At 37.3% G+C, this 71,933-nt stretch overlaps 5 protein-coding genes across 9 annotated transcripts; 3 read left to right on the top strand and 2 right to left on the bottom strand.

Moving 5' to 3' along the window:
• The first annotated feature begins 10,796 nt into the window (after positions 1-10,796).
• Positions 10,797-13,159, top strand: LOC126699747 (pentatricopeptide repeat-containing protein At3g14730-like). Its single transcript, XM_050397716.1, has one exon. It carries the CDS (start codon positions 10,808-10,810, stop codon positions 12,713-12,715), a length of 1,908 nt encoding a protein of 635 aa, XP_050253673.1. The 5' UTR covers positions 10,797-10,807; the 3' UTR covers positions 12,716-13,159.
• Positions 13,160-14,849: 1,690 nt separating this feature from the next.
• Positions 14,850-15,215, bottom strand: LOC126700792 (protein TRACHEARY ELEMENT DIFFERENTIATION-RELATED 7-like). Its single transcript, XM_050398976.1, has one exon. It carries the CDS (start codon positions 15,213-15,215, stop codon positions 14,850-14,852), a length of 366 nt encoding a protein of 121 aa, XP_050254933.1.
• Positions 15,216-30,625: 15,410 nt separating this feature from the next.
• LOC126699714 (transcription factor RAX3-like) lies at positions 30,626-32,323 on the top strand. The gene is made up of 3 exons (XM_050397664.1): positions 30,626-30,960; positions 31,113-31,242; positions 31,393-32,323. The coding sequence occupies exons 1-3, from the start codon at positions 30,825-30,827 to the stop codon at positions 32,165-32,167; spliced, it is 1,041 nt and encodes a 346-aa protein (XP_050253621.1). The 5' UTR covers positions 30,626-30,824; the 3' UTR covers positions 32,168-32,323.
• Positions 32,324-42,430: 10,107 nt separating this feature from the next.
• Positions 42,431-44,871, top strand: LOC126699678 (uncharacterized). Its single transcript, XM_050397631.1, has 3 exons — positions 42,431-42,594; positions 43,906-44,313; positions 44,423-44,871. The coding sequence occupies exons 1-3, from the start codon at positions 42,523-42,525 to the stop codon at positions 44,645-44,647; spliced, it is 705 nt and encodes a 234-aa protein (XP_050253588.1). The 5' UTR covers positions 42,431-42,522; the 3' UTR covers positions 44,648-44,871.
• A 1,233-nt stretch (positions 44,872-46,104) lies between these two features.
• LOC126698282 (CSC1-like protein RXW8) lies at positions 46,105-62,607 on the bottom strand. Of its 5 annotated transcripts, none has more exons than XM_050395400.1 (14): positions 62,182-62,607; positions 58,474-58,538; positions 58,057-58,369; positions 57,129-57,278; positions 56,269-56,332; positions 55,939-56,148; positions 54,664-54,846; positions 52,833-53,131; positions 51,284-51,560; positions 50,673-50,951; positions 47,150-47,383; positions 46,896-47,070; positions 46,717-46,809; positions 46,105-46,630 (listed from the first exon to the last, which is right to left on the bottom strand). In XM_050395400.1, the coding sequence occupies exons 3-14, from the start codon at positions 58,335-58,337 to the stop codon at positions 46,554-46,556; spliced, it is 2,322 nt and encodes a 773-aa protein (XP_050251357.1). In that variant the 5' UTR covers positions 58,338-58,369; positions 58,474-58,538; positions 62,182-62,607; the 3' UTR covers positions 46,105-46,553. The 5 variants fall into 5 exon arrangements, with proteins under 5 accessions (XP_050251357.1, XP_050251356.1, XP_050251359.1 ...); XM_050395399.1 differs by having other exon boundaries at positions 58,057-58,359; XM_050395402.1 differs by having other exon boundaries at positions 58,474-58,523.
• Between the last annotated feature and the right edge of the window lie 9,326 nt (positions 62,608-71,933).

Below are 71,933 nucleotides of genomic sequence, written 5' to 3'. Positions count from 1 at the left end.
GACTTTCACTCACGATATATTTATCTCACTTGACAGGCTTTCCAGGCCACCTATAGGATGGAGGAAGAAGTGAATAAGCAGAGTAAGGCCGCCGAGGGTGAATGCACCAAACGCCTAGATGCTGCGCGGACCCTTAAAGTTTCCAAGACTGACCTTGCGAAGGCTAGAGAGGACTTGAAGAATGCTACCCGAGACAGGGATAGTGCCCAAGCGGGTTTAAAGGGCACCCAAACGCAAGTCGAGGAACAAACAAAGCGCCTACTCGCCGCCGAGGAGCAGTTGCAGATAGCTAAGGAGCAGATCAGTGACTTGAAAAAAAAAACTGATCATGGCAGACAACGGTAAGGGCATGGCGGAGTATGCCCAGGACAAAGCTGTGAGGGCCAAGCAGGAGGCTGAGTTTGCCAGAAACGAGGCCGAAGCTGCTAAGGACAAGGTCGAGGAGGAGGGTTACGAGACAGGGGTGGATGAAACCCAAGCCTCCCTTAAAGCTCAAATTCCTGCAGTATGCAGACTATATTGCTCCCAGGTTTGGGAAGAGGCCTTAAAACAAGCTGGGGTGGATGCTTCGTCTGACTTGTGGAAGGCGGAGAGCATATTTTATCCTCCAGCCATCCGTGAGACCGCCTTCGCCAGCTCCGAGGCTGTGAGCGATCAACACGAGGCAGGGGTTACTCAGCCAAAAGCTGCACAGATCAACGTCCCTCCTGGCGAGTCGCTCGAAGGGGAAGAGCCTTATGATGCGACAGAAGCACCTGGAGGTATGAATCTCGAGACGCCCAAGGAGGTTGCCGAGCCTACGGTCGGAGCTCAGATTCCTGTTGTCGAGGAGCTGGCCATTCTTGTTCAGCCCCTACAGGCAATTCCCCGCTCAACCTTCCCAAGAAGGGGATGTCTCCCTGGGCCCCGAGGCTAGTCCTGCTCTACCTTCCGAGGACGTGGACAAGACGATATTGAAGAAGTAGCAGCCCTGGCCGACCTTCGTATTTGTTTCCCGTTTAATTACTTAACTCGTTTCCCCTTTGTTTTGAAAACTTTATAGTTTGATTGTAGTTAAACTTATTAACCATATATATGAAATTCTTTTCTTTCTTTAAATTACACGTTAGTTGCCGTTGTTGATGCTTATTATTGTTGCGGATCTCCTGATTTTTGAACTAGTTATCTTAACATGTATGAATAGTTATGTATATGATATATTTGGGATCATACCTCGGAATTCTAACTTACCCGCACCCATAGGACGTTGAATTTGCGTCTGAACACACCTCTAGGAAGGTACAAGCATCACCCGAGATGTCATGCATATTGTGAGGCCGAGACTGGTATCTAGGTTTCCTTTAAGTAGTTGGTTTCCCTATAGGTTTGAGTCCGAGGACCATGCAATACCTTGCTTCTATCCAAAACTTAGTTTTTTAAGTAGTTGGTTTCCCCATAGGTTTGAGTCCGAGGACCATGCAATACCTTGGTTCTGTCCAAAACTTGAATATTTTCATTAAGTAGTTGGTTTTCCCATAGGTTTGAGTCTGAGGACCATGCAATACCTTAGTTCTGTCCAAAACTTGGATATTTTCATTAAGTAGTTTGTTTTCCCATAGGTTTGAGTCCGAGGACCATGCAATACCTTGGTTCTGTCCAAAACTTGAATATTTTCATTAAGTAGTTGGTTTCCCCATAGGTTTGAGTCCGAGGACTATACAATACCTTGGTTCTGTCCAAAACTTAGATAGTTTGGGGAAACAAGCCCCTCGGCCAAGGTGTGGGACATTGGTTTGGGGGGATCAGCCCCTCAGCCAAACCCCTAGAACCATCCGCGCTACTGACGCTTTGAAACGTAGCCCCTAATGGAACTTTATGTTAGGGCACTACAACGGGCTGTTGGAAGTGATAGGGGGACTTTCTCGACCCACCGCCTGTGCGAACACACAAGCCTTCCCACAGACCCCGCCAATTGTAAGGACTTGGTTCGTAACGACCCCAAAATGTTATTGGGTTCGCACGTTAGGGGCCCAAACAATATAATTTGTAGAGCGTGGGTTTGAAAGGCTAGGCCTTGGTCACCGGACGGTAGTTAATCAGGGTTTCCATATCGATTTGCACAAGGATGAACCTGACGTGTTTAGTAATAATCTATTCCAGTACGCCATGAGTGACTCCGGTCCTTCGACCTCGTCCAAGGAGCTTCATGTCCTTATTATTCTCCCTTTTTTAGGACTCCCTGGTTTGGAAGCCCTTTTTTTGACGCATAAGTCTTCACCTTATATAGCCCCTCTTGGTTGATCCTGGCCCTCCACCTGTTGATCAGGCAGGTGCCTATTCAAACACCTGTCCCATCAGCCGCTTCCCTCTACTTTTTGTTAGTTACAATAATCGAAACCACACTGTTCAGACGTCTTTTTTCATTAATATGGTTAGGACGTTTGTGGGCACATTCAATGCGGAGGAGACGCATTTACCTGGAACCACTTCCATTCCGTACCCCCATGTGGGTCCTATTCTACTCGCCTCTTCTTCTGGGGACTTTTTGGAGGCTGCCTTTGATGACATGTCGCTCTTCCCTTTGAAGTCTTGGGATGCCGAGGACGGGGTCATCCTCAGTTGTGTCTCTAGGTTATTTGGTCTTTCCCTACTTGTCCTCGGCAACTACCCTCCTCGGCATGGGCCCTGGGCCTTAGTGGAAAGTGGGCCGGGTCGCAAGTTCTCTGGCCCCACAAAAATATATACTATTAAAATAATAATATGTAAAATTATGAAATCTCAAATGCTTATGTGGTATAATATTATTAGTTTAACTAAAAGTTAAATTACTTCAATTTTATATAATAAACTGATCAATAACCTGTGCAATTTACAGGACAATTTAATAAAAAAATTATTTTCTCTCTTTTATTTTGTATATAAATATGAATTTTGGTAATTATGGAAGTTATTACTTAGTACTAGGTAGTTATCATGGTTGTATTTTTATAGATATTTATTATGATAATTATTATTAATAAATATCTATAATAGGTATTGTAGGGACACGATTCTCAAACGGCCCAACAATGACGTTGGGCTCGCACGTGAAGGATCCCTCACAATAAGATTTGTAGAGAGTGGGCTTGAAAGGCTAGCGTTTGGTCGCGGGGCGTTGATCCAAACCGGACTTTGGGGAAACTCAGATAAGAAAAAGGCTTCAGCCTGGATATCTAAGCCCTACGGCTTTGTAACTTGAGGGATTGGACTCCTCGGATCATGTCCGAGGAGCACTAATGCCTTTCTCCGGTTACCCGGCGGTGGGATTTTCGTGGTGGTGTACATATATTGTACGGGCATTCTCATCCCTGGAGTTTTTCCCCAGAAGTGAGATGGGATCTCCCCTTCTGATTAGTTTATCTTCTTTTTTATACTAGCCTACGTTCGCTATCCTTCGTCCACGTGTAGGGTCAACTTTTACGAGACTGATATTTGTCCCGTCAGTCTAATCCCGGAATTGTTGGGGATGGTTAATAAAGCCTAAGAATCAGGTTCTGTTAGGTGGAGAGTCTTATCAGTGAAGGGTATTAAGGACAGCTTCCCTGAGATATTTTTTGATCTTTAAAGTTTGCTCGTATACCACTTTCATCAATGAGACTTTGGGTCTGCCGAGGACTAAGCTGTCCTCGGCTGTATCTCCGGGCCATTTTGTGCTTCTCATTTTGAGCTTGGGCCATGACCTTCTTCGGCTTGGGCCTGTGGACTCCCCATGAGCAAGCGGGCCGGGCCCATAAATTATTGGGCCCCACAATAGCCCCTCAAAACCCTGCTGTCCAACATCTTGGTTGGAAAGGTGGGTTTTGGTAATGCCGAACCTTTATTGTGGCTCATTTATTTCAGCCCTTGACTGACGCGGGCGACTCTTCACCTTCCCAGGGAGTGCACCGGTCCACGAGATGTTCCCCTTAATTTGCGCACGATGCCCTTATGCCGTTTGGTTATCCGTAGCGCGTCTTTAATATCTTCCCTTTACGAGACCCCCCAGAATTAACGGTTATTGATAGCGTGGGGAAATGAAACGGATGTATATTTATTTGCAGATTTCCCTGGAGATCTGAATGTATTATGACCCTTTTCCTCGTCCCCTATATAAAGAGAGAAGACAAAAGCTGATTTTATCATACTTGAATCCCTCATATTCCTCCCAAAGTTCACTTCTTCCCTCTGGTTATACCTTATCCGATAATACGTTCAGCACAGTTGTCAGCCATGAATAAACCATTCCATTCCCAAAAACACCATGTCTTAATAAAGCTCGAGATGGCTCGGTCAGGGCAAGGATAGCAGAGACTCAAGATTTGTCTCCCCTTCCTTTTAGCCAAAATCCGAAGTAGGGACTCGTCACATCTCACTTTCGATGCGACTGAGTCAAAAACATCCCTTATCACCACCATCCGCTCTCTCATGAGCATATCTAACATGGCCCCAGTGTGTTAGGAGTCAGGACTGGGGCAGGGACTAAATGCCCCTGCTTCTTCCTCTCTTCGTTCACTGGCGCCGCCCTTTGCCTCTCTTTCTTCCTTCTCACCTTTTCCCTCTTCTTCTCCTCCTTCTTACTCATGTCCTCCATCTTCTTCATTCATCTCCTCCATCTTCCTCATTCATCTCCTCCATCCCCTTCTTCCTTCTCCTTCAAATTCTTCTTCCTTCTCCTTCATCTTTTTCTAAAGAAGGCTCTTCTCCCGATATGAGCAGTACTGAGGCAGAGATTGGAGAGACTTTGAAGACAAGTTTGAAAGACATCTGACTATTTACTTATCTGTATTGCGGAGGTTATTGTTGCTTCGGCAATTCACTTTTTGTATAGGCTTGTTTAAGCCCCTTTTTGTACGTTGTAATAATTTTTCATATTAATAAAAGTTGCTGTTACTTTACTTCGCATGTTCTGTTTTTATGTTTTTACAAGTTTACAAGCGCTGCTCGACACAATAATATAGCATTTGAATCAATGACAACTAAGGCTAAAATATTTGCTAATAAAAAGATGTCATCATAACTTTAATAAAATTATTCGACATAGCAATGCCAACCAGTGAGGGACGAAGCTCACCTTAAAATTAGCCGAGATGAGGACTAAGTGCTCGATACGGTATAGGAAGTAACTATCCGAGGACATGTCACCCGCCAAATGAACAGTTTCCTTAAGCTAATGAACATTGGGTCATTTCGCCATCTTCTTAACACACTGGCCTTAACCTTTTACAGTATTTGAGCCGAGAACCTTCCCCATCCGAGTAGTTGGTTTCCCCATAAGCTTGAGTCCGAGGACCATGCAAGTCCTAGGTTCTATCCAAAACTTATGTTTTTCTCAGTACTTGGTTTCCCCATAGGCTTGAGTCCAAGGACCATGCAAGTCCTAGGTTCTGTCCAAAACTTATGTTTTTCTCAGTACTTGGTTTCCCCATAGGCTTGAGTCCAAGGACCATGCAAGTCCTAGGTTCTGTCCAAAACTTATGTTTTTCTCAGTACTTGGTTTCCCCATAGGCTTGAGTCCGAGGACCATGCAAGTCCTAGGTTCTGTCCAAAACTTTTTGAGTTCAGGTTCTCCCTTTCTTCAGATATTTTACGAGGCGCCGAGCAGGGGTTGTCCTCGGCAACGGCTATTTCTCGGCGTGGGCCACAGCCCCTGGGCCCTCATGCAGAGCGGGCCTGGGCCGCGAAGTCACTAAGCCCACGAATTAAAAGGTATCTCTACAGCCTTTGGCCACGCGGTACTCTCTGACGTCCCAATGTTCGAGGTGCGCCTTTACGAGGCTTCTTTAATCTTGTGGTTGCAGTTGACGTTGGAAGTTGAGCCAGAGTCATTTTGTCTGTAGCGTTCCTTGGGACGCTGCGAGAATTAAATGCCACCACCTTACCTTTTAAATAAATAGGAGAGAAAGGTGTTTTACCTTCGCACAAGTCCTTCAGTTTCCTCCCTTAGTATATCATGTCTGAGGCGAGGGTTGAGGAAAAAGAACTCTTTCCGCCACGGAGGTGCCATGTCCTCCTGAGACTTAAAGTAGTGAGGTACGGGCACAAGAAGCATAAATTCAAGAGAATACTCCGCTTCGACAGAGGGGAAAGGGTGTTTCTCCCACTTTTAGTCAAAATCCGAAGCAGGTTCTGTTCATGCCAGAATCTTGGTGTGTCAGAAGAAAGATTCTCCGCCATCAGCGCCTCTGCCTTGTGGCAGGCAAATATTTAGAGAAAGCCCCTCAACTTCCGGCTCTCTGCACCTTTCCTTCAGCGGTGTAAGGCTCAAGTTGGATTTCTTTTACTGCCTGAGTCATGGGCATGTAAAAGCATTGAGGAAGAACTAGGTCTTGGAGCAGTAGCCAACCTCTCCTTTGATCCACTTCCTCGGCTTTGTTTTATTTTCTTGTATCTTTCCTTTTGATTATGTGGTTAGCTTTAGTAGCCAACCTTTCGTCTGTACTGCTCCTCGGCTTTATTTTATATATTTTTTCTTGTATCTTCCTACTCAATTATGTATTGAGCTCTGACATAAGCTGATTCCAGCTTTTCATTGTACGCTGTACTATTTCTTTGTTTTAGTAAAAATAGAAATTTATTTACATGTTTTGAGTACTGATCTTTTGGCAACACTACTTTGTGAATGGGTGTGCTCTATGTGTGTGTTTCTTCAAGAATATTTAGAGCAAGATACCTTGAAACATAATCTAACTAACTCTAATTTACCAATACTACCAGGCATTATATCGATAATTCATAGTAAATCAAACTTAGGAAACTAACCGGGGTAACAGTTGAATATTCTGTGATAAGCGCGTGAATACCGTCCAAGATTGATAATCTCTAAATAATCCATCCGGGCAGTCGACTGGGAAGCAGGGAACTCCGATTGTGCTTCTGTGTACTTGGTTTCCCCATAGGCTTGAGTCCGAGGACCATGCAAGGCCTTGGTTCCGTCCAAAACTTATGGTTTTTCTTTTGTGTACTTGGTTTCCCCATAGGCTTGAGTCCGAGGACCATGCAAGGCCTTGGTTCTGTCCAAAACTTTTAAGATATCTTTTTTGTACTTGGTTTCCCCATAGGCTTGAGTCCGAGGACCGTACAAGGCCTTGGTTCTGTCCAAAACTTGTAAGATATCTTTTTTGTACTTGGTTTCCCCATAGGCTTGGGTCCGAGGACCATACAAGGCCTTGGTTCTGTCCAAAACTTGTAAGATATCTTTTTTGTACTTGGTTTCCCCATAGGCTTGGGTCCGAGGACCATACAAGGCCTTGGTTCTGTCCAAAACTTGTAAGATATCTTTTTTGTACTTGGTTTCCCCATAGGCTTGGGTCCGAGGACCATACAAGGCCTTGGTTCTGTCCAAAACTTGTAAGATATCTTTTTTGTACTTGGTTTCCCCATAGGCTTGGGTCCGAGGACCATACAAGGCCTTGGTTCTGTCCAAAACTTGTAAGATATCTTTTTTGTACTTGGTTTCCCCATAGGCTTGGGTCTGAGGACCATACAAGGCCTTGGTTCTGTCCAAAACTTGTAAGATATCTTTTTTGTACTTGGTTTCCCCATAGGCTTGGGTCCGAGGACCATACAAGGCCTTGGTTCTGTCCAAAACTTGTAAGATATCTTTTTTGTACTTGGTTTCCCCATAGGCTTGAGTCTGAGGACCATACAAGGCCTTGGTTCTGTCCAAAACTTGTAAGATTTCTTTTTTGTACTTGGTTTCCCCATAAGCTTGGGTCCGAGGACCATACAAGGCCTTGGTGCTGTCCAAAACTTGTAAGATATCTTTTTTGTACTTGGTTTCCCCATAGGCTTGGGTCCGAGGACCATACAAGGCCTTGGTTCTGTCCAAAACTTGTAAGATATCTTTTTTGTACTTGGTTTCCCCATAGGCTTGGGTCCGAGGACCATACAAGGCCTTGGTTCTGTCCAAAACTTGTAAGATATCTTTTTTGTACTTGGTTTCCCCATAGGCTTGAGTCCGAGGACCATACAAGGCCTTGGTTCTGTCCAAAACTTGTAAGATATCTTTTTTGTACTTGGTTTCCCCATAGGCTTGGGTCCGAGGACCATACAAGGCCTTGGTTCTGTCCAAAACTTGTAAGATATCTTTTTTGTACTTGGTTTCCCCATAGGCTTGGGTCCGAGGACCATACAAGGCCTTGGTTCTGTCAAAAACTTGTAAGATATCTTTTTAAGTAATTTTTTCTCTATACTTATTTATTTTTCAAAGGTTAACCCCTAGGCCAGGGAGGGGAGAGTTGGCTTGAGGCCGGAAGCCCCTAGAGCTGCCTGCGCCGTTAGCAGTGCAAGGCGTAGCCCCTAGCAGAAGCTTATGTCAGAGCAACAACTGCACGTCGCCGGAGATGGAGGAAACCACGCGAACCTCTGCTTGCTAGAGACTTGACTCCACCGCCACCTGCGCCAACACGCAAGCCTTCCCACAGACGGCGCCAATTGTAGGGACATGATTCTCAAACGGCCCAACAATGACGTTGGGCTCGCACGTGAAGGATCCCTCACAATAAGATTTGTAGAGAGTGGGCTTGAAAGGCTAGCGTTTGGTCGCGGGGCGTTGATCCAAACCGGACTTTGGGGAAACTCAGATAAGAAAAAGGCTTCAGCCTGGATATCTAAGCCCTACGGCTTTGTAACTTGAGGGATTGGACTCCTCGGATCATGTCCGAGGAGCACTAATGCCTTTCTCCGGTTACCCGGCGGTGGGATTTTCGTGGTGGTGTACATATATTGTACGGGCATTCTCATCCCTGGAGTTTTTCCCCAGAAGTAAGATGGGATCTCCCCTTCTGATTAGTTTATCTTCTTTTTTATACTAGCCTACGTTCGCTATCCTTCGTCCACGTGTAGGGTCAACTTTTACGAGACTGATATTTGTCCCGTCAGTCTAATCCCGGAATTGTTGGGGATGGTTAATAAAGCCTAAGAATCTGGTTCTGTTAGGTGGAGAGTCTTATCAGTGAAGGGTATTAAGGACAACTTCCCTGAGATATTTTCTGATTTTTAAAGTTTGCTCATATACCACTTTCATCAATGAGACTTTGGGTCTGCCGAGGACTAAGCTGTCCTCGGCTGTATCTCCGGGCCATTTTGTGCTTCTCATTTTGAGCTTGGGCCATGACCTTCTTCGGCTTGGGCCTGTGGACTCCCCATGAGCAAGCGGGCCGGGTCCATAAATTATTGGGCCCCACAGGTATTTATTATGATTGTGGTTGTATATGAAATTATTTATGCTATTAATTAAAGAAATTATGATATGGCAAGATTTTAATTGAAGTTTTAAATATAAAATAGAATTTAAAATCAATTAAAAAATATTTATTAGTTTATATATAATATTGAAGTGATTCTACTTTGAAGCTCACTTATGCTCTAAACCTATTATTTTGTTACTCTATTTTTATGCATGTGTCAATTGTCAAGTATGTCTGAATAACGCAACCATTGTAAGACATTCCTATCAGTGTTGTCACCATGCATTCAGTATATTACAAATGTGGCCAAAATGGCCCATTAGCATTAATTTTTGAAATATTTAGCAACAGAGCACTGTTTCGGAAATAATTAGGGAAATACCACTTTTTCTGGTACTCGAGCATGGTGAGCTCGAGTACCATCTTTTCATTGGTCAAACATCTTCTCAAAAAAAAAAAACGCCGCTATAGGGCCCGAAAATGTCACTATAGGGCTTAAAAACGCCACTATAGGGCCCCTTGAACCTGTTATGGGGACTTATAAAAAAATTTTGCAGGAAAACGCCGCTATAGGGCCCAAAAACGTCACTATAGGGCTTAAAAACGCCACTATAGGGCCCCTTGAACCTGTTATGGGACTTATAAAAAAATTCTTGCAGGAAAACGCCGCTATAGGGCCCGAAAACGTCACTATAGGGCCCCTTAACCTAGTATGGGGGCTTAAAAACGCCGCTATAGGGCCCGAAAACGTCACTATAGGGCTTAAAAACGCCACTATAGGGCTCCTTGAATATGGGGCGACGGTGGATTAAAAAAACATGGTACTCGAGCTCACCAAGCTCGAGTACCAGAAAAAGTGGTATTTCCCTAATTATTTCCGAAACAGTGCTCTGTTGCTAAATATTTCAAAAATTAATGCTAATGGGCCATTTTGGCCTTACAAATGTATTGTAAATAGTAGTAACGTGCACATCTTGCAATGGGTGGATATACAAATAATAATAACATTCTACGACAGTGTACAGATAGCTCTAGGTTTTGGTATTTTTAATTAGTTATCGATATGTTTTCTTAGGGTATATATTAATTATTTATTTTAAAAAATCTTTTATGAAAAATTGAAAATTTTAAAAAAAAATTAAGTTAGTCATTTTTTTTATTATTCTATAAAAAAAAGTTTCATAAAATTGCTTACTAATGTATGCCATAAGGACATACATTAATAAGCTATGACATTGTTATAACTTATAAGACATGTATCATATATGATTAAGACATGTATCATATATGGTTCAAATTTCCTATATGACATTGTTATAACTTATAAGTACCGAATTATATGTATGTTCCCATAAATAAATAAATAAATAAATAAAAACTCTGCATGTTAATATACAGAACACCTGCATGTGATTATTGAAAGTGAAAGCAGCCACTAGAAGACACAAAAAGAGAGCTTATGGGGTGTTTGGTTTGTGTTTTCGAACAACAATTTTCAGTTTTTAAACAACATTATACATATTTTCACACACTTTTTTACCCACACATATTTTTACAAATATTTTCAAATAATAATTTTCAATTTTTAAACAAATATACAAAACACCTTATATTTTCTTTAAATGAATCCAAGGACCATCTTACGCGTATCAAGAATCCACAAACCTTGCTGCTTGTCTCTTCACTTCTCTTCCTCAGCTTCAAAATCCAATGCCAAACTTTCTGATGACTCAAGTTACAGCCTTTCCACCTGCGTTGCCTCCTTACAAGGCTGTGCCCGCCACAAGAATCTCAGCAAAGGCAAACGACTCCACTCTTACATGCTCACCAATGCCTTTCTCGACTCTCCTGTATCCACCACCAGCCTTATCAACATGTACTCAAAATGCAACCGAATGGAAGATGCTGTTTTGGTGTTCAATCACCAAGCCCATCATTGCAATGTGTTTGCATATAGCGCAATCATTTCTGGGTTTGTTTTAAATGAGCTTGCGGAAGATGGGTTTGAGTTTTATAAGCGTATGAGGTGGTTGGATGTTAGGCCAGACGAGTTTACTTTTCCTTGTGTGATCAAAGCTTGTTGTGATATTGTGGAGGTTAGGAAGATTCATGGGCTGTTGTTTAAACTTGGGTTGGAGTTGGATGTGTTTATTGGCAGTGCTTTGGTTAATGCCTACTTGAAATTTGGGTTGATTGTAGAGGCACAAGAGGTGTTTGAGAAATTGCCCGTGAGGGATGTTGTGCTTTGGACTGCACTGCTTAATGGGTATGCGCAAATTGGGAGGTTGGATGAGGTTTTGGAGGTTTTTAAGAGAATGGGTGTAGAAGGGGTTGTTCCTGATAGATTTACGGTTACCGGGGTGTTATCGGTTTTAGCTTTGATGGAGGAGTTTAACAATGGGAGAGCAATTCATGGGTTTGCGATGAAAATGGGGTATCTTTCAGGTGTCTCTGTTTCCAATGCCTTGATTGATATGTATGGGAAATGCATGCATATTGGAGATGCTTTGGAAATTTTTGAGACGATAAATGAGAAAGATATATTTTCGTGGAATTCAATCATATCTGTTCATGGACAATGCGGAGATTATGATGTTACTTTAAGACTTTTTGAGAGGATGTTAGGTGCTGGAGTTAAGCCTGATTTGGTTACTATCATAGCAGTCCTTCCTGCTTGCTCTAATCTGGTTGCACTGATGCTTGGAAGACAGATTCATGGGTATATGATAGTCAATGGGTTGGGGAAGGATGGCAATCATAAAGATACTGATGATGTGCCAGTGAACAATGCTATTATGGACATGTATGCAAAATGTGGCAGTATGAGAGATGCTCATTCAGTTTTTTGTAAGATGAGAAATAAAGATGTGGTCTCATGGAGCATCATGATCATGGGTTGTGGCATGCAAGGTCATGGTGATGAGGCTTTGGATGTGTTTTCGCGTATGTGTGAGGCACAAATTAAGCCTGATGCTGTCACATTTATTGGGGTATTGTCTGCATGCAGCCATGCAGGCCTCGTGAGACATGGGTGTGAGTTATTGACGCTGATGAAGTCAAAATATGGTGTGGATCCAACTATTGAGCATTATGCCTGTGTGATTGACATGCTCGGTCGAGCTGGGCAGCTTGAGGACGCTTATGAATTGGCACAAGCAATGCCTATCGAGGCCAATCCAATGGTATGGAGGACTTTGTTAGCAGCATGTTGGCTCCATGGTAATGCTGATCTTGCTGACATTGTTGTACGACAGGTTCTTAAACTTGAACCAGAGCATTGTGGAGATTACGTTCTAATGTCAAATATTTATGGAGTAAGCGGTCGATATGAAGACGTATTAGATATTAGACAGGCAATGAGGCAACAAAATGTGAAGAAGGTACCAGGGTGTAGTTGGATTGGGCTCAAGAATGGTGTGCGTACTTTTATTACGCGTGATATGACCCATCCTGAAACCAACCTTATTTATGTAACTTTAAATTCATTGACTGTGCGTCTGCATGAGTATGGTTATGTGCCTAATCTCTAACATTGGGGTTGTGCTGAAAATCTAGCATGGAACTATGCCAATAGGAAATTCTTTAATTTTCCCTGGGATAGGTGGGAAAGAAGGCAAAGTAAGATTGTATCAAAGAGTATTAACAGTTTTGTTTTGGTTTGTGTGCAAAACAAAGTGGCAATGTTTTGCATCAGATAATTTTGATATTTTAAAGGAAAAACAACACTACTACTGTACAATGCATTCAAGATCATTCACTGGACAGCATCAGGAGAAAAGAGCCTGAATCCACAAAAGGATCATGATTGAGTTGAGCACTAGAAGACTAACCTGAGCTTGTGTCCCCAACTTACAGGTTGATTCATTTCCCTTTTTAAAATTTTTGCCAGTATCTTATGGTCATGGGATTCTCTGTGTATTCAGAAAATACAATTTTTATAACATGTGGTAGTTCAAATCCATATTTTTAATCCATGTATACTTTTTTTTTTAAAATGAATTATTAGCAGTGCACAGTATAAACTCAATTGCTGCTCGAACTTTTGGTGAAGTGGATGAATTATGGATGTTGTTCTCAGGTTTCATGTCACCCAATGCCAATGAAACTTTTTACTTGACATCAGTGACACTAGCTATGTGATGACCTATGCTCATGTAGTAAGTTCACAGTACTCATTTGACCGCTGCATTAACGAAACATTTACTAAAATGGTGACCACGGTTGTTTGAAGCCTAGGAGGCCAAAACGATTATAGAAAATATAATCGAGGGGTTTTTTTTTTTTTTTTTAATATGAAAATATAGTAAAGTTGAGCACTGCAGGAATGCTGAAAGTCCTTATATTGACCAGAATACTGTCTGTCTGCGCTAGAGCTTCTTTCTGTCATTGCCTAGTACTACTTATAAGTTTCCTTGCTCCATTTATGTGTTTTAGATGAATATCTTGCAAAGTTACTTATTTTCCTGATTGAATTAGATTATATATATTTGCTTGAGATCATAGTCCTGTCTGCATGTGTGTGTGTGTGGCTTTACCTTTATTGGTGGCAGAACCCCTTTGGCAATCTCTTCCTTCTGCAAATGCATCGTTTAGCAGATTCAAATATGGTAAAGAGGAATTCTGACACAAACAAAACAAATGATTCAGACACAAACAAAACAGATGAGGATCTGGAAAGTCATGAAACTGGCAGTTTTAAGGCTGATCGAGACTCAGTGAAGTTCTCTCCTGATATAAATAGTATTGCAAGTTCAGCTGTGATTCCTGTGAAGTATTCTGCAACCTCTTATTTGTAAACATCAATAAGGCGTGGTCTTGCCATGATCTTTAGTTGCCAGGTCTGTGAAAACATTTTGTCTCAAAACATGTGAGAAAGGGGTGGTGGTAGCATGTTGTAGTGGGTGTAATAATCTACACCCGATTGCAGATTTTCTCATATGGTTTAGAGAACCAGGGAAATTTTGAAGAATACCTAGCTGCTTGTGACAAGGAAGTGAAGAATGGTTCTGTTGAGACCTTGAATCTGATGCTTGAAGATTTAGCTGGAAGGATACTGTGAAAGAATTATACAACAGTATTACAGATAAGATATCTAAGTTATAAATAATTTTCGGTGAAGCTAACTCGGTTTTTTTTTTTTTTTTGGGTTAAATTAAGTTACCTATTCTTATTTTTAAGAGTAATCGCAATTTGCAAATGCTCTATGCACAGCATTTTCCGCTTGGGTATCTATTGACAATGTGCACGAGTCTTACACTATAATGAAACACCAGTTGTTTTCTTGTAGTTAATGAATAAGAATCCTTTCCAACGGTTGATATAAAAAAAAAAAAAAGTACCGAATCATATATAAAAAAAATAATAATAAAAATAAATACAAATTTGCACCAGTATTATGTGTAGCAAACCCAAGACTTGGCCTTTATTTCTTCATAATACAAAGATCAGCAACCACAACGTACCTTCTCTGTCGTGTTATTTGAACCAGACAAGGGACTCGTTATTACAACTTACAAGCAATCCTTAATCAATTTAGTTTCATCAAACTTACGAAAAACAAATAGGGGCGAAGAAAAACTTCGATGAAAAAGCACACAAGTACACACACACACACAAAGAAATTAAAGGAAAGCTTGTTTACGAAGGTGAATGCAAAAGACAACCTCAAGTGCTGTGTAACTTGTGTTGATGGCCTTGAGAATGAGTGGAAGGCCCAGTTTCTCCTGGTTCACAAGGAGGAGCAAGTGTACTTGCACTCGCAATTTCATGAACTTGAACGTCGTCGTCTATTGTGACAGTCACAGTTTGTTCTCCACACGGGTTTGTCGTAATCGTCTCCTGGATGTGTTCGTGTTCCTCAACACAAGCGGCTGCGGCTGCTGCTACTGGAATTGTTACTGGTTTCTTCTTCTTTTTAGCCAAGCAGAAAAGACCAAGGGCGAGGAATGCAAGAAAGAAGGCACCGCCTAGAGAGACGCCGACGGCGATAGCAGTTGTGTAGTTGTGGTGGTGATGATGATATGGTGACATAGAGGGTGATGGTGGAAGTGAATGAGGAGGGGGTGGAGGATGATGGTGGTAGGGGTAGTAAGGAGCGTGTGGAGGATGATGGTGGTAGGGGTGGTTAGGAGCGGGTGCTGGAGGTGGACAGTGACAGTGACATGGTGGAGGAGGAGGTGGTGGAGTTACTGGAGTACATGGAGGAGGAGGAGGCGGTGGTGGTGGTGGAGGAGGAGGAGGAGGAGAAGGTGGGGGTGGTGGTGATGGGGGAGGAGGAGGAGGAGTTAATGTGCTATTCTTACAAGGAGGGGGTGGAGGTGGTGGTATTGTCATGTTACATTTAGGTGGTGGTGGTGGCGGCAGTGGAGTGGGTGGTGGTGGCGGCGGCGGTGGAGGAGGTTTGTGCTTGACATGGTCACAATCTGGTGGTGGTGATGAAGGAGATGGAGGTGGTGGAGAATGGTATTCATAATCATAACCCATTTCACAAGAAAGAATGTAAAGGGATACTTGCACCAAGCAAGAGAGTTAAGCTGCATGTATAATTGTGTGCAGGGCTGCCTCTATTTAAACTTATTGGAGCTAGCTTTGAAGTCTTAAGTAAAACCACTCTGGTTAGTTATTTAGTTGTAGTTGCATTAAAAAATTACTTTGAAGCTATGACTCGGGGATTTTAATGATCAATTTGATTGGTTCTTAGAGCGTACATATAAAACCACGTTGTTGAAATGAGAATTTTTTTTCTTTTCTTTTTGCAACTTGCAGGGTTCATCAACCTGAAGTCATTCAGGTTCTTCTTTGATGTAATACCTAATTGCCGTATTAATTAATAGTAATATACATCTTAATTTGTGGATAATATAACAAATTCAAAAGCTTAACCGTCTCGATGAACAATATTGACCAAATCTAATTGGAACTTTCAGCATTGAAATATAACTCATGCAAATTGCAATATTAGGGTAAGTATGGAAGAACGTGAACTCTTTAGCTTTACGAGTAGCTTGATTCAAACAGTCGTAATTTTCTTTTCCTCAAAGTTTGAGGGTACGTAATGCTGTTTTACTGTCATTTACTCTGCAGACATTGCAAATCATAGTTTTCAGTATTTCAATTGGCAGTTCACGTTTAGATCATCACTACCATTATATGGAGTTACACGAACTTAGTTTCACATGATCAACAATTGTTGGTGATTGTTAAAGGGTCCTTGTTGGGTTGCATTTGCTACCAAAATGGGCATAGTACTGAAGGTTATAATAACTACTTAGACACCTGATTTTTGAAAAAGGTCAAGCATATTATTCTAAATTGTCAAAGCTTATTTGATTCACAACCTACATGGTACAACACTATCATGCATGTGGTACAAAACAATTGAGAAATTTTAGTGGCATGCAGCTAGAGTTGATGAGCATTACTAAGATATAAAGGCACTGGTATACGCAGCAATGTCGAATTTTTGAAAGTATCCAAATAAAAGTGCATATATATATAAATAAATATATATATATATATATATATATATATATTGTTGCAAAAGCTTGTTTTACATAGTGTATTTTACACAAATTGTAATTTACAACTAAAAATGTCATTTAAAGTCAAGTTTTCAAGTTATAAAAGCACATTGTGTGTAAAACAAAAAACACCTTTTTTTTTATTTTTATTTTTTTGAGAATCATAATAAACATGCATTTGTAAAGAAAGGAATGTGGAATTCCGTCCAAGCAAACCTGCTGCTATATTTTGAGTTTGTTCAAGCTCATAAAAGATTTTTTTTTTTTTTTTTAATCAGCTCATAAAACATATTAAAGTAACTTGCATTTAAAAGCCTTGGTGTTAATTAGTACTAATACAAATTATACTTTGTAGTTTCACTAGTTTAGAATTGAACCCTAGCTAGCTAGATTTTCAAAATTATATAAATTAAAGCCTTATTTTATTTTTATTTTTTGGGTTTGATCGGGGGTTTCAATTAATATGGCTTTAAAAGTCTAGGTTTCCACTTGCCCAATGAACCTATAGGGTTTGCAATATTTTGAAACTATTAAAGTATATGGTTTAAAATATAATTTGCCCAAGATATTTAATTTCTTAGTCGGGGAAAAATCTGAGGCAGCTTAGTTGGCTCGGATTTCCTTGAGCCTGCAGCTAGTATAATTACATTTTGATCGAGGAAGTTGTTAATTGATTTTTTTTTTCTTTGCTCAATTAAGATCGAGTAGTTTGTAAATTGCAATGACAAAGAAATAAACATAGGTCTAAAGCGTATTTGGTTTTAAGTAATAGGGATTTCATGAGGGTCCCTACTCAAACTCCAATAAGATTAATACTCATAATTCCTACTTTCTCCGTTAAGCCTATTCCTAAATTATAAATTCTATAGATAAGAGAAACATGTCGATTTTTTTAAAAGATAGGGATCCTTTTCCAATTGCTTCTAACAATGACGAAGACTTTTATCATAAATCCAACCATACAGTTATCTAAAATGTTTCCTTGGAAAGGTGGTATATGGTGCAACATAATTTATCAATATATACAATCAAAATCCGACCATATAATAAAAGCGACATTCCGATTAGTCAATTTAGTGGAGTGCTGGAGAGCTATTTCGATCAAAAAAGGCATGCCGCATTAATAGCTGTGGCTAGACTAAAATAGTAATTAGCCATTACACTATCGCTAATTATGACAAAATTAAATAAAGTTTTGATTGCCTTGGCCACTTGGCAAAGCATCTCGTCACCTATGTTGTGTGATGTCGTTTGTACACTCAAAAACGCGATATGGATTAAGGAAAACATGTACTATATATATTATAGCAACTTGGTTATGAACACATTGATTTTATAAATAAATTTCAGTGGACCTAAGTTTCGTGTAAGGAACCGATTGAAAATGATTTCAAAATCTAGTAAACACATGTGCTAATCTGTTTGACAAATCTGTTCTCACACTAAATAGCTAGGCTGCTTGCTGCCTTCACACCGCTAATCTATATTTCTAGTATTTTGTATTCCATGATTCCATTTGTCAATTTTAATTAGGCTTTCATCAAATTATTTTTGATCAGACAAGTTGATACTAGATATATATGGAGAACCACCATTATTGCCAAAAATGATAAAATAGTCTGTTTTTCCTAGAAAACATAATTAAAATTGGCAAGTGTGACAATATCACAATATTGTGTGATTTGTGTCAGTAAAATTGATAATAATTTTAGTATTTTTCTTATTTGAGTATATATTGGTTTATTGTACGTTTGAGGTTTTAGTTAGTTTAGGAAAAAACTTTCCAAATAAAATTGAATGGCATGCAGAATTATATAGCTACACATAAATTGTCCCAAATCAGGTGAGTTTAGGATGGATATCTTCCTCTTACAATGAAAATTCATTGATTTCTATGAAACTATGAGCGTTCGCATCCATGTCTTAGATAATGCTTTGTTTTATTGGAAAAAAAATTGGGATAATATTCCTCAGCAAATTATTTGGTTTCTTCAAATATTTAGTGTATTTCCGATTAATATGAATATGTTTCTAAAAATAATTTGGAAAAAAAAAATTGAAACTCTCTGTTTATAAGCATGATCCTTTCAAATTTATATCTCAAGGTAAATAAGTGTCAACAGAACCAGAAGTCTTTGTTTGTCTTAGGAAAAAAAAAAAAATTACACGCAGTTGGAAAAAAGTCCAAAAAACATAGCCCTTTATTTTGTTTTTATAAAACTTTCTTTTTTTTTTTTTTTTTTTGAGAAGACTCTAATCAATTCAATTTCATTGGAATTTCTTTCTTTCCTTTTCTTTTTTGAGAGAAACGTGCCTTAGGATTAACCAATTCCATGCAAATTTTGTTTAACTTCGATCCATACTAACATATATAGAATCATAAATAGTGATTAAAGTATTAAACATTGATTAGGATAATATTATATATATATATATATATATATATATATATATCCAAAATTGCAATAGCAAGGTGGGTCCTTGACTCCTTGGCTCCAACAACCCCCCCCCCCCCCCCCCCCCGGGCGCCCCTCACCTATTTTTTTTGTCAAAATTTTCCATAGTGTAAAAACAAAATAAAAAAGTATTTCATCATGCATAAAATTCCTTTGAATCCATTTTAATTGTTTGTTTTGTTCAGCAACACTCAAAATTTTCACCTGCAAATGCATGTCATCCAAAAGCTAGTCTTCTTCTAACATGGTTCAATTGCTTCAAAAAAAGCCTTGTTTAGGTGCAAAGCAAAGTATGGTTTCAAAAGTTGGTGCTGCATAAACCATGCTGGGTTGCTCTGTTTGTCATGGAATCAAATGCTATAGCATTTTGAAGCAATACATATCCACTTCCCGCCAGGTCAACCGCGATCAGTGAGTAATGTATGTGGCCCAAGCCATCTTTGTTAATTGTTATTGTCAACATGAACATGATAGGCGCTCAAGTCGCAATCTCGTGGTCTGAATCAGTCAATCTCGTTGCCGGTTTAAGTATTTTTATTGTGTGATAGAATATCGTGGTACCTAATACCGATACCCACTTGGTTTATTTTGCAAAGTTGGATTCAATTTTTGAATTGGAATCAGGATATATATAGATATATATATGATGATTTGAACCCTCGCCCGCCACCTTTATTTCATTTGAATAACATTTTTGCGTCCTTCTATTTAAAATTAGATTTTACTTATCAAAATTTAATTTTGTAATGTCTCAACCTAACATGCACACGTTTCCCCTATTATAAAGAGAGACACTACACATACTTCAATATTATATTCAAGGTGTACTACGGTAAAGTACAAAGATAATAATATTGGAATTAATGAAGATTTCTTGTTCTACTATTAGGCTATGTTTGGTTGGAGTGATTTTAGGGAGGATGGAAGAGAAAAGTGGAGAGAGAATTATATTTTTGGTTGTTTGGTTGAGACTTGAGAGTGAAAAAGATAAGAGATTTTGGTGGGGCCCACAAGTTTTCTCTCCTCTTCCTCCAAAACACAATCTCTCTAAATTGGAGAAAAAATAGGAATGAAAATATTTGAACAAAATTGCCCACATTTTCTTTTTACTTTTTTTTTTTTTTTTTTTGGTTACCTCAACTTGGCCATAGATGTGGCCTCTCTATTTAACTGGATGCTGAATTTTTTTTTTTTTTTTTTTTTTTTTTTTTTTTTTTTTTTTTTTAATGATGATGTGCAAATCCATGATGCATCATAGTACCATACAGAGCTTTTTTTTTTTTTACTTTTTCTTTTTTATTTTTTTCTTATTTTTTATTGGACATAAATTTTCCTTTTTAATAAACTTTGGGTGATCACATTTTTTTTTTTGGTTGGTTGTTTGCTTCTTTTTTTTTTTTTTTAATTGAGCATTATTTTTAATAAGGACATATGAGTAAATTTATACAAACTCCATTTTCTATCCTACCATTTCTCTTTTCAACCAAACAAAAAAAAAAATTCATTCCTCCATTTTTCCACCCTTCCAACCAAATACAAATGAGGGAAACTAAAATTTTTTTTATCCTCCCACTTTTCTATTGTCTCTTCATTTTCTATTTTCTCACTTTTTTATCCTCCCAACAAACGGATCCTTAGTATTTTACTTTACTCCATTAATTATAGTATCTTAGGTATTATTATAATTTTTTAAAATCCATTTGGACTCGATTGGAAATTTCTAGCTCGGATAGTTCCTTCTTTTTGGATTAACTTCATGTTTGGTAATTTGGTTTGGCCAGAAATAGCAAGGTGGATGTGAGTGTGGTTCCTAACCAACCCCTTAGAAGTTTTTGTTTCTTTTTGCTATGTGAATTATTTGGAAGCATAAAAACTATGCTGTTCTTCAAAATAGCCCCCTTCAAACGAATTCGAGTAGGGAAATCATCTAAAGAACTATAGAGTTTATTCACTATGCTCAGTCTCCTAGGGCAGCATTTCAACAAGTTTTTAGATGGGAGAAGCCTCGGTTGAGTTGGAAAAATTGAACATTGATGGGTTTTTGTTTAATTTAGAACCTCGAGGTTGGTTGGGGGGCGGCAACATTTTCCGTGATGATTCTAATTTCTGGATTGGTGGATTCTCTAGAAAAATTGGTACTGCTACCAGTTTCTTAGTTGAGTTGTGGGCGTTGCGTGATGGACTTCTCATGTGCCAAACCTCCATTTAGCAGCTATAGAGATATGATTAATTAGATACAAAAGCTATTGTTAATTTGATAGCTAATCCTAATTATTCTATTATCATTGTTTCTTTTATTGTGAATGCATGATTGCAAACTTTTGGTTTTCCAACTTCCCAAAATTCGAATTAGCCACTGCTTTCATGATGCTATAATAGGTGTACTGATGGGTTAGACAGGAAGGTTCCCAATCAAGCCTAGAAATTTTGTGTTGTATGATAATTCGCCTATGGACTTGTTAGGTGTTTAATCATTTTTTTTTCAAGCATTGTCCTGGCTAAACCTATTGTTGTTCTTTAGTTTCTTTTAATGCTTTTCCTTTTCTATCCCAAAAACTATATATAAAACAAAACAAATAAAATAAAATTCAAACCACAAACATCAAGTACTATGAATGATATCATTATTACTGAGCTATCACTTAAATTTCTACATTATGCTATTTAGATATTATTATCATTAGGCTATCATTTAAATTTTGGGAAACTTACATTTTGTCCACCTGTAGTTTGCTCAAAAAACATTTTGCCTACCTGTGATTTAAAAATTGACACTTTACCTACCTAAGGTAAGCTCCGTTTATCTTCCGTTACCCACCTCTGTTAAAAATAGGGATAAATTTATATTTTTGCTACCCTTTAATATCTCCCTCTTTTCAAAACATAAAAAAACTAAAAAAATAAAGAAGAATGAAGATCTAAAAGTTAGGTTGTAAAAAGTAAAACCTAACTTTTGACTATAGCTCTAAATGTGAATATGAATGCGAATGCGAATGCGAATGAAATGTGAGTGTTAAATGACTACAACTTTTAAATTTTAACAGAGATTATGTGAAAAAACCTCTCTTTTCACATAAACTACCACCTTACATTCTCTTCCTAAATTCTAATCCTTTTTACCTTTGGCACCAGATTTTTCCTCACCAACCCTCTTTGATTCTCCTTAGGTTCCACGCTCCTCTTCAGGTACAATACCAAACAATGGTTTCCTTTTTCCAAAGTTCCTTGCTTTTATGTAGAGTTAGTTCATGCTTGATTTGTCCAACTAGTCAAGTGAATGTGAGTGTGAAATGACTATAACTTTCAGATTCTAACAGAGGTTACGTGAAAAAACCTCTCTTTTCACATAAACTACCACCTTACTTTCTCTTCCTAAATTCTAATCCTTTTTACCTTTGGCACTAGATTTTTCCTCACCAACCCTCTTTGATTCTCCTTGGGTTCCACACTCCTCTTCAGGTACAATACCAGACAATGGTTTCCTTTTTCCAAAGTTCCTTCCTTTTAGGTAGAGTTAGTCCATGCTTGACTTGTCCAACTGGTCTTTGCCCATAAGCATTTTGGCTAGTTTACACCCTTAACTCACTCACTGCAATGAAATGTTGCTTTTTTTTTTTTTTCATGTTTTGGTTTTCTGGGTTTTCTCCAATCTTGTGTTTTTAAGGCTTTGTACAAAAGCGGTTATTGGGTTTGGAGAATTGGGTTTGTCTTTACTTTAACAACAACTCCAAGAAAGGTGGTAGGTTAGTGGGGTTGACTTTGATTTATAAGGTTATAGATTAGGAAATCCTCTCAAGGAAATCTTTTGGGGTTTGTTTTGGTTTCCTTAAATTCTAATCCCATGTCTTATGATGAGTGTTTTAGGTGTTTGTGTCGGCATTTTTTTGTTTTTGGTTTTCTTGAACTTCTTTTATTATTTTTGGGTTTGAAGTTTTGTTACCCTCCTACTAACTTGTAATTGATACCAACTTCAGAAGCTCGGAAAGGGATAATTTTTATAAGATAGCACAAAACCTATAAGTAAGTCTTCCTTTAAGTTAGGTTTGAATTTTTACAAAATCTAGTTTTTAGATCTTCTTTTCTCTTGATTTTTTTTAGTTTTTTTTTTTTTTTTTAATGTTTTGAGAGAAGAGAGACATAAAGGATAGCAAAAATACAAATTTACTCTTCTTTTTAATAGAGGTGGGTAACTGGAGACAAACAGAGCTTACCTCATATGGAGAAAGTGTCAATTTTTAAACTACAGATAGGCAAAATATTTTTTAGATAAACCACATGCGAACAAAGTGTAATTTTCCCTTAAATTTTTAAATACTTTAATTTTTAATTTGAAGGGAGTCTGACTAAAGGAGAGTTTGGGCCGGATAGCATGTCCCCAAAACCAGAAATGGAGCCCATTAAACGTGAGCTCTTTTTTAAAAAAACAAAAAAACAAAAACAAAACAAAACAAAACCAAAAAAAAAAAAAAAACAAAACAAACCAAAAAAAAAAAAAAAAAAAAAAACAAAAAACAAAACAAAACAAAAAAACAAACAAACAATTTGGACCCCTTTAAGTTTTGGCCCATGTGAGACCAACTCTGGCCCGAATTTCCGTTATCAAAGGAAGTGCATCTTTTTTCTTCTTCTTTTTTGTTTTCAACTTGGACTAAGTCCAAGACATGGGCTGACTTTATTTTCATAAAACGAAGTCCGACAATTTTATTTCAAAACATATGGATGAGTTCCTAGGTGCTGCATTCCTCTCTCCTGAAAAGTCTACTCTTGTTTTTCGAAAGCAAACATGTAGGAAACTAGAGGAATTAAATAAAGCCTTTCCACTCCACTGGCTGAATCCAAGAGATTTATACCAATGATGTAGACCATGACCATTGTAGTTTCTTTCGATGTTTAGCACTGGCATATTGGCCTCATCAGGGCCTAATCTTTTACTAGATATTTTGAATGTAAATATATGGTTGATTAGATGGTTCTGAATCAGTTATATACTAAACTTTTATGCATATATACAAAATGTTTTGTTCTCAACAATGCAAAGGACATATAGGCTGTTCGATCAAAGAAGGCACTTTATTCATACTTCTTGTAAGATGTTATTTATACATAGCTGACTGCTGAGGTGCTCACACCCAATATGGGGTCTCGGCTAGCCTCTCAGGCTCTGAGCAGTTGGTTTTCGTATTTGGGCCTAGGCATAGGCGTATCAGGCTCTGTTTCCTCTATGTAACTTTTTTCCTTTTCAAGGAAATTATAAAACATTATCTTGAAATAGTGGCCATACATATGACATGAGAAATACACAGAACGAAAGAATGAATGAGTGAAAGCCCACGTCAAGGAAAAGTAAAAAGCAAAGAAAGTAAAAAAGGTTGATTAAATGAATGAAAAGAAAGGGAAAGGAACATTATACCCACATGTTCATGTGGAAGTTTGGCGATATCACTTGGCTTGAGTCAGCGGGTGCATGTACCGAAATAACCATGCATTAAACGCAAATTGAATCGTCCAAAATAAATGGTCACAAAATCAGCCATTACAGCTCATTGAAGTTGTTGACTACGTAGGAAGTAGGGAAAATCTCACCACTTACGAAAATAATCAAGCAAAAAGCTACTGTGCAATGCATAAATCCAAGTGTATTAATTATAACCTGTCTAGGTTAATCCCTGGAAGGTACAAGTAAAACTTTGAAATTCTTTCATGGATTTTAAGCCACCACAGTTTTCAAATACTTGGACCTGTCTCTACATTGAGACCTTCATGTCATCATCACAAGTTCTGTATGTCATTGTCTTCTGCAATCTCGTTCAACATCCTCTTAGTCTGTAATTAGGATGGTGTACAGTGAACCTGTCACATGGCCAATAAACACCACTTAAAATTTCGATGTCTCTATCTTACCCAATTAATGCTTTGAATTCTAGCAATAACATCTTAGAATGATTTCTTATTCTTTTACTTATGTTTCTTTGAGAATAATATAGTCAGGATTTCAAAATCTTGGACAGTGCAATTGCGAAGGGCAAAGAGCTAGACATTCCAATACTGAGAATCATATTGATATTATCAATAACACATTATCATGCAGTTGAATCTTCACTTACACTTTGTTGGGAAACAAGGGAAGAGGAGAGAAAAGAAAAGATTAGGATGGAAATGATCCAATTTCCAATGCTTGGTTACAAAGGTAGAAAGAAAAAAGAATGGAAATTGAGTGATTGATTTTCTTTGGGGCCCACATTTTTCTGTCCTCCCAAAATGGCCGGATGAGGAGGGATAATTGAAATGATAATGGGTTGATTTTGAAGTAAAGTGAATGAATTTACTGAAATATTCTTAACCTTTTTAGAAACAAATTTCAAAATTCCAACACTACTCTATATAAGATAATCAAATAAGGGCATAAATGTAAAAATGCACCTACATCATTTCCCTTCCCTTTATAAACCAAACAAATTCTATATAGGAAATTTTTTCCTTTCTTTCCTGTATCCAAACACATCTAAGGAAACTAATTTTCTCTTCCCTTTCTTTTATCTTTCCCTTCCCTCTCTCTTTTCGTTTCTCTTCCCTTCCCCTGATTACAACCAAACAAAGTGTTAGTCTATATGAAGAATGGTTTAAGTTTTAACCGCTCAAGTCCACATCCAATTCGGTCATAATTTCCTTGAATTTTTTTCTCTATATATTCAAGTTGTCTTCAAGTTTTTACCTTGAATTTAACAAAGATACATTAAAGATATCAAGATCTAATCCTGGCCAAAGTCCAAGTCCAATCCTACTTTGTATAGAAGTAAAGATTTTTTTTTTTTTTAATTTAAACTTTATAATACAAGTAAATACATTCTAATTCTTCTTTAAATGCAAGTGTTGTCACTTTAGTTTAATGCATGATAATTTTAGAGTTTAGCATATATAAATATCATGGGTTCATTATAAAATACAAAATTTAATAGTAAAGATGTAGCCATAGTGAATTTTCCACTTTTCCTATGTTGACTAGGTTGTCAAGCCAAACAATATTGACTCATTGTGTTCTTTCTATTTCTTTTGTCCCCTCTCTATATCTCTTTTTCTTTTTCTTTTTCTTTTTTTTTTCTTCCAATCTTTATATTTTCTCATATACTTTATTGCGATGTCAAAGTTATGTCGAAGGATAACAATTTCACCCTATGCCACCGCTCCCTTAATAAGTAATGGGATAAGGATGGATTTTCGTTGTCCCATGCCAAGTATATTTATTTATTAGAATGTCTTTATATTTTTTATAATTACAAAATTATTATTTTAATATTATGATCTATTTTTGAGAAGAAAATCATTATAAACTTTGTATTATTACTTTATCTAATAGAAAATGTTGGACACATTTACTATAGTCGCTTATCTAGAAAGGGCTTGTGGCTTTATGGATAAAATATACTTAATTTTGTATTGAAAGATTTGTTTGGGTTTACTTTGTATAAATATTAGTTTTTTTTTATTGAGTATTATTGCTTGGTAACAACTTTAATTTTTTATTATTATTATATTGGTAGTTGGTACATTGAGATTTTGTATTATTGTCTTGTAAAATTAATAGCTGGGTGTGATTTTTTTATTTTATTCTTTTATATTAGTGTTAAAGATTTGTTTGTGTTGTTAAATATCAATATTACCAATATTAGAGGCTGGGAGCTCTCACAGGGGAAGAACGGATGAGTACGTTGGGTTGGGGACTCGCAGGGCAAGAATGGACCTGTGGGGCAAAGCAGAGGTGGGGAGGATAATACCCTTACAGGATAAGGGCAAGGAACCCATAATCCAACCCCGTATTATCCTTTTGCCATCTCTAATTATATTTTTCATTTTCTAACATGGTATTATCATTGTGTTTTATCTTTTCTAATAAATATATAGAATGACGGATAGACTCCATCTTTGCACGAGTCTACCATGTGGTCTGGCTATATATACATACACGTACACGTACATGTACACGTACACAAACGATAGGACATCGTGTTCTTTTCATGATGAATTTTTCTTTATCACGATATATACTAAGATAATAAAATGATTCTTTTTTATGTAAGCTGAATATTGAATTCAAAGTCTCTCTACGAATTGATTTAATTGAAATCCACCTTATTGATCATACCTGACTCGATCAAAGTGGTCCCATTTGTGGAACGAGATGAGAAATGTTTGGTTAGAAATTTGCGTGAAGAATGGAGATACAGGTTGGGCTCTTTTGGCCTGCGCACTTTATATATTGTAATTTGCGCTTTTATTCCTTTCAATCAGAGAAAAAGAGAAGCACAAAGCCTGGAGAAGGAGGTTGGCTTGAGCTGTATTGAGGAACAAGATTGTCAAAAGAGATTTATATTTCAAACATGTAGGTCCATCCACACTAGGAAACAAACTATATATAATATATATATAATATATATAAATATATATATAGAGAGAGAGAGAGAGAGAGAGTTGAGAGAGACGTTGATGGTGGTCGTAGTCTACTAACAGACCTTGTCCCTGTGTAGAGTTTCTAATTCAAACGACGTTTCTTACTTTTCTTACTTGCTTTTTTTAATCCGTGCCCTTTTTTTTCCTGGAATAAATTATATGTTTATTCTCGACATGTCATTAATTGAAATGATTATTTTATATCTAATTAGGGTTTAGGTGATAAGTTCAAAGATAACAGTATCATTTGTGGGCCTTACGTCTATAGTTCAAACCCTCCTTCCTCCACTTCCTTATCATCTATCAATTTTAGTTTAGTGATAACAATATTATTAACTTGATATGTTTAAAAGTATTATTGATTACAAAATGACATGTTTAAGAGTCTCATAGTTTAGTTAATACATTTTGATGTTTCTAATAAAAAAGTTCATGGTTCAAATTTCTCATCATTTAATAACAATTTTTAAAAAAAAAAAATTACAAATTGACATAAAGTAAATCCAATTACAAAGCCGTATGGGCAGAAACCTTTTCTTACCACTTACAAAACATTACATTCTTTTAGTACTACACTTTGTTATTACTTGCACATCTTTCAATTTGTAATTTGATTATATTACTTACACAATAAACCACCACTAGTACTTGATGAAAAATAATCCAATCATCACTTAACACGTGTGTAAATCTAAGATTTTTCATAGTTTTATGGGTGCGAGTGGAATTTGGGGTTTTATTTTTACTGCATAAAAATCTCATTAAGCCATAGCATCAATCTAGATTGGTATAAAACCTACTCCAAGTGGTCAACTAGTCCTAGCAAAAGTAAATGTTAAAAGAAGGTCAATCAGTCGCAAACTGGTTGATGCATGTGCTGATCGGGCCGCCGCTACAAAAACTGAATGTAAAATAAAAGTCATCCTTTTAAAAAAAATGGAAGTGAGATTTTGTGGCCGTACCGTTTGTTCGGTTGTGGCACTGAGCAAACCATGATGTCTGTCACGCACAAGCAAGACCAGGAGGAAGGTATAACAGAGGTCAAATTTTGATGCTATGATGATGTGACACTCAATCCTCTTTTACCCCCACCTAATACGTTTCACCTGTATGTCTTTTTTATATTTTTCTAAAGAATGCTATATTCACAATATTTTTATAACAAATTTTATGTGTTAGGTCATTACTTATAATTATTGTGAGCAAAAAAAAAAATTTCAATAATAAATATAAATTAAAACTAATACTAACAAGCCGCTTAAAATTTATGGTGAAAATATTGTTAAAATACCGTGGAGCTTCTCATATTTTTGGACTAAACATTTTGTTTTACTTTGATGTTTCTGCTTTCAGCTTCATTTATTTCCCCGGACAGCTTTCACATCTAATTGGGTAATGGAGCTCATCATAGGATCGACTTCTTATAAATTTGAAAACCATCATAGGAGTTTGGGAAAGAAAAAGAAAACAGATTTTTATTGGAAAAATGCTATAAATTTCAACTTCAATTTCCTTTATCTTGTTTCAAAACTTTTATGGATGACATATGATATAATCTGAAAAATATTTCATACTTTGCTAGTATCATCTTATTGATTATTACTGCATGAACACAAACTATATATGTACTAATCTTTTATTCCTCGATTCTAATGGCATTCTTCTCCTCTTGTTGTTCATTTGGTCACCTACCAAAAAGGAAAAAACCCCCTGGTTAATTTCCCCATAGTTTTATATTTGGTAGTGGCACATGTCTTTATTATTGCTTCTAGAACTCTTCTTATGTTTCAATTATCTGATGGAATTGACGTTCTACTAAATTTCAAAAACATATTAATTTTCTACCTCTTTCGGTCAAAAAAAACAACATATGAATTTCACCCATTTCTTACTGAAGTTGGGTTGATTTTACTAAGAATTGAATTGAGTGAAATTATCCTCAAACAAGGGGCGGGGGGTTGGGGGGAATATGTATATATGACAAAGAAATGTTATATCTACAATATTTTCATAACAAATTATAGGTGATAAGTTGTTATTGATTCTGATTTAAATTTACAATTTAAATTATTTTTTTTCTCACCTATAACAACAAATAATAACCTATCAGTTAAGATTTATTTTGAAAATATTGTGAATATATCATTTTTCATATATGATAAGGATATTTTACTTTATTTCTCAATAAAGTTTTTTTTTTTTTTTTTAATATTGATAATTGGTGGTAGGGGGATTTGAATTTTGAATATTTCCGTTGATATATAACAGTAGGAGATGACAACTAGCTAGTTGAACTACAAAATTCTTGACTATTTCTTAATAAATTAAGTTAGGTTGTCTTTTAAGTGAGAGTTTCTTACAATAATTAGTTAATTACAATAATGGAGTAGAGAGGATTTGAACGCTTATTCTCCTTGGAAATGAGAACAAACAATGATACTGAACTACAAAGTTTCTAGTTCAAAGCAAAGTCGATAGTTAAAAAAAAAAAAAAAAAAATCAATTGAGGATATATTAGGAAAGTTAATAAATTAATGAAATTTTTTGTAGATGCGAACCGAAACTCTTCTTATAGTAAATTATTTGTTGTTTATTTATTTTATGTTAAATTAATAGTTTTTTTATTTATAATATACAATATGAGATTTAATTTTTATCATCATGTCAAGGCATTAATGAGTTTCTTTTTTTTTTCTTTTTTCTTTTTTTTTATATCTTCAATTATATTTAAGTCCTTTATTAGATGACAAGAAAGTTTACCGACGGAAACCATAAATTATTTTTTTTATATTGAAAAGAGGGGCATGTTCAATGACAGCCTAAAACAAAGTACAAGATTAACAAAATGGACCAAGGAGGACATGATATACCCGTATGGCATATCTCATGCTCACTTGTATTTGTCTAAATGGAAGAAAACAGTTCCAAGGAAATCAACAGCCAGGATAATACTATAATAATCAATTGATTCTGGACTAAGAAAGACAAGAAGAAAAACCTTGCTCTCCTATTCTGGCATGCTTAATTTCTGGAATTTTCTATACAAACTTTATGCCTCACCCTCCTTAAAATATTAATTGGCTGTTCCCTAATAACCATGTATATCTTCAAGCTTTTATAATCCTCTCTCTCTCTCTCTCTTTCTCTCTCTCTCATATTCTTATTTGGGTTTCAGAGGGAGAAGCTATAGGCTATAGCATCAAGCTCAAACCAACACCATGGGGAGAGCTCCATGTTGTGACAAAGCAAACGTCAAGAAAGGCCCATGGTCACCTGAAGAAGATGCCAAGCTCAAGTCATATATAGAGAAGCATGGCACCGGTGGTAACTGGATCGCTTTACCACAAAAAATTGGTACTAATTAACACCTACCTTTTTCCACTCATTTATTTAATTTTATCTTTCTAAGTTCTTTTCTCTCCTTGTCATAGAATCAAATCTAACTAAACTGCTGTGAACTTGTAAATATCTCACGCACATATGTGAGTTTTTTGTTTCTGAATTAGGCCTTAAGAGATGCGGCAAGAGTTGCCGCCTTAGATGGTTAAACTATCTCCGCCCAAATATCAAGCATGGAGGATTTTCAGAAGAGGAAGATAACATAATTTGCAGCCTCTATATTAGTATTGGAAGCAGGTAGATTAAGTTATTTAAAAGAAAACGTTCTATTAATCTCTTTCAGACCCTGCAAAAGTTAGTTTTGTGTGCACTATGTATGATCTTTTTTATGGATAATATTTACTATCTTTTATCTACTCTAATATATCGTTTGGTTGGCATGAACAGGTGGTCTATTATTGCAGCACAATTGCCAGGAAGAACAGATAATGATATAAAGAACTACTGGAACACAAGGCTGAAGAAGAAGCTTCTTGGTAAGCAAAGGAAAGAACAACAAGCTCGTAGAGGTACTAGCAGCCTAAAGCAAGAGATGAAGAGAGGGGTTGAGATGGTTTCTGACAACAACAATAACCAAAACCCTTACTGGCCAGAGCTGCCTGTGTTAGCACCCATACCATTCTCAAACCAAGAACCTCGTTTTAATGATCATGCTTCTATCAGAAAATTGCTTATCAAACTCGGAGGAAGATTTTCTGATATTGATGTGCCAATTCATGATGGGACTAGTAGTCTTCAATTCACAAATGATATCTCCTCCACTACTCAACAAATATATGAGCACTCTATGGTCAATAATATACCCTCTTCTGCTCCCATAGATGCAGTACTAAACAACACTGGTAGCATTCAATTTGCACAAGCACAGTCTTACATGGGTGGAGTGGAATTAAACATGTTGCAAGGGCAAAGCTGTTTCCCTGTGGAGCTTGAGGAAATTGTATACAACAATCCACAAGGATTAGATGGGCTAGAGTTCTTATGTGGGGAGGACATGGTCTATAATAGAATTGGCAGTACTAGTACTTCTAGTGAAAGTGTTGGTTGGGGTGAGATGAGCTCTCTGATTCATCCTCCTGTAGCTTCCAACTATGAAGGTATGCTACAACGGACGCATCGAGAATGTGTTTTCGAAGAGTTGAGGTACTACCAAGCAAATTAACGTGCTGTACATTAATTATAAATTTGTAGCAATAGAGAAAATAGCGTTGGATTCTCTGAGAAAACCCTAATAAACTTATATCTTATATGTTGCTTTTTCCATGCTTTGCTTTTCTCTATATATTATTTATATCCATGACTATAGTTTATCAACCAATTTGTCTGTAGTGAGGTCTCTTTAATTTTTACTGTATTTTGCAGACTGAATTTCTTAGCTACTATGTTACGATGGATTCTTCAGCTTGTATATTGATAATTTGGGTCATGAACTCATGCTTTTACAATATTGAAGAGTACATGACTGGTTTTGTTGTTGCTGCTGATTGGTCTGGTTTAACTAAACATTTCTTTTGGAAAATTTTATTTACAAATGGTATGTGTGTTTTCTTGTACGTATGTATCAAATTTCTATCACGAGAATGCACCAATATTTTGATCAATGCCTGACATTTTGGTGCTAATTAATTAAGCTTTAACATGTTTCTTATTCCAGAATCTGAGTGCTTTGATTAGATGTATTTTAATATCTTAAACATTAACAAACCCATAAGTAATGTATCTTTAAGGATTAGTTATTTCAGTTTCCTAGTACACATGTTGTTCCCTGCAAAACATATACAGTAGTATGAGCGCCTCCTTTTTAGCTTATGAATAGGGTAAATAGGAGGGTTCTAATCATGACTCATGAAAGCGGAAAGTAGATAAGCCAAATTGTGCTTTTTTCCTTTTTTCGCATTAGCCATTTTGAAAAAGTAAATTGCTTCCTCTCAATTGTGCCTGTCTAGTGTCTAGCTATTCGATTATTTTATCATAAGCTATAAGTAGCTTCCCTAAACTCAAGTCTCAATTGTTTGTTTGGTTTCATCTATTTTTCTTTTAACTTCCTGTTGCTTCTTGCTTCACCAATAACAATATCTTACTTCAAGATGTATAATCATTTGAATGGGTTAAATGAATGAACAAGAAATTTGAATTTGCATTCTTTCTCATTTTATCAGGTGTCAAACTTGTTTTTCTTGAGGGTTTGTGAGTGTCACCCAGATTGAGCTCTTGGGCTAATTAATTTCAAGCTTTCTTCTAATTCGGAGTTGGCATCACTGTCATCAGAATTGCATTTCCTTGTTAAACTTGACCGCTAAGAAGCATATCAAAAGTAGTAGCTCCTCTTTTCAATGCATTCAATCTTAGGTACTCGATCGTGCTATATATGTGGCCACAATCTTAAGCTTAGAACAAGTCATCCACAGATATGTCAATCAAATTATAAATTTTCTGTTTTACAATAATCATCTGTGATCAGTCACTGTAGCTTTCGTCAATAAGTCAACCTTCCATCGAATTTAAAGGTTTAGGGAATCCTTTGCTGTGTGACTCATCCCCACTTCGATGTCAAGCTTTAAGTATCCAAATCTAACATGTATAAATCTACCTTCAGTTTCTATATCACATATTATTTCAAAGTCATGACGTTTGTTTTTCAATATTGAAGCACAAAACTTAGCAACAAAGACCATAATACCATGCATACTTGTCCCACTGCAATTAAACTCTGAAAATCTGATTGACTGTAACTCCTAAGTTACCCTTTTTAGCTGTTCCTAGCCCGTGTCAATACATTGCAAGAGTAACTACAAACCATTTTATCCGTAGAAGATTTTCGGTGGAGTTGCATGTTTTTATGTAGAACCCTTTTTTGGCAAGTCGAGTATCATAGAACCAAACACAAGTATAACATATATAGATTAAGGATTAGAGTATAGATATCTAAGGGGTTTAGTTACTATTTTTTCAAATAGGCAATAATAGTCATATAGTGGAAATATAAAACTCTGAAAAACACTACAATATGATGGAAATGAATTGATGATGAGCACGATAAATAAAAATAAAAATAAAGATTCAAGCTTGGGGTTTGCTTTGAAGATTTCTATATATTTAACGTTGTTCACAACTTACTGAGATAGTATACTATATATTTATTCAATTATAGCTGGATTTGCATTCTGCTGTCTTCTAAACCGTCTGATTTTTATCCTATATATGGGCATGAACGATAGCTTTATCCTTTATCATAAAAAGCTTAAACATGAGAATATGAAAGTAGTAAAAAGATTAGAGTAAATTTCTAGTAACAACCAGCAAGTCTCTCTGTCAATTTCATTAAAGCTCTCAAATTTGGTACGTGCGCATAGTAGTCGTTTAAGACACACTAGTGTGGCATGAAAACTATGACAAAATTTGTTCTACTGTTTCTTAAATAAGCATTGTTTTGAGAATAAAACTTAAAATGCTTGATATTGATTGCTACCTAACAAGCTCTAATTATAACTGTCAATTGTCAACGCAGTTGCATGTGACCATAAGCTATAGGGATCTTTCTGACGTTTGGTTTCAATCAACATCATAAATAGAAGCTAGTTCCCTAGATTGTGGGTTGATTGTTGTTTAAATCACCTCAATTTCGACCGTGAGTTTACTCAGTTAAGCTTTCTTCCAACTCTCCTAGTGTGCAAAACTACATATTTCATGTTTCAACATTATTATAAGTGGTATCTCAACACAAACAAATTTAAGCTCTAAATATTATCCATTCATTGCATAAAATCTTAAGTTGCCTTTCTTAGAGCAAAGTTTTTATAAAAGAATTAAAATTCACTAAGTGTCTTATAACTTATAAACTAACACCTTTTGGTATTTTCAATGGAGATACCTATGATTCAAATCCCCCCTTACTTCCTCTATGGTAAATGTGATGTGAGTATATGACACAATCTACCATTAATCTAACAAAGGATATGATTTTAAAAAGTCTATACTAAATTTAGTTAAAAACTCTAGAGAATCTCAATCTTATTATCAAAACTATTGTTTTGATTATACATTGATTAATCATATTCAGGTGTATCTTTACTAAATTATGATGGGGTGACATCCTATCAGTCTTGATAAAGCACCATCCATCTTTACCTATATTACTTAAATTTTTTAGCAATTTAAGATATTCAATAAGTTTCAAAGCTTCTTATACAAGAAATAACAAAGTGAAATATAATGACTTAATCAAGTCATTTGAATCATTTGAAAGCTCGAATATATGTGAAAATACAAGAGTTGTTTAGTCCCCCAGATTAAAAATTACGGCTCAATTGCTTTTACTCTAACTTAAACTAAGTGCAAAAACAAGAGTAAGGCGCAAACAACCAAAACTACTCTAGTGCATAAACATGAACAACAAACAATAAAAGTAAAGCACAAGAGTAAGGGAAGAGAGATGTAAACACAAGATAACACTAAGACGTGTTATCGAAGAAAAAACCGAAGAACTCAGCAAAAAACCTCTCTGCCACCCTTCAAGTAGTAAATCGATCCACTAGAGAATAAAGTTGGAGTACACGAATAACAAAAGACCCTCCAAGCCTAGTCTATCCAATGTACTTGAGCTCTCCAAGTTCCTGCTACCAACGAACTTCTCGAAGTCATGTCTTTTCTAGCTTTTCGAATCCCGCAATACGCTCGATTGCATTCGCCAAGTCTCACCGGCTTCTTTCGAAAAATCCCCAAAGTTTCCCAAACTCCAAAACACTTTCTACACTCTAAAAATGTGTGGGTTGTGTTTGGGTACAAATCTCCTCTCAAGGTATTACAATGGGAGAGGGAAAGAGAAGATGCTAAAATGATTTCTTCACCAAGGATGGGTAACTCTCTCTCTAAAAGATAGGCGTGTATATTGTAGAAAACCTATCTAGAGTTTTTCTCTCTGAATGACCTCTCTTACTTTTGTGGGTAATGAGGATATATTTATAGTATGGGTGAAGGGTAAGAAAGTCACTCTTAAAAATCCTTTAAGCAGAATGTTTCGCGAGTACTTCACGGGAAGGCCTTACCCATGAGACACTCATGAAACTAATAGCCTGGCACGACTCTTCAACTTCTAGTCATGTGCTTCTCACGTGCATTTTTCGCGGAAACCTTTCTCGCAAGCTAGTCGCAAAATGCACTGATCTTCATTTCATGCTCAATTCTTCATCAACTTAACACTAAACCCAATACAATAAAATCCCACAAAATACAAAGAACAAAATTAAAGCAATTACAATACTTTTTGCCATAAAATAAAGCCAACATTAAACATAGTTGTAAGTCACAACTTTACATCACTAATTTAAACAAAGTTTAGAAAAGGCCTATATATATATTAGTCATAAACTTATTTGAGCAGTCTTGATGTACAAATTAATAATCCTACACAGATTTATTTAGATAGGTAAATTTCCATCATAGTTTATCCCTTATTAAATTAATTTATACCTGCAAAAAGAAAATCCAAATACTTGCTAGTCAACCAGGAGGTTCCTCCCATCCAATAATGTATGTTAAATTCATGGCTCGCCTCAAGTTTAAAATAACTATGCATATCACGTAACCCACTGTAAAAAATAATTGAGAAATTGTTAAAAGAAATGGATAAGGGGACCCATTTGATATAAAGTTACCTTTACAGAATTAAAGGAAACAAACAAGAGAAAATACCTAAATATAGAGTTGCATTTACATTTCACCACCCTTTCAAGAATATAGAAGACTAGCTGAGCTCGCTTGTCTTCTTTGGGTCTCTCTCTGTCAATTCATTTTTGTTTGGTTGTGGAAAATTAATTGGAAGAGAAAACATGACGATTAATGAGTCCTGTCTGTTACTTTTGTTTTAAACAAATGAAAAACCTAGCTAGCCAATCAAAGTGCCCTGTGTGTTTGCTAATCAATTATGCAATAGACTTACATTGCTACTTAATTTGCTAGAGTCCCAGCTGCCATACTTTTATTGTTGGAACGCAGGTTGATTTAAACGTTTTGTGAAGAAAGTCAGTTTATCTAAATTTGTTCAATTCTGTCTGACTATATGTGATATGTTGATTACATTTCATTACAGCATAAGAGCATTAGAGGAAAGAAGTCAGTGACATGCACACCATTTTCATGGCGGGCTGCAAGACTTTTGACATGTATCATCCCTTTCCCATTTGCAGCCAAAATTATCTGACTTCTTTTTCTTCTGATTAGCTTTTATTTATTTAGATTACTTCATTTTTGTTGTATTAATTTCTAAGTGAACCTTTTTAACAAATAATAAAATAAAATAAAAATCTCTAATCATGTTTGGAGGAAGGCCATCCTTTGGCCAATAACAAGTACATTATTAATTGATTACAGTTGTAATATGTTAGATCAAAAGAAGTCCTTAGTGTTGACTATGCATTGTTCGGTAAGCTATATGGTCATGATTTGTTGGAATTGGTTGACATATCTTGAAATTGGTAGCTGTGTTTTTGTCAAGTAGTGATTCAAAATGTCGGTCCCATTGGCTAAACCTACTCTCAAATTCAAGTTATAAAAGAACAATAAGATATCAGTAAGTTTAAATTATTACTAACCTATAGCTTCTCACATTCTTCATAAACAATTACATTTCTTCAAGAGCCTTATAATTTCTCAACAGACATGTTTTACTATTTCCAACAACAGACATGTTTTACTATTTCCAATGGAAACGTATATGGTTCAATCTCAGCACCCCCAATTATAGTATTATCAAAAAATATATATTTATATGAGTAATGGCATCTTTTTAAGCGTTTCATGTCTATAGTTCGAATCCCACCTCCCCCTCCCCCCACTATGTACTTGTCCAAAAAAAGGAAAAAAATCCATCAAATAGGTAATTAATCGAGGTTATACAAGCAATTACGAAAAGTCCAAATTATAACTTTTTTAGTTCTTTAGGAGTATAATGTAGATGTGACTAACGTTTTTCTCTAGGCATAAAAATGGAATCAAAGTCAACCTAATAACTCCATGTGGCTCGAGAGCATTGCAGCCTAGTATAAGCCCTAACGATGATGTCAAGAATTTAAGTAGAAGAATTTATGATACCTATGTGTTGCATGGGTGTGTATTTTAATCTAGGTTATTCAAGTAATTGTAAGGAGCTCCAATTATAATTTGACTAGTCCTTTTAAAGTATAGTGCCAGATTAACTAGATTTCCTTGAGTCTTGAAATATTTGAGACCTAGTTAACTTATTTACAAACTTATGCAATCTAATATCGAGTTTATATAGTATTGTGGGGGAAGGACTTAGCTACATCAAATGTGCCTAGGCCAATAGGCCCAAATGGCCTAAATAAGGAAGAAAGCCTAAACCAAGCATAATTGGCTCAACCAAGGTAGGTCATGGCACCTCTAGAAACCAAGTGGGAAGAAGGAGAAGAAATGATCATCATGAACTTCGACAAGAACCATCTGAGGAAGATTCGTTCCTCAAAAGGTACTCGAGAAGCAACCCCTCCTAGGCTACATGTTACTACCCCACCTAACACCCAAGATATAGACAAGGGATTGTATGGGCCGGAGAGTGAATGAGTTCAAAATCTAGAAGAAGGAAGCTTCTCAAGAAAGCAACCATTCCCTCCACATTAAATGCACTTCACCCACCGACAATACCGCATTTATTACTAAATGACACACTTGAACAATGCTTAGCACCCAGCTTTCCACCCAACCTCACATAAAAAGAAGGGGAAGTAGAAGATGGGACAAATATCTTCCTCCTGCCATATCCACCAAACAGGTGGATGGTGGGGAAGGACCCTCCTTCAGTATGCATAGGGACAGACTCCCCTTGCACAAGGGATCCAAAAAAAAATTATCTAGGAGGAAAAAAAAAGTGTTACGTATGAAATTGTAGTGAGAAAAGTGATAATGTGAGAGTATAAGCACTCCTCAGGCTTTCCAAAGACATCTTTATTAATTACATTTTGATCGTTTATATTATTTCTTATTGTGTTTTCTATTGCAATCCATTCAGAATCTCTCTTTTCTATGTAATTGTAATAGTCACTTGAGTAATTTTTCATCATCAAAGTTATTTTTCAGCCACATAAGTATATTTTAAACAGTTATACATATATTCAAATAATATGTACTTTAATCAAGTTACATACTTCCGAATTTATTTACAAACAAGTTATCATGGTTACATTCAACTTTTTCAATAATCAATTCTATATTTAGGCTTTAACTTGTTTACTAAATAACTGAACATGTGTAGAATTTTTTTCCAAGCCAAACCCTTTTGAAACCCTAAAAAACTTAAAATTGTGTATCCAACATTGCTCAAAATTATTCTTATTAAACAATACTCAAAATTGTGCCTCCATGATGGCCATCATGGTTCAAACAAAAAAATTCTTACTTTACGAGTTGTATAATAATTTAAACAATAAATTTTCACTTCTCATAATATCAAATTTATCTAGGTATTCGCGTAGATGCATGGGAGTGCGTTGGCAGGCTATGTATCACGGATGTGTCATTGTGTGTATTAATTAGGATATAAGGTCTATGCGCATGCAGTATAGACTTTTTAGTTAATTATAGATATACATTTCCAGCCATGACATATGAAAAGCCATGAATGATTATGTATTATTCCACTTTAAATTTGACCCTCACTTTGGAACTTGGTTTTGCAAAACGGGGGCAGCATGACATCAACAATTCAATAAAACAATTTTTCATCCCTCATTGTAACTTTACCTTTTTTTCATGATCTCAATTATTGTTGTTTATACTGTATAGTCTTCATGAAACTTGTTCATGTTAAATTGTGAAGTTTGTTGGCAATGTTTGCGTTCATTAAAGTCTTAGTAAGGTGGAATTTGGACATGGGTAATTTTGTGATGGACTGTGTGTTTCAGTGAACTTTTAGAATCAATTAATTTACCTTATGGCTTGTAGTGAAGTCAGAAAAGTGGAATTATACAAACCTAAACCTAATAACGACTATGCATGGTAATGGTGGTCCAGTCTTTATCATTTACAAGTAACAAATCAAGAAAAGGGAGTTCAAATATAATATGACAATCATAGTAAACTAAGTTTCTTTGAGAACCATGCATGATAGGGATATTCTTTTGGAAGCTAATTAAAAGGAGCCTAGCTTCACAGTAGCTTTGAGAAAGTCAAGGAAAAAAAGGGATGAATAACTGAATAAGTAAAGCAATATAGCCTTAGTATTAAAGCACTGACACGACTAACAAGATATGAACAAAAATAAAAAGTGAAATCAAGAGTCAAGACACCAATAGGTCTTAAGAGAACTCCAATCATTTTTTGCCTGAATATGGAATCCTTCAATCTTGAAGATATTTATATTGTATTGATTATTTCCTTCTTTCTTCTTTTCTTTTTTCCTTTTTTTTTTTTTTCTAATAGATTAAAAAACGATAAATATATTAAGAGTAATGCTATGGATATAAAACTTGATGTTAATTTCATAATTTTTGATATGATAAATTGTGATTAGACACTTAGAGTAACCAAGTAACATCATTTTTACATCAATAAATCTAAACCTACAAATTTTTCACAACGGTTAATTTGTCAAATTGTAAATGGTAGATAATAAAGTAGTATTAGGTCTAAATGAAAATTAATAATAACTTGACATGTACTAACATTATTTTATTAGCTCCAACCACAACGATTATGAGAAAAATCTGGAATTTTTTGAGTCCCAAAGTTTATTAATATATTAACATATAGCATATCAATGGGTGCAACTGGGCATGCTCAGCTAAACTAATAAAGCATCACTACAGTTACCCTAAGATATTCTCTAGCTCACTAGTATTAGAATATCTACTGTGGAGGACATATACACACACATATAATTAAGCTCCAGCATATGAAAGAGACAGTTAAATATAAGGTTATTGATTAATTTCTAAGAATAATAACTATTACAAAATGAAACAAAACAAATAAAAAGCAACCACATATATATAACTATCTGTAAAACTCTGAAGTAATTATTTAATTAAGGAAGGAATATCCTTCTCGAAGAAGAAGCAGAACACAAAAGGCTCTAAACAAAAAACCAAGGATTTGCAAACCTTGACTTAATTAGTGAAGCACATTCTGTCAACTTGGTGACGATAATAAACACCAAAAAAATTAAAAAACAAAGCATCCGTAATTGAGGCCTGCGACACAGAGACTTGCCCTAGCCATGACAAAAGAGAAACGACGACTTCATTTGCTACTTTTTCATTCTATAATGACACCCAAATCAATATTATATGAAACCCACATGATCTATAATTTGGATATCTTTCTTTGTTTATATAATGATAGTGACACTCACTAACACAAAAAATTCTTGTGACTTTGTCCTAACATTAAATTTGGATCTGATCACAAACTTTTACTTATCATGAAATTAATTATTAACATATTTAATCGAAAAGCAATGAATAATGACTGCAAATGAGTTTAATATTTGGAATTATAGGTTTCCGAGGACAACATGATAGTAGACCAGTAGAGCCGTCGGTGGCCTTATATTCTGTTGTCAGAAGTAACATAAGGGAAAATTACAATTCCTGGAATGTATTTAGTTATATATAATTGTATGTGTGTGTCTCATTGATTTGGCTAGCTAGCTAGTTTGATTGTCTTTTTAATTTTGTATTTTGATACACAGTGTATAAAATAATGGTAGCGTCCCCGGCCACAATATGATGATAACTTTATATATTATTAAGAAATTCAAAGGGAAGAGATCCCAAACTTTGATCTTGATAAGTAATATGAATTTTCTTATGAAATTGAAAACAAATACTATATTTTATGCATACATTCCCAATAGCAGTAATTATATTAAACTGCATTTTCTTGAAAGTACAAAAATTCCTACCAAGTAATTTATATCATGTATCTCTTATCATGGAGTGTAAAACCATCATTAACAGAATTCTTCAAAAATGATGAATCGTTATTTTCGTGAAGCAAACAAGTGTGTAGATACATTGGCTAGGAAGGGCTCAGATGCAAATCACGACCTAGTTCTTTTTGATAGTCGTGAATGTATGCTTCTCTTTAGTTTTGGTATGTATTATGAGAGGCTTTGCTCTTTGAATTATGTTACTGTTGCTAATTTCAATCGGTTTTTACCCAAGAAAAATTCCTCCCAGGCTGGTTGCCCAAATGCCAATTCAATGTGATGCGGCATCTCTGATTGGGCCCAAGTTTGGAAATGCATTTTTGTTTTTGGGTGGGAAGAATCCTCAGGGCCTCATTGTTTATTGGGTCCCCATATAAGGCCCTTTGAGCTAAACTCGTTATAGATGTAGCCCAGTGCCTTTAGGACTTAAGCGGAAAGGAAAAAAACCAAGAAGGCCCAGAACAAAAACAAAGAAAGAAAATTGCTGACCCAAAAAATCTATTGCTAATTCTCATAGGTTTGCCAAACCCTTGAAACAGAGAGAGAGAGAGATGAGGAAAAAGCATAGGTGAAAAATGAAGACAATGGTAGCAATGGCACTTCCAGCTTCCACAGTATTGCCTCCAACCCCAACTTCGAAATTTCGGGTACTTTCTCAGTTTCTCTTGGGCTTTTTTTTTTTTTTTTTTTGGGGAAAACTGTGTGTGTGTGTGTTTCTTTGGGTTGGCTCTGAACTTTATGGAACTTTATTGTACTATAAGTTTAGTTAGTACTTAGTTGCAACTCATAAATTGAATAACGTTGTACCGTTTGCACTTATTAGTGTTTAATAGAAATGGGGTTCAGACTTCAGAATGTTCAGCTACAGAATTTTTGTGATTGCTAATTGGAAGTTTTTTTTTTTTTTTTTGCTGTGGATTTCTGTGATAGCAAAAAGTAACAGCGTATAGAGAGAAATGATTAGTGGGTTATATGTGGGATTGCAGCTCAATTATTTTTATATGAATGCAATTGTTTCACCTCATTTAGAATTCTTGCTATAAGTTTCAAGAACAGCTCATTGCTTTTAGAATTACAACAGTTTCAAGAACAGCTCAACTAGAACCTTGTAGTTCAATGGCCTTGCCTAGTTATAACATGTAGGCGAACCTGGGCTCAAATCCCTCACTTGTTTTAATCGCAAAAAAAAAAAAAAAAAAAAAAAAAGAATGACAGCTATTATGTTTAAGGAATTTAATCTGAGAAAGGATGCATACTATATGGCCTTTTTTTTTTTTTTTTTAATTGCAACGTTTATTGGGGGTAAGGATGTCCACCAACCACCTCCTACAAACCTCGTAGAAGCGGGACCTTGTGTATTGGGCACAACCTTTTTTTTAAATAAAAAAATGAAATTGAAACATCCCTTGAAGGAATTGGGAATCAATTCGAAGCTGTGCTTTGGTGAGCTTGCTCATACTCATGGTGTTTGTTTTTACTCTCTTGTGTTTAGATTCCTGTTTGTTTCTTGAATGTTCAGAAAACATGGTCATAATATATTGATTTTTGTAGTGTTAATTTTAAGGTGAATGTGTACTTTCCAGATAACTGGTATCCATTTCTTTTCTTAGTCTTTCAACTTGATGTTCAATTGTAAGTACTATAATTTTTAGATATTTTAGCAAAGTACTGATGATTTGCTAATCTCTCTCCTAAAGTTGTAATTAGACATTCCATGCAGATTTGGCTTGGTATGTACACATGGTTTTGGATCTCACAAGTTTGAACGTCCTAAATATTTCATTGCCCTTAAATGTTGATTTCTCGAGCAGAGTTTCTCCATCTCTTTTTTAAGAGAATTTTTATGAAGAGTATCTATGCCTTTAAAAGGGCCTGAAATTTATAATTAATTGGTGGGAACTTGAATTTGCCTCCCAAAGAGCTTTATTCAGAATAATATTTTGTGGCTCTTTGTACAGATTAAGCATTTTCACGGTCAATTACAAAGGCACTCGAGATCATGTGTCCATCACCAAACCTTCCCCACATGTTCTATGAAAGTATCAATGAAAGAATTTAGTGACCCAAATAAATTCAAGACGCAGATCAATATTGCAATGAAGAAGCTATGGGAAGTCATCCCTGACTCAGTTAAAGAAATCCCATGGAAGAAAGCAGAGGGCATTCTGCTTGAGCGACTTATTTTTCTTGGACAGAAAGGATTAAAGTGGACTCTTATTACGTTGTTCATTTTTAGTTCCTTATCAGATGTCATATTTTCACTCTCTAGAAACCAAGAACTTATCATTCCTTTTGGTCTCTTTGTTGGCTGCTTGATGACTGATTTTATCAAAGAGGCGTCACAAGAACTGTTTTGCCACTTAGAGGTATACTTCACTTTGCATTCTTCTCATCAGTTTTCCATCTTTTTTATTATGTCATGCATTTATTTATTTTTTTTATATCACACATTTTCTTGCTGCATGTGTATGACAGGACAAAGGTTTGACGTGGCAACTTCTAGGCATTGCTTGCTTCTTTGTTCTTATTAAGTTTCTCTCTACAAATTTTGCATTACAAGCACGTGTTTTTCTTTTGCATTTGGCAAATGGCGGGTTGATGCAACTCTTGTGGTTGTGGAGAGAAGAAAGAGATAAAAGCAATGGGGAGGTCTACTCAAAGGACCAAGATGCTTCACTAGCCAAGGATGGAGGTGATTGAATAATAAAGATTTACTGCTGGACATTAAAGTGCTTAAATCAGATGCTCACAGAAAAAGAAATTTGGGACCTATTTTCCATATCAATCACTGGGAAATTGTCCCTGAGAAATGGCTTAGACCATTTGTGCTTAATGATGATATCAGCTGGGATTATATGTCGTGTCATCGGAAACCGATTCTACAAACAAATTTCAAATATGAGCTCTGATGCCTTTTTTACCAATTGTGTTTTGACTTAATTGCATCACTATTTCATATAAGATTAAACAATGGCAAGCAAGGCTTCCTAAATCCAACCTTGCCAAAGATAAAATGGGACTCAACCCTTGGCACATTGTGGAAATGTAGGATTAACGCCATTCAACTGTTGAGCATACTGTGATTAAATAGGAACTCATCGCAAACTTGTGCATTAAAAAATATAATATAATTATTTTATAAGGATATAATGTAAAATTTGTAGGTTAAATAGTGCATGAGTTATTTAAAAGTATTTATTATTTTTAAAAGTTTTATGTAATAGAACATATAATATAAATTACATTAAACAACAATATATATATAAGAAAAATGTAATTTAATAAAAAGATTTAAATTACATAATTATAATATTGTTTTATATAAATGGAGAAGATACTATTAAAAGGATTTTTAAAAGAAAATAAATCATAATTGGTTGACTAATTTGAATATATCTAAGAATATTTAAAAGAAAAAGGTACACCACCATTCCACAAAACACATGGTGTTACATTAAATATAAATATGATATAGATTCGGCCAAGCTAGTCAGTGATTTAGCATATTTAGCATACAATTGGACCATGAGATTGTCTCATGTCCAATCCATTGGCATACCTGCCAAAGCTACAACTAACCCTGCATATCATGCGACTGGGTAATATGTATGGGGAAAGGCAATGCGTTCTTGGTAGAACGAGGACCTCACACGCAAAATCTTACTGAAGATATAGAATACAATCTACACAAATAAAAGTTTTAATGCTTTTATCTTGATAGTGTTTTATCCAATACCCTCCACCAAAATTTCAATTGGTGAGTGAGGTCAAAACAGTATTCTCTTTTAGTCCAATTTTTTTGGGTCTGGGATAAAATGTAGCAAAGCAAATGACAGCATTTCTGAAATTAAATGTTTTAAGGTAAGGTCATTGAGAGAGTAAGAAAGGCCATGACAAAGGAAATGAAGTCACCCTGAATCAAAATCCAAGTGCCATAAATATTTGTATATAACCAATTGCATTATATTCAATCAGCTTCAGCTGAGTAATGTGCTCCACATTGATGTATGCTGTTTAACTTGGTGATATGTGGTGAAGGTACTAGGAGTTTTGATTATGTCAGTAACAAATCATACTCCTCCATGTCATACATTTTTGATGAACAGACCTCAGTGAGCAAATTGAGAAACACAGATATAAAATATAAAGGATGCCCATAGGTAAAATGAGTGCAGCACAATTGCACATAAAAACTTCAATGAATAAAGAATATCTACAAAAAGTACGAAGCTTAGTGCAGCATGCACCAACACTAACTGTCTAGAGGCACAGTCCAGTGTAAAACTTTTTTCTTTTCTTTTTTTTTATTTGTATTTGAACACAACTATAAAAATACATGATGACATCATAGAAAAGTTGTTTTCCCCATCATTTCCTTGCCCATACAGAAAATTTGGGATCACAGGAACATTTTGAGCCAAAAATGAAGAAAACAAAAAACTGATCTGTATGCTGGTCAAGCTTTGTCTTTTGCTGTCAAATGTCCCAACACTATTTTTGCAATCTGTACAAGGCCTTTCAAAAGCATAATTTTGTGGCACTTGTTTGTGATGAATGAAATGTGCATATATGACAAATTAATTATGTACAGAAGCATGAGCTCAATTTACTTCATTCTGTTTTCTTCTACATCCAAATTGCAATGAACAGTTTGTGACCCATTTTGTTGTCTTGGTTCATTACCTGAAAAGAGAAAGGCAAAGACAACCAATCAATTGATGCTTTGATTCCAGGTAACGGGAGTATCCTAAGTGTTGAGTGAATCAAACCTGGCTTCACATTTTTTGGATCTGGGCTGCTTTTTTCTACATCCAAATTGCAATGAACAGTTTGTGACCCATTTTGTTGTCTTGGTTCATTACCTGAAAAGAGAAAGGCAAAGACAACCAATCAATTGATGCTTTGATTCCAGGTAACGGGAGTATCCTAAGTGTTGAGTGAATCAAACCTGGCTTCACATTTTTTGGATCTGGGCTGCTTTTTTTGGCCCCATGACTCAAGCATTCAAATTTACACAATTCATGAGAAGCTACTGTGAACTGGTAATAAGCTGCACGCAACTGTCGATGAATCTCTTCCATTTTTCCACTCTGCTCATCTTTCCGATCCATCTCAATAAGAATCTGTAAAAACATCCAATCATCAAGTTTGGAGAGAGAGAGAGAGAGAGAGAGAGAGAGAGGGTCCAGTTTAAATTGCTACCTCTGCAGCATTGGTCTTAAATATTGGGAGAAATCGCTGCCTACAATACTCATTGAATAGAAGAGTGCAGATAATCAATGGAAATGTGAAGCCTGAAGCCACTGGTGATCGTTTGATTCCAAAAACCCCAAGAGCGATTATTTGTGATAGTACCAATGAAAAGATTGTTGTGTTGTGAACAACGGGCCATAACTGTCCCCCGGTTTCATATTTTGAAACATATACATTGAGTATCTGAAAAATATATTTGAAGCATGTAAATGATTTTCTTAAGAGAGAGAGAGAGAGAACAAATCACAAAATTTCAAATGAAAACAAATATATTAAATTCTTTAGTAAAAAAAAGAATAATAATAATAATAACAACAAAGCCTTAATCCCAAAATTTTGAGGTTGGCTATGAATCCTTGACAAACTCGTAAGGGTCAAACACATGCATTCTTTGTTGTTTTATCCTATTTTGTCACCTCCTTAATTAACATGCCATTTTTTACTACAACCAAAAATAAAATATGGAACATTATACTTTATGGTTGGAACATAGACCTAAAATCAAATGGAATACTCAAACGCATACTATTATAGCCAGTCTTAACCATTTATAACATCGGTTATATACATTCTACAAGAACTCCAAATCCATTGCCTAATAGAGTATCATAAAATTAACGTTGCACGCTCTTACTAGGATTGATTATGAAAAATAGGCGCATAACACTTCAGGTCCTATTGTTCACATATGGACAAAAGCACATGCATACATTATCCAAAAACAATATAATTAAATGCATAGGCTTTTTCCTTGACAGCTTCTATCCATGGACCACAATGTAGGGGAATCCTTCTCATTAGCCTAATTTGGAATGCTCCAATTAGGACCAATTTAACATTCAAACTTTTTCAATTTCTGTATTTAGGACACAGAGCAAAATCTTCTGTTTGCGCACACGCAATTTATTCTCCTCTTCACATTCCCTAAAGTTTTCAGTGAGTTAGTTAACCTAAAACAATATGGTGGCATGAGATTTTTTTTTTTTTTTGGATAAGTAATAAAATTTTATTATAAATCAAAACAGACCCAAGTACATAGGAAATGTACTATGGGTGCAATACAATCAAGATCCCAAATTACAACTGTCAATCAAATCAGGGAGAGAAGAACATGAATAAGTTTGTAAAGCTAAACTCCACTCAAGCAAAAAATAAAAGAAGACTTAATCTCAAGAATAGAGCGTTCACAACCCTCAAAAGTTCTAGCATGAGATCTAAATGTGCTTCCTACTTCAACTTAGCTACTCTATGGAACGGTTATTCCCACCCTATAAATTTTCCTACTTGTCACTTTCTAGGAAAATCTGGAGGAAAAATGGAAGTTCTAAACATCCCAATCTACCTTTGAAGTTAAATTATGATTTTCCTTAATTATGCTTCAAATAGAAAAATAAGCACAACTTCAAAGATGGTAAGCAAATCATCTCACAGATAAAACAAAACTATATATGCTCACTTAATATTACATAATTGGAAATTAGATGCCCAAGCTAGGACTTCTTACCTATATTTGATTTAAAACTGCTAAAGCCTTGAACTCATTATAAGTGCATCAGTAATCTGTTAATAAAATGCCTGTGTGTACTAATCTTCCCAAAAAAAGAGGGGAAAAAAAAGGAATTCTAGGTGCAAAATGAAGTGAAAAATTAAAGTACATTTGACCTTGATACTAGTTGATGCTGTAAGAAAGTAGATTCTCTAAATTTGGCCCATCTCATATACTGACATGAAGAATAGATGCAACAGTATATTAGGAGCCAAACAATTTCTAATTTTAAAATTTTAAGCTTATTCCTAATACGCATAATGTCAAATACAACCTAGTTTCAAAATACCGACATAAAGAATAGATGCAATGGTATATTAGTAGCCAATCAATTTCCAATTTGGGCCACTAAGATATCATCCAGACTTGGATCTCTACAACTGGTCTCTATCTCCCTCATGTATCTTACGGACCTATATGAAGATGCTAAAGACCTCAGAACTTGGTGCCATGACAAGTGCACTCTGTCCAAGCGTCACCAGCTTGAGTCTGGGAATTAGATTCTCTAAAACTAGGTAATAAAACACTAAACTAAGAGTACAGATGCAGAAGACTAATAACTACAACTACTTTACCAACCTACAGTACCAAAGTTGTGTATCCAAATATGTTTCCTGGTACAACAAATAACTCCAAAAGAGAAAATATACAAACATATAGATGGTACCAGCAAAACTCTCTAATTCAACTTAACAATCTCAGCAATCCAATCACACTATCAATCCCTTCATTGCCACAAAATCTATTAGCAGCATCATCGCTTGTTAAAAATAAAGCTGAAACTTGATGTATTAGAAAAAGGAATGACTATAAGCCACAAGCAAAGTACTGATGGTACATCCCAGATGGATTTTTTTCAAGATTTATATATATAGGAGCTTCTGCTACTTATAGTGCAGCCATCAAAAAGGAGCTTAGTAGGACTTTTATGTGTATTAAATTTTAGAAGTCTACAATTTTTATTTATGGGGATACTTGCAATGCCCATGAAATCAAATTCTGCAAGGTAAAAAGTTTCTCTAGCCATCCAAAGTGTGTGCTTTCTTAGTCCTTGAGTTAATAGCGTTATTAGGTAGTTTTTATTTTGCAAGGTGCAAGCATCACATCAGCTTTCTTTACTAAGCCTATAAAAATATTTAAATATGATTATTGTGGTCAAACAACCCAGACACGATGAAAACTTAAGAACTTAATAGGCACTTCCCCCTAAGGTCTCTTCTATCTCTTTTCTTGTTTCCAGAATATGCACTCTTCTCTTTTTCATTATCTTAATTTATCAGTGGGCTATTCTTCTCTACAAATAGTTCTCTGAAAGTTTAAAAAAACTTATAATTTAAAACCAGCCACTGCAATCGTATCGAATCAATTTCCCATCACCTAAGATTCAATTCACCACCCTCCCATTGTGATGGCAGCCCCCAATCAAAAAATTCTCTAGGCTTCCCTGCATCAAGTTGCTTCTTTTGGAACCATCATTTTGGCCCTTTTAATAATTTCAAAATGTACTAAGATTGAGGGATGCTAAGAACATTTAGTTTCTAGCAATAAACCTATGACTAAGTCAGAGAGGACTAAGATCAGGTACTAGAAGAGAGAAAGGAAGATAATACCAAAATCTAGTTGGAGGTTGGATAACAAAAAGAAACACCATCAGTATACAACTCAACTGAATGCACTATTTGACCACATTCTGTATCTACGATGTAAAATGGAAGAACACAATCTATTGAATACCTTATTCAAACACATTCGATAACTACATTGGAAATGGAAGAACAAGCTCTGAATCATGGACAAAACACAATCAAATCACTAATAACAGAACTTGGCAAAAAATTACACATGCTAAAGACACTAACAATTAGAAAGTGCAACTAATATCTCTAAAGGCAAAATCAGGGACAAATGAATGATGGGAGCACTCACCTGATTTCGATAGACAAAATAAGCAAGTACAAAGTAGACCCACAAGAAGGGCACTATTAAGGGTGCCAAGATGGAACATGTAAAGCCAAGGAATCCAAACAAGAGGAGTCGTGGGACTTCTGTATGGTATGGGAAAGACAAGGTGCCACTGGATGAATCATCCTTTTTTCTAAGTACGAATCTTTTAAACAAGTTGCAGGAAAGGGCAAAGACTTGCATCACTTCACAAGCCAAACTTGCCCAACCAGATGATAAAACATAAGTCGTGAAGAAGGTAACCTGCAAATATTTGAATACCACAATCATGATGAAAAGTTAATGCCAAAACTTCTATATTTGCCTAAAAAGATTTTTTTTTTTTTTTTTTAAAAGGCTGGAAAATCTTTTTTTCCATGAGAATCTCATAATTGAAGAAAGGATTTAAATATGAAACATCCATCATGAGGAATTATTTTCACAAATAAAACCCTTCGTTGTATAGCCTTAGTACAATCAATACTTAGAAATTAATAATGGTCAAAACTCCCACAAAATTATATGGAATAGTCTGCATAGAGTAGCATAGTCAAATAAAGTAAATAACAAACTTATTTGGGAATCAAAGAATAAACCTGTCTAGGAACCGCTTTGGCAAGTTGTGTAGGTATGTCTTTCACACTAGAAAAGACGTTCAATTGGCTGATAACGGAGCCAGTAAAAACATTAACAAAAAAGACATTCCAAATTGTGAAGTACAAGACTTTGCAGCATGCACTCCTTTTTCTCCCACTGCGGGAAATAGACCCCTCTACTGCTGAAAATAGCATCATGACTGGTGGTACAATATACAGAGCTAAAATCAAAACTACACTTGGAAGGTAACCTGTTACCAGCTGACTCATATACTTCCTGCACCAAGGCACATAGTAAATTTACATGCAAATTAGCACTATGCCCATGCAAGAACTTTTAAATTTAATCAAAATCACTCTAAACTAAAGCACGTCATATGACATGTGACATGTTGACATAGTGCATGCACATGTAAGAACCTTTATTATTAAAATAAAACTATGATTAAAATAATTTAAAATATATAATAAAACTTCTTTTCAATTGTTGGAAACTTATGGTGATAAGATTTAATTGGAATAATATTTTTAAACTTCTTGAAATTTTAGTGACAAAGTTTCACTTAAGAGTAAAATATATTACTAATTTAAAGTACTTATTGTGCTTCACATGATGGAAACACATCATACAGCATGTACCACTTTATGTTGAGCCACATTGCACAAGCACCACGTGTAAGTCTCCGTGGCATAAATGTGTAAATCAATGTAACGAAAGGAGAAAAATAAAATAAAATAAAAAATTAAAGATAAAATGATAGGTCATCCACTCATTACAACCACATCGTGTAGGATGCAACTTATGTTGTGTGTTTATTGGAGGGAAATATATAATCTGAGTCATCTGACCAGTCATTCAGAATTCACAGTGTACATTTTCTTATACATTGCTTCTATAAACAATATTAAGCTAGAAAACTATTTAAAATTAAAAATTCAAGAACAAAGTTAAGCATGACACTGCTAAGTAAAGGATATCCATGGTTAATAACTTTACCTAACATCGATACAGTTTTGACAAAAGCATTTATATATATCACATGCATATGTGAACCCCATGAGGGAAAGCAGTTAGACCATCCATTAGGAATAACATGTAGATTTACACACAAGATAATATTTTAGATGTTAGATTGCCTTTCATAGCTAGCACTTAAATTCCAACCCAAAATAAATCGTAGTTGCTTTTATATTCTCAAACTAGGTTATCTCATAATGATGCACTAGAACTAACAAACTCTCTAATTCAGATAAGAACCTGAATATTTTATCAAGAATCTATATTCTAGTGTATTCTTCCAACATATTAGAACACCCTGACTTGTCCAAAAAAAAAAAAAAAAATTAAATCCCTGGAATATCACATATGCAATTTATGAAGCAAATGTGTTCTTTGACACTTATCCATGCAACACCAACAAGTGAGTCATGCAAAACTAACCTAACAAAATTACAAAAATAATAGATACACAACACAGCTCTATCATCACAATATTTACTTCTTCTTTTCTTTTCTATTCTTTAATGAATCATCACAATATTTACTTACTTCTTCAGAAGTCCTCTCAAGAATGGAAATGTTTGTTGTAGCTGATCTAGTTGAGTCAAACCTTGAACAAGTGTTACAGGAATAAGAAACACAAACATGAAGGCAATAGTAGCCACAAGTGTTCCTATCTTACGGATCCAAAGTTGTTTGTATGGTATACAAAGGTTTGACCAATAAACATCATGTGGCTCTGGAGCCAAGTTTGTTACCCATAACATGGGATTTGAAAATTGAAGAACCTGTGCAGCAACGAGAGCAGCATAGCGAGTCTTGAAAAAAACAAAAGCAGCTGCACTCTCCTGTACGGAAGACCAAAATAATTTAGGCTATGTAGTAAATTTCAAAAAAAAGAAAGATATAATAATTAAGAAACCAAAAGGATTAGATGATAAAAATATAGCCCAATATCCTCTATTTAGAAAATAGTGTATGCTTAGACAACTACTTAAATTAAGTACATGCTAGACCATATTTTCAAATAAATCAGTGACTAAATTGCATTTAATTGAAAAGGCAAATGGAGCTTCCATAAAACCCTTCTGCGGAGAGTCACAGATATAAAAAGTACAAACCATAAGCTGCATGTCAAACCTATAAGTAAATCACACTGCCATCTACACCAGTCTATCATTCTCCCACACCCAAAAATGCACCCACAGCAAGCAATTTTTAATCTCAGACAATATAGAAATTTGTACCATAAACACGCAAAAAATGACCCTGAAAAAGACCATAAAAGGCCATAAGCACAGTGTCTCGCAAAAAACAAGTTCTTTTTTTTTTATTTTTTTTGGGAGAGAGAGAGAGGATCCTACCCTAAATCATTTTTTTTAATTGAAGTGATCACTTTAAAGAATCAAACCCTCCCACTTACAGTTGATAACACCCTTTGACCAGTTACAAAAATTGAACATAAACCTATCTTACTTTGAACCACCTCTCAATAAATAAATTCATTAAAAATTCCACAGGGTCAAAAGTCAGAACCCAGGTCCCACTAAGCATATTAGAAAAGAGAAAACAATTAAAACTAAACATTAATATCGTAGCAGATCGATATGTCCGCAAGCAACATATAAAAGAATATGTAGAATCATTCAATCAGCCATATCAGCCATACACATTAAAGGTTAGAGTTCAAGGAGATAACAAGAAACCCCCTCAAAATTCAAGCTATTCCACTCCATCCATAGGCACCAAAAGAACATGAGATCAACTCCCCAAATTTGTCAATGGTCAAAATTCTTTAGGTTGTAGCAGTCCATGCTAAAAAGGGTATTTTACACGAGACAAAACCAGATTTGCTTCCAAGAAAGAAGACCTTCAATCTGAAGCATTCAAAATTAACCTCAAATATATATAAAGGTAATTTTCCACCAGAAATATCCCTTTCCATCTAACCCTTGCCCCACACAACTAAGAAAAACTACTAATGTCTAGAGGGATAAGTAGCTACTCGTTCACATTGAATTCTTTTCTTAAATAAAAACATACATATGTTACTCAAATTTTTACAGAAAACAAAGCCCCTGGAAGCCCCTTTTTCACATATTTTATAATGAAGAATTTCCCTTATAAAAAATCACAGATTGCAAATAAACTGCAAAACTTCACCAAAATTACTTGCACTCCTAGAAAAAGCTAAGCAAGCAACTACAGCAGCTTATGTTGCAAAACTTGAGATCATATCCCCCCCCGGCAGAAAAAAAACACACACACACATGCAAAAGAGAGCAGAAGCCAAACATGATTTACCCTGTTATATTCACATAAATAATTAGTAACCCTGAAATCAGAACTATTTAAATCAATTCACGCCAAAATACGTTACCTTTGTGCTTTTACCCATATCCATATTAACAACAGATTTCCCACTAACACTACCATCCTCGCTAGGAAGGATGTTAAAAGAATCTGCATGCTGTCCACAAAGACCATGTTGCATTAAACTTGGCTTGCAGTTCTGTTCAATAGAAGCAGCCTTAATAACCATGTACATCTTCTCTGCATCAGTCTGCAACATAAAACATATCTTAGAGATCCAAAATAGTAGGAAAAATAAAGGCATGCAAACTCAGAAAATTTTATTTCACAGCACTCGCTCAACCCACCCAACAAGAAGAAACAACATGACAAAGCCCCAACTTCAAATATCAATGTGAGCAATTCAAATATAACCCCCAATATAACCATTCCATAGCTGTGTAGCCACTAAAAATCTAGGACATATCCATCAAAGTTGGAAGTCAAACCAGAATGCAGTCAGTCATCACAATCATCATCTAATTATTGTCAAAACTTAATAACAACACTAAATAAACTCAGCTAATATACAGATCAAGGACTGCTCTCAGTGTAAATTTAACAAAATAGAAGAATGATCATTGTGCCAATAGCCATAGTGGATGTGAAACTTTATAAAGAACGTGAAAGAGAATGCTGCACAGTCAACTAGTCCTCATTGAAAGTTCCTAAAATAAAAAAGCCGAGGCCAAGGCCAGGTAAGACGAGAAGATGAAAATAGAATTAAGCAATTTCATGAAGAAGTCAGTTAAAAAATGTGAAATGAGGGAAGTCAAAGGCAGTGAGTTTTTTGTAATGAAGAACATGCAATATAATTAGTTTTTTGCAACAGACAGCTTTTCATAGTATAATCCAGAATAAAATAAAATGATTAACAAATTCAAATAGTAGGAATGTGGAATTACCATTCACTTCAATCACAACGTATCATATGCTAATCATTTGGGATTTGGTTCAAACAAAATTCAGAGTCCCAATCACAATGCTAATCAGGTAAACATGAGATTATGATCATTATATTTCTGAAATTTCTAAAACAGAGTATGAAGCATCAAAAGTCAAGCTTGTGATATACAGATGTTAGCATGTAAGAAAACAGTATATATATATACACACACACACAATAAACCACACAATGGTCTAAACTCAAGTATGTATGTGATATACAAGTGTCAGCGTGTAAAACAGAAAGTGATGACTTGATAAGCCATGAAGATATCGACTCACAGACATGTAAAAGATTTTAAAATTTGAAAAAGTGTTGCTGAATATAAACAACAAATTGCTAATTTCAGATGCGCACCATCAGTTTCTGAACTCTACCAGACCGGTACACCATTTGGTGTGACAAGTAGTTTGATGCATGATAATTTGTGAAAAATCTTTTCACAGAATCACTGTAAGATTCCTCTGACGACCAGGGGAGGGCACGGACAAGAACTGTAAAATGACTTGGATTAGTTGGAGATCCAGTAATATGTGCTAGTCTCATCTGGGAAATGCTCTTGTACTCCTATAATTGTATACAAAAATTATCATAAGAATAATTAAAAGAAATTTTCTAGAAAAACCTTTGAACAAAAGATGAAAAGCTATACAACAGTAGAAAATGAAGATAAATTTACATACTTACAAAGTAAAGAAGAATGCAAGCTGAGCAGGTTATAATGTATAATGCGAGACAATGAGTCCAAAGCCTGACATGCACACCAAAAAAATAACAATTGAGTCTACTTCAAAAACAAAGGTGGTTAAGTATGTGACTGCTGATAAATGCAAATTAACAATAAAATAATAAGGTCTTAAGCTCCACTCTAAAGTACTATGAATTATTTGCTCCCACAATCTCTTCAATTCAAGAAGAGAAACAAATGTCCATAGAAAAGAGACAAGCTCAAGTATACTCCTAGCCAAACCAATTATTAATAAGACACAGCACGTTCAACTGTTCCTTTTCAAGCATTGTTTACATGCCTCATAGGTAAGCATCAAAATGCTCTGGAATAAAAATTAAGGCTATGTTTGGTTTGAAGGAAGGGAAGAGAAGAGAAAATAATAAGGAGAGGGAAAGTAAAAAGAGAGGAGAAAGATAATATTTCTTCATGTGTTTGGATGTAGGGGAAAGAGAAATGAGAGAGACATGGTAAAAAAATAATAACAAAATAATATTTTACTATTTTATCCTTATGAATTATAAATTAATAATGAATTGTGAGGATATAAAAGTAATTTCAAAAAAATTCAAAAATTTTCAAGGATATAAGAGTAATTTTATGGATTTGGAGGGAAAGTAAAAAATAAAAAATTGGTGGGACTTATGGAAAGTATTTCTCTCCACATTTCCTTTCTCTTCCCTCTTTCCTTCTATCCAAACAAATGAAAATGAATTATTTCTCTACCCTTCTCTCCCATTCCCTTGAACCAAACATAGCCTAACACATATACCTCTTTACTTTATTAATGGTCTAATCATCAACAATATATAACACGTACCACCTTGAACCTTCCTTAACATTCTCAATGGTAAATACTTCCATTTGCTCTGAAGAGATTCGCTTGTGATGAATTGCTTCTTTCCCATAATAATTCACTGGAAGCACTAGAAGAAAGCAAATGACAAAAGCAATAGAAAAGATTCGAATACTGCAAAGAAAATTTAAAGAGCGCCCATAAGAACCTTTATATATATATATATATATATACAAGTAATAGAAGTTTATTGAAGATGAAAAGGACTATGTTCATGACGATGAAAATAAAGCACCTCAAACAGTTACAAGCAAATAAAGAAGAACTAATAGAGAGTTGGAAATCAAATTAATAGTTTTTGGTAATTCAATAGTTGGAGGTGAGGGGACTTGAACCATAGCTCAATAAATTTGAAATCAAATAATGAAGTTCTAGCAAACAGGCCCTTAAGAGCCATTATAAGAGGAAAATCATAACCACATCATACAAAATAATTCAATTGTGCCAGAGTTTTTGTTCAAACCAGGTGTCATAATAACACAATGTCTAACAAACATATAATTACCAAAAAACTAAATCCAACTAAAGCTTGGTTAATATTGTTCAAACATTACCATTCGTAAAGCACTAATAATTACCAAGTGGCTATATTCACCATTCAATTGTTTGGATTTGATCTTGTAAAATTATTTATACCATAGAGAAGTAGAAAATCAATCAATAAGATGGTAATTCGTTCACAGAAAATATAAGAAGTGACCACAAACAGAAAGTTTTATTATAAAAGGGACATAATAATAATAATGCCATAGACCAAAACAACAACAATTATCTTTTCAAGCCGTTTATCAACAAACACAAATATAATCTTTATTACATTATTTGCCAACAGTATATTGGGCACAAACTATCACCCTTCACTAACTACAAGTTTTGGGTAGTAAGCAATCACCTGAAAACAACCATCCTGAGAAAAACCACAGCATCCATGCCACCAATACCCAATATTTCTTCTTCATTTGTTTTCCAAGCTTTCACTATCCAACTAGGGGAAGGAACAAACCTCTCGAGGGAAAAAGGATTACTGTGTGTTGAGTGCATTGAAGCAAGCCTCCGTCCAAAGTACACATTTACATTGCTTGGTTGTTTTCTTAATATGGAATATAGCATTAAAAGGACCGCACACAAACCTGTATTAATTCCTACAGAGGTAAGAAAAGCAGAAACATTCATCTCCTTTTGCTATGTCAGCAACCTTCGCACATCTCATCACCCAAGAACAAAGAAAAAGGACGCCTAGATTAGTTCCATGAGCTGAAAGCATGTGATTGTCTACAAAGACCAATATTGCATGGAGAAGTGGCTTTACCTGATTCAGGTTTTTGTGTGCAAAATTTAGATGTAGTCTTCTTTTCTTTCCTGCTTAAATAAACTCTGCAGGTAAGTGTGTCATGGTATGTGTATTGAATTCAAATAAGTTTCTCACTGAAAATGCATATAATAATGTTGAAGCATATGGAAAAGAAATAATATTAACATCAGTGTGACCTAAAACACAAGCAAGGGCATACCAAAGCAGAGGATTTAATTAATACAAGCAATAGTGTTACCATTTGCAGTCTACATCTTCACTACTACATGAAGAAAAAAAAAAAAAAAGAGAGAGAGAGAGAGAAAAATCTTAATTGCTTGGTGTCAGACCAAGATTTTCCCTTTTCTAGTAAAAATCTGAGAATAACCACAAGTTAATTATGTAAAGGTAAATGTGAGAGAAGACAAATAAATGCCACCCACGGAGATCCTCTAAAAAGATAGCCAAGTTGGATAATTCGCATTCCCTGCCACCTATAAAAAGATAGAAAAAAGACTTAATCTCTAGGTGTGCTATTAAGGTAGACCTAATGAAATCCTATGATTCTCTTGATTGAGACTTTATCTAGCTTTGTCTATAAATTGTTGGCATTCCTGTGAAATATGTGGCTTGGGTTAAGGAGTGTATAATTGCTCCCAGGTTCGGTTTCTCTCAATGGGAGCTTAGTTGGTTTCTTTAAAGTCATACCAGACTTTAAGGCAAGGAGACCCTTTCTCCTTTTTTTTGTGCTTGCTATGGAAAAGAAGTCAGACATTGGCATGAAGGCAAGTCCCTTTCACCCAAATCAGCATGTCAAGGGTTTGAGTTTGGAAATCGACCACTCCAAAACAAGATTTACCTCTCTGGCTCTCTCAAACCCATATAACTGGGAATTTGAACACTATGAACAACCTTTTTTTTTTCTATGAAATTTTTCTCAAAACTTATTCAGCTAACAGTGCATCAGTGTAAGGGTTTTAGATTTCATCCGAATTGGTCTAAATTGAAGCTCACAAAATTGCTGATGATTTTCTGGTGTTCACAACAGCGATATCCATCCTATTCACTTGGTCAAAAGGGTGCTTGAGGATTTCAATTGCTTTTCGGGTTTATCTGTGTCAATCATGTAAAGAGTGAAGGGTTTTGTGAATGGGTCTCTTCATATCTCAAGCGCCATATTGCTAACTCTTAATTTCAAAAAAAGGAAACTTTTTCTGTCAGAGTATCTGATTATATCTTTAGTCCCTAGAAACTTCACTACTCAAGTAAGCGCTACTTTGATTGATAAATAACCTCAAGGATCAGCTCATGGGCTGCCAAAAGGCTCTCTTTTTCTGGAATCAGTAGCTTCAATCAGTGTTGTTTAGCATTCGAATGAATTGGGCAGTTGTATTGCAAAAAAGGCAAATCAAGTCCATGAGCAAAAGTTCAATAGTTTTTGAGAAACAGGAATGATAAATCAGCTGGTGGTGTTAAAGTGGCTTGGGAGCTTGCATGTGTTCCTAAAAATGAAGGGAGTTTGGGGCTTATAAGAGTGGAGAATTGGAATAAAGCATCTATTATGAGGCATATATAGAGTCTCTTTATGCAAAAAAGTTCTCTTGGAGTGGATTGGTGAATGAGAACTCGTTGAAGGACAGGAGTTTTTGGTTTGTTAAATCACTCAAGACAGGACCTAGGGTTGGAGGAGAATTCTCAAGTTGAGGAGCATAGCCAGGCCTTTCTTAAAGTTTTCTTGAAGCATGACTAGTGGCACCCAAATGGTATGTTATATCTGAGATATGGACCATATGGCTAAAGAGTTTTTTATGATGCAGCTAGAAACATCAATGTGAGAGTGTCTAGTGTCCTTCGAGGAAAAGATTGGGTGTTAGAGGACTACAAGGTCTAAAGATTAGATTTCTATTCAAAGAAAACTCTCCTTGATTAAGCTTGGTGAGAAGGATAAGGTATTTTGGCTTCCTTCTAAATCTAGCAACTTTACTTGTCCTGAGATATGGAATGCAATTTTGAAGGGGTCGCCTACGGTTAATAGGTGGAGTCTAATATGGTTATTCTATTGCAATGCTTGGGAAGACTTTCTTTAATTGGTTGGTTTTTAGAAATAGGCTGTCCACCCGAGATAGGCTCCTTCAATGTGGATATCAAAGGGATTCAGCTTGTATTTTTAGTAGAAGTTTCCTGGAAAGTAGGATCATTTGTACTTTGAGTGTTCCTTTTCTAGAAAAACACAGATGGTGTTGTTAGAAGTACGTGGTTAAATGATTAAAGTTATCATATCCCAATAGCTTAAACTTTTGAGACAATCGGTAATTAAACATGGTATCAAACGCAGCCCTCTAATCCTGTGTGGACACACTACCCCACAAATTGAGCCCTAACAAGGATGTTAGAGATTTAAGTGGGAGAGTTTGTGACACCCTATATCTGATTTGGATATTGTCTAACTCTGTGTATGTCGTATGGGTATGTGATGAGTCCCACATCGGTCATTTACTAGGTAGATTTGGGCTTTATTAACATCTAAAAAGAGCTTCAATTGTGACTAGTCCTTTTGAGATATAACACAAATGTGACTATCACTTTTCCTGTTTCCATACCAGACAATCTGATAAGAATTGTAGTTGTAAGAAGAGGAAGTGGTTGTATTTTGATAAGAGTCTACTGCCTTAGATTTGTTAGAGTTTGTAGCTCTTTAGATACTCTGTTTATGTCTCTATCCTTGCTGTTTGTAGTGCTGTTGGTTAGTTTCATTCACCTTTGTTTGGTGTTTGCAGCCTCCATGCTGCTTGTTGTTTCTTAAGTTTGCTGTAATTTTGTATTTTCCTTTCTTAGTTTGGTTAGAGTTTACAAAGGTCTTGTGATGCAGGGACTCTGTTATGAGTTTGTCCTAGCATGTTTCTAGTGCTATTGTTTTATTGTTTTTCCTTTGGTGCTTGCGTGCTGCTTATTGTTCTTGAGTTTCCTGCATTGATTGATGAATAAAAACTTTTTTTTTTTTGGATAAGTGATTGATGAATAAAAACTTGTTTCTCAAATACAATAATACAGTGCTCTCTTTTCAAACATGCATTGCTTTTTCCCTTTGCTCATATACCTGCAGTGCTTATAAAAGATGCAAATGCTAAACTTCTAAAAATTTGGTGTTCAAATGTGTCAAAAAAAAAAAACCAAGTGAAAACTCAAATAATGCCAGTTGCTTTCAACTGCTTAAACCCGAAGAAACACAAGAACACTCATCAATACAAAATGTCCTAGAAAAACTCTTAACTGGATTTAAAACATATCTCTAAGCATTTCTAAACCCACTTCCTACGCCGGCCTTCAGCGAGCTGCAAGCTTTCACTCATTTCACATTTTATTTGATTAAAGATTGAGCATATCTTTCCCTTCATAAAAATCACATAGAGTAAGCACATCAATGATCACCAATTATTATTATTATTGTCTTCAATCACGATTAAATCGCATTCACATCTATAATAAGAAGAAAAAAAAATTGGCTGGAATTTCATATCAGAAACTTAATCACTGCTATAAGTAAAGCCCAGAATCATAAAAAATCAAAGCATAAAATCATAAAACAAACCAAAGCAGCATTGAAACAACCAGTTAGATAAAAACACATACATACATACATACATACATAAATACATAGATTCATACATACATATACATATATATATATATATTAAAAATAAATACATAAAAAGAAACGAAGAGTACCTGCACAAATCTGTGATATGGCTTTGTGTGTAATTCCGAACGATTTTGGAATCGATAAGAATGTTGAAGAGCCACAAATAAAGGTCTTGTAAAAGAAGAACAAAACAGATCGAAAAAAACGTGGTCGAGTTAAAACTTGTACGGCATTGCCGCGCTTTGCTTCGACTCCACAGAAACCAAAATTTTATTTACGTGTATATATTGGATTTTCTTTGAGTAAAGGAAAACACACAAAAAAGAACCCGAAACTCTAGGAAGGTGAACCACACCTAACAGAACCAAAGAAAAACCGTTGTTAAGAATTGTTGTACTATGTTTTTGTTGTACTAGTAGTTGTTGTTGTTGTTGTTGTTGTTGTTGGAGTTTGCGTTTTGTTTTTCGAGGAGAGAGAGAGTTCGCGAAAATTCCGTTGGGAAATCGAAAAGAACCTATGTTTGTGTCCAAGTGATTTTGATTCAAGAAAGGTTGTCGGACCGACAAAATAGCCACGTGGGTAACAGCAAGGGGACCGTCCAAATGAAAAATTTAAGAATTATACTAGGTACACACCTCGCCATGTGGCGAGTTATAATCGGTATGAGTGGTATTCCAAGCATAATTCAGAATTTAAAGGCTCAACTTAAAACGTGTTCGAGTAGACAATGAGGTGTGTGTACCTAATAATGGCTAAATATTTGTATATTACTAAAAGAGACAATAATTTCACTGTGCATTCTGATCTACCATATTAAGGTGTGTTCGACTTCCTTACCTTCACAATTAAGGTACAGAATGTAGGCTCTATTATACCATAATTACACTCTTCTCCTTTGAGTTCACAATTACTATACAAATTATAAGGGTAATTAATAATTACACTCTAGAAGTAATTATATTGTTCTTTTGAGATTTGGGGAAATAACACACCACCCCAATCTAGAAGGAAAAAAACACTCCCCCTTGAAGTTTGAAAAAATTAATATTCTCTCCTTCTGTTTATATTAGTAACGAAATTTTCTTAATTTTCTTCAAAAGTTTAACCATGGTTAGTAAAAAAAAAATAATAATAAATTTAGAATAAGAATGAAAAATTTATCAAGCACCAAAACACTTGCAATGATAAATCTATCCATAACTCGTTGTAAAAAGAAATAATAATAATAAGAAAAATTCATACTTAATATTTTAAAAATATACATTAATTAAAAATTAAAAATTTTAATTTTGAAATGAAAGATAATTTTTTAAACCTGCACTTAAGTAAAGGACAAGTTAGTAGTAGAAAATAGAGATGGCCATGGACTAGGTATGGGTTGGGTTTGAGTCGGGTATACCCAAACCCAACCCATACCCAAACTAATAAGTTTACACATGGATACCCAATTCACTTACCCGATTAGCACCTATACCCGATTGTTACCTAGCTCTTTTACTTATGGATACTCGAACCTGATTTTTGGTTTTTTGTTTTTTTTTTCTTTTCTTTCAGTGATAGAATTTTAAACTTACAAGAAAGGGGAAAATTTTTCTATATTGTCAATGTAAGAACCAAGTACAAGAACTCTGGGCCTTAGGTCCCTTGGGCTCACAATTTATTTGTAGTGGGTTTAAGGATTTCCTACAACGGGTCGTTCTCGGCAGAGAGACTCAAAGCAGCATTCAGTTGAAAGGCTCTCTCCTTGACTATTTTCTCTCCATTTTTCTGAACCCCCTCTTCTCCCAACTTTCTTCTATTTATAGTCAAGGCTAGTGGGGAAATCATGATTACAATCACCGTTAGTGCTACTAAGGGTCCAGTATTATCTGGTTAAAGTGGCCGTTTAGGTGGAAGGGCGGTGCAGCATTTATGATCTTGGAACTTGTTTCCACTTGCGCCGATTATGTTCGGCAACTCGCGTCCCCGTTCATATCGTGTCCTTCCCGGTCATGACTCAAGCGCTCTTCCGGGAAGGAATAACCGGAAAAACTCCGGGAACATTGTGCTCAAAACCTGTTTTTACCTTAAGGCAGTTTCAAGAAGGGTCCGGGCCCAAGGACAGTACGGGCTTTGGAAGCTCGGCACCGGGCCTGCATCCAGGGCCGGTATGGGCTTGGGCCCGGGGCCCAGACGGATCTGGGCCCAAGGGAAGTATGGACTTTGGGAGCTCGGTGCCGTACAATAGCCCCCCCTTGATTCATACTCGGTTGCCGAGGAGAATCAAGGTGCTGTCTAGGGCCTTTTGATCCCAGGAGTCTTCTAGCCTTGGGCTTCTGGCTGTCACTTCTAATTAACATTCATCTCAAAAGACGCGCCGTTTCGCGGCGCCAGGCTCAGTCATCATTATTGCCTGACGGTTCGCAAACCGAAGCGGCGCGCACGTCAGTTACGCTTGGCATTCGTTGGGTCGCTCGTAGGCTGTGCCCATTTATTGCTTGATAAAGCGTTTCCTCTCCCCCCGTTTCTTTTGGCTCTATAAATAGTCCTTCTCCACACATCATTCCATTTTTCCTTCGCCTCTGATCTTTAGCGTTTACTCTCTGCCGACCATAGTTCTGTGTGCTTGCTCGCTCAGCGCTCTTTTCCTCCTTAGAACCCACAGTAAGTCTTCCTTCCCCTTCCTTTTCCTTCAGCTTTGCTTTTTTGAGTTTATTCTTATAGTTTTAGGCTTCATAGATGGGTTATTCTTACCTCCTAGATACCCCGGCTGCGTTGGCCACCTTTAGGAGTAAATTTAGCATTCCCAGTGACGTGGACGTGGCCTACTGTCACGAGAGTGATATGGAATTCCACCGAGGGCAGGGTACAGCCTTCTTTCCTTTGATGTCCATCTTAGAAGGTGGGGTTAGGTTCCCGGTAGATCCCCTCCTGATAAACACACTCATCTACTATGGGTTGTGCCCCGACCAGCTTCCCCCCAATTTTTACCGGGTAGTTAGTTGTGTTAGCCAATTGAACCGAACCTTTAACTTACAATTAGACCAACATGATATTAACCAAATGTACAGCCTCTGTGGGAGCAAGTCCACAAATTATTATTTAAAGACGAGGGATGCTCGGGTACGGCTGATATCTTGCCTACCCGATTCGAACAGGAACTCCGCCGGGGAGTTCGTCAGGGTGCGCGGCAATTGGTTTGCCGGGGAGATCCCTTGCCCTCTCACACGCCGTGAAGTGGGTTCGTACCCTCCCCTTCTTATAGTTGTTTGAGTAAACAAAAATTTGTTTGTTAAAGGCTAACGCGTTATCTGTTCTTTCGCAGACGGCAAAGTTTTTGCTCAGGATCTCAGAGCAGTCCACGTCAGGGACCTAAACTTCGTCCTTCGTTCCGAGATCTTTGTGCATTGGGACGGGCAACTCCGGGCCTCCCACCTGATCCTCGGCGTGGAACCGGTTTACTCTACCTGGCAGCCTTTCAAGCAGGCGTTGATAGTAGACAGCCCCCTGCTATCGTACATAGACGTCCGGTACGTGAACTTCTTGCCGCCGAAGCTTACAACCGGGGAAGCGAGGGAATTTGGTCGGCGGTTCACTACCGCGGACGAACTAGCCCCCCTACGAGACGATTCCGCGGAACAGGTATCCCGGCGCCTTAGAGAGAGAGCTCACGAAGCCATACAACAAGGGGACCAAGCCCAAGAGCAGCCCCATCCCGAGGATCGACCTGCCGAGCACCATCAGCAAGTGACAGACGCGGCTAACCTGCTAGCTGAAGCGATCCAGCCCGGAGTAAGAATGGTGGCAAGGAGAGCAATGACCCTTGACAGGTTCGTGCCTGCTGCCCGGCCGACCAACCAGCCCCCGCCTACTCAGGGTCGGGGTCCAGTTTCTCAACCTCCTCCCCCCTCGCAGTCCGGACGTGCCCGGAAGAAACAGAAAGTTACCGAGCAACATTCCACGGGTCCGGGGGACGCCGTAGTTCAGACTCCTCCCCGTCCAACCGGCGGGATCGTTATCCGCGAGCCGCCAACCGAGGCTGGCACGGGGGGCGCGTCTTCCTCCCAAGTGGCTCCAGCTTGGGAGCCTAAGTTCCTTTTGGACGGCAAGCCATTGCCCTCAACCGCCTCCATCCGGATGTGGGATAAGGGCGAGGGCGGTCGTATCGCCCGTACTTTGGCTGGAGCTCTCCAACTCCCCGAGGACGTGCATGCTTTCGAGGATGGGTCCGAGGAGTCTGTGGGGCGCCGGTTAGAGTGGCACGCCATTGCGGTAATTCTTTTATCTCTTCACTTTCGTATATATATATATAGATTTCCCCGGATTTCCTTGTTAACCCCCGTGCTTGCTAGGCCGCTCAACTGGCTCATATCGTGGCTGCCCGGGCTCGGGAGCTTGATGAGGAGAATGAGCGTGAGAAGGAGGCGCGGGAGGCAGCAATGAAAACTGCTAAGGAAAAGGCGAAGATTGCTGATTCTGCCGAGAAGAAGGCTGCAGCCGCGGAGAAGTTCCGAGCATCGGCTGAAAAAAGGTGTGCCGAACTCCTGGCCCGGCAAAATGAGACAGAACTTAAGCTGGCCGAAGCCCTCAGCCTCAACACTTCTCATGCTGATGAGATAGCCGATCTCAGGGCCGGCTTGGCGGCCGCGGAGCAGAAGTGGTACGATGTAGGTTTCGCAGATGCCGAGAACTCTGCAGAGCCGGTGGTTACTGGGGCTCGGCGTATGGGTTTTGAGGCCGGATGGTTTGCTGCTCTTCAGGCACTGGGAGTTCCTGAGGATTCACCGCTGAGGGACCCCAGCCAAGTCCCATTCCCGAACCCTGAACCTGCCGGCCAGGATGCCCCGGCCGCTTTTGACGAGGAGGAGACGGCTAGTATGAGGGAGTTGGTTGAACAAATCGACTCCCATGCTGAGCCCGAGGAACTGGAGGCGACGAGTATACCTACCGTGCAGGAACTTCTTGACGAGGCCCAGCCTCTCACCCTGACCGTCCAGCAGGAAGTGCCCCCGCCGACTCAACCCCTTAGTTGACTTTATTTTCTTTTTATTTCATTTTTTATTTGCCTATGTCACCGGGATGTGGTGACCGAACCGTTGCACTATTTTATTGGTTTTATTTTGCCCATGTCACCGGGATGTGGTGATTGAACAATTTGTTTTTACTTGTTTAATTGGTAGTCCGTTCCCTTTTCCTATTTCAATTTGTTGAGTGAAATTACTTCCGTTTGTGCTTTGCTTGAATTATACCTGTGCTATGGCCGTTTGACAGAATGTTACCACGGAGAGCCTGTAGTTTTGAGAGCGCTATTTGGACTTAATTTTTGTAAAAAGGCATAGGTTTTTATTAGGTTTTGGTTCGACCGAGAATGGAGTTTTCGTTATCCGAGCATTTGTTTTCAAGGTCTTCGTTTGTCCGAGTATTCGATTTTAACCGGGAACTAGTTTCGTATATTTAATTCGCAAGTTTCACACATGCTCGGTGATTTTGACTGGGCCGAGGGTCAGGTGTATGCCCTTAAGATTTATTCGTCAGATTTTCACATGCTCGGCGATATTGATCTAGCCGAGAGTCAGGTTTCTGTTCTTAGGATCTTGTTCGTAAGGTTTTCACCTGCTCGGCGATATTGACCGAGCCGAGAGTCAGGTTTCTGTCCTTAGGATCTTGTTTGCAAGGTTTTCACCTGCTCGGCGATATTGATCGAGCCGAGTGTCAGGTTTCTGTCCTTAGGATTTTGTTTGTAAGGTTTTCACCTGCTCGGCGATATTGATCGAGCCGAGTGTCAGGTTTCTGTCCTTAGTATTTTGTTTGTAAGGTTTTCACCTGCTCGGCGATATTGATCGAGCCGAGTGTCAGGTTTCTGTCCTTAGTATTTTGTTTGTAAGGTTTTCACCTGCTCGGCGATATTGATCGAGCCGAGTGTCAGGTTTCTGTCCTTAGGATCTTGTTCGGTTTTCACATGCTCGGCGATTCTCTTAATGCACGGCTACTGGTTCAAAAACAGCAATGACAAAAAGGTTCATCATACTCTTAATCTTCACAGAATACAAGTTTTGACTTACATCGAGGGTTACGCGTAGAATTTCTTCAAGTTGTTGGCGTTCCATGGTCGGGGGAGCGGCCTCTCGTCCAGGTCCTCCAAGTAGTAAGCTCCTGCCCCTGCGATGGCTGTGACTCTGTATGGTCCCTCCCAACTTTGAGCAAGCTTCCCTGCAGCCACGTCCCGCATGTTCCCTACTACCCTTCTTAACACCAATTCCCCAGCGCTGAATTCCCTGGTCCTCACATTTCGGTTGTACCTTTGCGCCAGCTTCTGTTGATACTCGGCAAGACGTACGGTCGCGGCCTCCCTGCATTCTTCTAGCCAATCCAACTGCTCCATCATAAGGTCGGCGTTCTGCACGGGGTCGAACCCGGCAACCCGCGCGCTGCACAAGCTCACCTCGGTTGGTATTACCGCTTCTGCTCCGTATGCCAGAGAAAATGGGGTTTCTCCCGTGGATCTCCTGGGGGTCGTTCGGTAGGCCCACAAAACACTGGGTAGCTCTTCTGCCCACCTTCCTTTCGCTCCATCCAACCTTCTCTTGAGCCCGTTCAAAATAGTCTTGTTCACTGCTTCAGCTTGGCCGTTGCTCTGGGGGTATGCCGGGGTCGAATACTTGTTCTTGATGCCGAGCTCGCTGCAAAATGTCCGAAAAGCGTTGCTGTCGAACTGTAGCCCGTTGTCTGTCACTAGGGAATTCGGCACCCCAAACCTTGTAACTATGTTTTTCCACACAAATTTTTTCACGTCGGTATCCCGGATATTGGCTAAGGCTTCAGCTTCAGCCCACTTTGTGAAGTAATCTACGGCCACCAGAACAAAACGGCGGTTCCCCGTTGCTCGGGGGAATGGCCCGAGGATGTCGAGCCCCCATTGTGCAAATGGCCACGGACTGCTGACAGGGTTTAGATGTCTGGCAGGCTGATGGATCATTGGGGCGTGCCTTTGACATTGTTCGCAACTTCGAACATATTCGGCGGCGTCCTTCTGCATCTGTGGCCACCAAAACCCCTGCGTCATTGCTCTGTGTGCTAAAGATCGTCCCCCGGCATGCCCGCCGCATACTCCTTCATGCAGCTCGGTTAGAAGTTCCTGGATTTTTTCAGGATGCAGGCACAAGAGGTAAGGGCCAGCGAAGGACCTTCTGTACAACTTTCGGTCCGAAGACAACCAATACCTGGGAGCCATTCGTCGAATCTTATTGGCCTCGGCCTCATCCTCTGGAACTTTATCTTCGGAAAGAAAGTCTATGATTGGATTCATCCAGCATGATCCGGGCACCGCCACTTGCGCAACCCCTACTCCAGCTTGGTCGAGGGCAGTCTTCACACAGATGCTCGGTTCCCTTACCAGTTCAATCGTGATAAGCCTTGGTGTGTCCTCGGTAGCCGATGAGGCTAAAGTGGCAAGAGAGTCAGCATGCTTGTTTTGCGACCGGGCTACCTGGGATATTTTTACCGTTCCAAACCGACCGATAATCTGCTTTGCCGTACTCAGATAAGCTTTCATCCGGGGATCCCGAGCCTCGAAGTCACCAGTGATCTGATATACAACCAGCCGAGAGTCCGAGTAGACTTCCACGTCCCTGGCGCCCAGATGCAATACTGCCCTCAGTCCGGCCAACAAGGCCTCATATTCGGCTTCGTTGTTCGAGGCTTTGAACCCCAATCTGAAGGAATGTTCCAGTCGCATACCCTCAGGGGTGATTATGACAATACCGGCCCCGGCCCCCATAGCGTTTGCCGCGCCGTCCACAAATAACCTCCATGGGCGAATCTCCGCACTACAGATTATCTGGCCTTCGTTCTTAGGTGTAAATTCCGCGATGAAATCAGCGAGAATCTGCCCTTTCACCGAGCTTCTAGGTCGGTATCTTATGTCGAACGATCCCAACCGAGTTCCCCATTTAGCAATCCGTCCTGTGAAATCGGACCTCTTCAACAGTGACTGTAATGGATACTCGGTGAGGACGAACACTGTGTGTGCCTGGAAGTAGTGTGGTAACTTCCTCGTGGCGTGTACCAAGGCCAAAACCAACTTTTCAAGCGGCAGGTACCTTGTCTCGGCATCGACCAAAGTTTTGCTTACGTAATACACCGGTATTTGCACTCCCCGGTCCCTTAGTAATACAGCGCTTACGGCATGATTGGTTACTGCAAGGTATATAAACAGATCCTCCCCGGGCTCTGGGGCCGTCAACCTCGGCGCCTTTGCCAAATACTCCTTTAGTTCTCGAAAAGCTTCATCGCAGCTCTCGTCCCACTGAAACCCCTTCCACTTCTTCAAAAGTTGATAGAATGGCCGGCAGCGATCGGCAAATTTGGAGATGAACCGGTTCAGGGCGGCCAACATCCCGGTGAGCACCTGCACCTCCTTAGGGTTGCTCGGGGGTTTTAGGCGATTGATTGCCTCTATTTGATCGGGGTTAGCCTCTATTCCCCGAGTGGAGATCAGATAGCCTAGGAACTTGCCAGCCCCCACGCCGAAAGTGCACTTTTCGGCATTGAGGCGCAGCCCGTGTCGTCGTAGTATCTCGAATATTCCCCGAAGGTCTTCAATATGCTGCGACTCTTTTCTGCTCTTTACTACCATGTCGTCGATATAAACCTCAACCGTGCAGCCAATTTTTTCCCGGAACATCCTTGTCATCATACGCTGGTAAGTGGCCCCGGCATTCTTCAATCCAAACGGCATGACCTCATAGTGATAGTTCGCGTTCGGGGATATAAATGCTGTCTTCTCTCGGTCCTCGGGTGCTAAGGCAATCTGGTGATACCCTTGAAAGGCGTCCAGGAAACTCATTCTCGGGTGCCCGTACGTGGCATCCACCAACTGATCAATCTTGGGCATCGGGAACGAATCCTTGGGACATGCTCTGTTTAAATCGGTGAAGTCCACACAGACTCTCCATTTACCGCTCTTCTTCTTTACTACGACAGTGTTTGCTAGCCATCTTGGGAAGAATATTTCTTTTATGACCCCGGCTTCTTTCAGTCGCTGGACCTCCAGGTTTACTGCATCGACGTGCTCCTTTGATGCTCTTCTCGGCTTCTGCTTTTTCGGAGGAAATGATGGGTCCACATTGAGTTTGTGAACAATGAACTCGGGGTCTACGCCGGGAACTTCATACGGGTTCCATGTGAAGACATCTATGCTCTGCAACAGGAACAACAACACCTCTACCCTTTCCCGGTCACCCATGCTTGTACCTATCTGGAAGAATTTGTCACTATCTGGGAGAATTCTTACCTTCAGCACCTCCTCGGCAACGTCCGCCCCCTTTTCCTGGGGTATCTGTAATTGCTATGCTGTCTCCTTCTCGGCGTGCTCAGCTTGGCCGAGCTGTTCCTTTTCCCACTGGACCGCGGCTACGAGGCATTGCTTCGCCACCTTCTGACTCCCCCTTACCTCTGCAACCCCGTACTCAGTAGGAAATTTTACTTTTACGTGAAGGGTGGACGGAACAGCCCCCATGGCGTGAATCCACGGCCTCCCCAGGATCGCGGTGTAGGGTGCGAACGATCGGACTACTATGAACGTAACTACAACTTCCTTGCCCTCCATGTCCACTGGGAGTGAGATTTGCCCCTCGGGAATCACAATTCTCCCGTCAAACGAGACCAATGGCGTGTTATACGCCGCCAAATCCTGGGTTTTTAACCCGAGCCCTTCGAAGAGATCCGGGTACATGACGTCAGCCCCGCTACCCTGATCAATCATCACCCTCTTCACCAAGAATCCGCCTATCCGGGCTGTGACCACCAAGGCGTCGTCGTGAGGTTGGATGGTTCCTTCGAAATCATCTTCTCCGAACGA

Source organism: Quercus robur, chromosome 9, assembly GCF_932294415.1.
Source record: "Quercus robur chromosome 9, dhQueRobu3.1, whole genome shotgun sequence".
NCBI lineage: Eukaryota > Viridiplantae > Streptophyta > Magnoliopsida > Fagales > Fagaceae > Quercus > Quercus robur.
Note: the sequence above shows the minus strand (reverse complement) of the source record. Positions and strands in the feature narration are given on the sequence as shown.

Coding starts and splice junctions, on each gene's coding strand:
- LOC126699747 (XM_050397716.1), top strand. CDS start 10,808: ATGAATCCAAGGACCATCTTACGCGTATCAAGAATCCACAAACCTTGC.
- LOC126698282 (XM_050395400.1), bottom strand. CDS start 58,337: ATGAATGTTTCTGCTTTTCTTACCTCTGTAGGAATTAATACAGGTTTG. Junction 51,561..52,832: donor TTGAGAGGACTTCTGAAGAA/GTAAGTAAATAT, acceptor GCCTTGGTGCAG/GAAGTATATGAGTCAGCTGG. Junction 50,952..51,283: donor CCAAAGCGGTTCCTAGACAG/GTTTATTCTTTG, acceptor AAATATTTGCAG/GTTACCTTCTTCACGACTTA.
- LOC126700792 (XM_050398976.1), bottom strand. CDS start 15,215: ATGTCACCATATCATCATCACCACCACAACTACACAACTGCTATCGCC.
- LOC126699714 (XM_050397664.1), top strand. CDS start 30,825: ATGGGGAGAGCTCCATGTTGTGACAAAGCAAACGTCAAGAAAGGCCCA. Junction 30,961..31,112: donor CGCTTTACCACAAAAAATTG/GTACTAATTAAC, acceptor TTTCTGAATTAG/GCCTTAAGAGATGCGGCAAG. Junction 31,243..31,392: donor TATATTAGTATTGGAAGCAG/GTAGATTAAGTT, acceptor TGGCATGAACAG/GTGGTCTATTATTGCAGCAC.
- LOC126699678 (XM_050397631.1), top strand. CDS start 42,523: ATGAAGACAATGGTAGCAATGGCACTTCCAGCTTCCACAGTATTGCCT. Junction 42,595..43,905: donor CCCCAACTTCGAAATTTCGG/GTACTTTCTCAG, acceptor CTCTTTGTACAG/ATTAAGCATTTTCACGGTCA. Junction 44,314..44,422: donor AACTGTTTTGCCACTTAGAG/GTATACTTCACT, acceptor TGTGTATGACAG/GACAAAGGTTTGACGTGGCA.